This window comes from Homalodisca vitripennis, chromosome X, assembly GCF_021130785.1.
Source record: "Homalodisca vitripennis isolate AUS2020 chromosome X, UT_GWSS_2.1, whole genome shotgun sequence".
NCBI lineage: Eukaryota > Metazoa > Arthropoda > Insecta > Hemiptera > Cicadellidae > Homalodisca > Homalodisca vitripennis.
The window spans coordinates 108477977-108550065 of record NC_060215.1 but is presented as its reverse complement, the minus strand read 5'-3'; the positions used below and the strand labels follow the sequence as shown (position 1 = coordinate 108550065).

General features: G+C 34.0%; 1 protein-coding gene and 1 pseudogene across 1 annotated transcript; one reads left to right on the top strand and one right to left on the bottom strand.

Annotated features, from left to right (window-relative positions):
- Window positions 1–16356: 16356 nt before the first annotated feature.
- LOC124369556 (AN1-type zinc finger protein 6-like) lies at window positions 16357–21681 on the bottom strand. Its single transcript, XM_046827584.1, is given in 4 exon segments — window positions 16357–16480; window positions 16482–16500; window positions 17016–17157; window positions 21649–21681. Coding segments are annotated over 4 exon segments (318 nt in total).
- Window positions 21682–29829: 8148 nt separating this feature from the next.
- On the top strand, window positions 29830–50576 carry LOC124369555 (annotated as a pseudogene).
- The last annotated feature ends 21513 nt before the right edge of the window (window positions 50577–72089 follow it).

The window sequence follows — 72089 nt, the reverse complement described above, 5'->3', positions numbered from 1 at the left end:
ACGAAGGAAACTTTACAAAATAACAATATGTAGCCCGGTTTCGATTTTTATTCCAGTAAATGTCTTAATTACGGTAAAACTTTCGGTGTAACACATACATCTTCTGTACTTGGTTGGCTGGTTCGATTCCTTCATCTGGCGATTGTCTCTAAGAGTTCCCAACCAAACAACAAAGGCATGTTAATTATAATGTTATAATAGAGACCATTACCTCAGAACCAAAACCGGATTGTAAACATGAGACAAGTTGATATTTTGTTTACAGATATGTCGAAGATCAGGAAAGCAGTCCTTGGGAGATAAGATTGCATAGCTACATTTGTTATTTTATTGTTGCTCTGCAGTTCAAATACAAGATTGTAAGATATAGTTTTTATTAACAGACATAAATAAATAAGAAGGTATCGAAAGGGAAAATATTCACGAAAATATTTCTTAGCTTCAAAAATTGTAAGTAAACTAACCGTCACACAAATAATAATTATACCCGCGTAAGATTATGAGACAAAGAGAATAAAAGTCACCACTTTCAATGACAAATTCTCTTTCTACAGAGTTCGCTAAATGTCATTTAACTTCAATTTTTACTCTACCGATTTTACGATAAACTAAGTTGTGTGCTTATACGATGCAAATGGGCTCCTGGAATATCGAATATTGGGATCGAGAGAATTCAAGTTACGTGAGACCTTTCCAGAGCGCTGTGTAGTCTAATGCTCCAGCTCTATTTTCCTTTTTAAGGAGGAACTGATTCCATTTTTAGCTTCATTTCTGTACGAGGATATCAAACAGAATAAAGAGGAAAATCGGTCAGTACAAGGTCGATAGTATTGACGAAAAATGGCAACGGCCATAGAGAGATTTCTTGTGCAAGTTTTTAGACCGTATCAGTAACCCCTACGTCTTAAATAACCGCTCCCTATTTTTACTGATCTAATGTATACAAAATGTAGAATCTTTTTCATCTGATCTTGAAGATATAACAATATTATTTCCTAACTTAACGGATAAATTTATACTAAAGTAACTTTTTACTATAATTTATTTCATAATATAACAAAATAAAAAATAATTAAATGTAGAAGAAAATTAATTATGTTAGTAATTATTTTGTATTTTTATCCAAATGCATCATTTAGCAAATTACTCTTCATGTATGTATATATAAAATGCCTTTCATTTGACAGAATACCTATCTGAAATATACTACAACTGTTATGTTGTTGTTACGTTTCATTGATTTAATTAAATGCACTCTTGAGCTAAACATTAAAGTTGTGATGTTTTAAAAGCCTAAAATACTTAGCATTCATGTACTTACAATTTTATTTAGAAAACATTATGAATTTTTCACAATTATATGAGATTTGATTTTTTAATACGGGTTTCTATAAAAAGAATTTTTAAACGGTCAACTAATGTAAAATAATTAAGATTAAAAAGTATAAAGAGGTTAATTTATTTATTAGTTTATTAGTTTTAAAATTTAAAATTTTGTCTTAATTAATGATAAATGTGGATTAACAATCATTGTATAACTGAATAAACTTGATGTTAATTTATCTTTGGGGAATTAAGGATAAAAAGATTAAAGAAATACAAGACACAATTCAGATTTAAAATATCTATTAAAGTTATTGATAGTGAAATAGTAAATTAAATAATATTGATTGTAACTTAATAAAGTTTTATATAGTAAATATTGTTTACTATATACAATTGTAAAGATTGTTTCTAGCTTCCAGAATTAGGATTTTATTTATTTGGTGTAACATTTTATCTAACAATACTTAAACGTTTCACAATTTTATTGTTAAGTTTATATTAACTGATGGCTCTACATATTTATGAAGTTCATAACAATTTTATCAACTTATGTCGTGAATGTATAAATAAAAGATTATATATTCACAACAAAACGATATGTTTATGATCCCATTTGACTAAACAGAAATTTTGCTTAAAAGAACGTAAGCAAAATGTACAATTTCCCTCATAAGTTCCCTGGATTTGGCAATACAGGGATAATCTTATTAAAAAAGTACTCCTTAATATTAAACCAGAGTTTGTGGCTCTTTTATAAGTTAAACTAAATGTATTACTAAGTGCATATTTTATATATATCCTCTCTCGTTGTTTAGTTTTTGTATGGATTTATATGAAAAATGCATGTACTGTACTTATGTATACAAAACTTGAATTTATAATTTCATATTGCCGGATCGTCTAGGGGAGCCAACGCACACGTTATGGTAGGTTATATCCCACTGCTGAAGTGCTCTATCAGTTTATGACGATGCAGTGCTCATGTAAGAGGATGAGTATATTACCTGGAACCTTCATGGCAAGCCGCCTTGGGAGTATCTAGTCAGTATGCACCGGTGGTCAGAGTCCCTTCCCAAATTACATTCAAATTGTGGTACTGACCGCTTTTCAGAGACAGTAAATGTGCACCAGTGGTCAGAGTCCCTTCCCAAATTACATACAAATTGTGGTACTGACCGCTTTTTAGAGACAGTCAATGTGCACCGGTGGTCAGAGTCCCTTCCCAAATTACATACAAATTGTGGTACTGACCGCTTTTCAGGGACAGTCAATGTACGTCGTTTTTGTTTTACGCATAGGCCCAAGTACATTCTGTTATAACAACCATAAGTATTAAATCAACCACAACGATTAATTTTGATATTTTTAACTCAGGAATTACTAGCGTTATTTTATATATAATTAAAACAATATATATATATATATATATATATATATATATATATAATATATATTTTTATTTATATATATTATTTTGATTTGTTTTATGTTTTATATATATATATATATATATATATATATATATATATATATATAGGCTATTAAAACGTCATAGTAAATTAGCACTCTTTAAACTCCTAATAATGCGCCTAAATTGTGATGTCTTATAACATTTCAAAAATAACAACACAAGATATATTATTATTTATACTTAAAAATTTATGACGTATTTTAACTTATTAAAACGCCAGGAGGTTAAAGGATCTATATTACTAAACATACATTGTTGACCTTCAGTATGAAGTTTACTCTGCACTTTAGTATGGTTATAGTTATAAACTATTTAATTTTAACGGCGGGTTTTCGCCGCCCTATTGTTATATCAATAGAAACTGACATCTCAGTGCGCCGTCTGCTGTATCGGTCGGGTTGACCATAAAACTGCCTAATTAAAATTGTGACCGACGGCGCCAATAGTACACGCAATTTAGAGATTTAAATTTAAATAGTCCAATAAAATATTATTTTAACTAATTAGTATATATTGTACTAACATTTTGAAAGTATGCATAATAATTGTAATAATTCAAATAATAATGTTTCGTGTGTTTTCAGCGAGATAGCCATGTTTTATATGTTGTGCATACTTTAGGAATCACTATAATTAATAATTAATTAATTCACAATTGACAATGGGTTTAGCTAAGATATGTCCTGTTCTGGGCTAGCCTTGGGTCCTCTTCTCGGATCAAAAAGCATAGGTACCAAAATTTGAAAGGTGACTACAAAATAAATAGTAAAGCTACAATAACGCGAGTTACATGAAAACTTGTCTAAGCTTTTTATTTTTACGTTTAGACATATACAGCAAATAATTTACAAACGACTTGCCAGTATGGCGGTTGTTGGCACGTTAAAACCAAACGAGCTGGCACGTTAACAAAAGCTGCTTGATAAATTCTGTGTTAAAATATGTCAGACGTTTGTAGTAGTGGTTTGGAACATTACTCGCCCAAGATTGATTAAAGAGCTCCATAACGAGGGAAAAGTCGAATATCTTAATCAACTGTTGAGAAAGCTAATATATAAATACACTGATTAATCTAAAATTACACAATCAAAAAAACAGTACACTTGTAAACAAACTACATAAGTTATGAGTTTCAACTTTGCAGTTTGGTTGAAAAGCGCCAAAAACCAATATTTTTTTCGTTCTTACCCCCATAAAAACCTGAAGTTATTGTTTGTAACTTGTTTATATTACAAACGCACAAATAAACAACAACATAAATTTTAATAATTTTCTAGCCAATAAAATGACGGCCAACTTGAAGCAAAAAGTATTTGTCCCGGCAAGGAACCGAACCTACGCCTTTGGCACGCTATGAGCTACAAAGTAACGATGGCTGGTGGGGAATCAAAGTGGCTCAGTGGTACCGTTCTCGCCTCACAAGGCGTTGTTACGTCTCCTTCTTCGTTCTTCTCCTCACCGACCATAAATTGTTCCTGGTGTGGAATCCGCGTCGGTCATGAGATTCCCTTTTTGACTTTTTGATCAGGATGGCTTGTCCTTATTTAATTTGTTTAACTTTTTTATTACACCGCATTGCAAATTACAATTAGAGCCTCAAATTAATTATTTACGTCACGAATATAAGAAAGGTAGATGATTGTTTAGAAACAATTTTACGCACAGTTGGTAGTCTGTATACTCCTTAATTATTACTTCTTGTTTTATAGAAAAGACCACTGGTGCCACTTTTGCTAGATATAAAAAAACTTTAATATATTGTAGGCGAATAAATTTGGGACAGGCTATATTTTTAAATGACAAAATATAGGAAATGAGCTTATTCACCACTGTGATGGATTAGCAATTAGTGTAATAAAATGCTTTTGTAAATTATTAACTTGACTATGTATAATTTAAAAATTCCACCTCAACATCGTATACAATATTGAAGTCTAGAATGAATTAGGGCGTAATATAATGTTTTTAACAAAGTAGAGTAGCAAATGATTTTTGAACATTAAAAGGATCTGATTGCCAATTTTATTTTATTATTAAGTGCAATCAATGAAATGATTTTCCTGAACCAAATGCCTCACCTAGTATAAGCCCCGGGTACTTCTTAAATTTACCTTTCCAATAGATTTGCATTTAAACTTTATAATTAAGCAGTTTGTATAGTGATATACTAATCTGTTGAAAGCTGAAATTGTTTACTTGGTTAAAATGAATAAATTTTGTTGACAGTAAATTCCAGTTTATTTAGAAAACACCTATTATTCTTGAATCTTATCCGTCTCCAAAACTGAATTTTTTAACAGTTCGGAAACTATTTGTAACTAGACTCTGTTATGTTATCGGCATTATCTCAAAGGTTATTTTGTTTGCCATCAACGTGGAGGTATCAGTATCAGTCCCATGTGAATGATGATTCCATAGAATAACAGTTCGGAATCTATTCGTAACTAGACTCTATTATGTTATTGGCATTATCTCAAAGGTTATTTCGTTTGCCAGACATTTGAGTCCTTGGCAAATCGTTCCTGGCGTCTGAGGCTGCTGGACAGTCAGTAGCTGGTGGCTTCGCAGTTCCGATGACAGCTTCGGCAAAGGTGTTGTAGGGCAATGCTTAATACGATTAGTTTTACCACATCTGCCCGCACTGATGTTGACAATCTAGACAAATCCCTCTACATATTATCCATCACATGAATCGAAACCCATCACTGGTCTGATCAAAAACGCTTTCGGCACAGATTGATGAAATGATAGGTATAATTCATGCATTAGAAATATCTATCAAATAGTTTAATTTAAAGCGGAGAAGGAAGACACAGTGATGCCATTTGATGTCAATGGTACTTAATACTGTTTCCAGATAGCGTTGCACAGTTTAGTTTTTCACTACCAATAGCGCTCTACGTTGGGATCGTAGTCAAAGGCCACGAACCCCTTCAATGAAGATTAGAACTACAAACAGGGGGTACAATCATACACATTAGTACACTTTGACTTTGTAAAAACATTTCTATTTACATAAAAAATAAGCTTTCATACAAAATTCGTAGGCAGTCATATTTCCTAGTTAGATTATTTTTTTGATTTCAAATACTAAATTTTGTAATGTAGTTAAAATGTTTTACTTTTTATATTTTTAATACAATAAAGTAACAAAACGCTATGGACATTCCAAACAGTTAATTTGTATTTTAATTGATAATTCCGTCATGACCATCCATATTTTTAACGCAAGATTCGTAGTTTTCCATTTATTGTCAAACATTTAGATTCATGAACACATTGAAACAAAAATTATAAAAGGTTGAAGTACTATTTCCTCTGCACAGTTATTTTGAAATTGTAGTGACAGTTAGTTAAGTTCGATATTTTATTAATTCAAACTTGCCCTGCAAGTCAATCAGGATGTGATACTCTAACATTATCAATATAATATGATAAGCTAATTTTCTATTAATTATGAACTATAATATAAATTATAATATTATAATATAATAATAATATATATTTATAATTATAAAAACAGTCAATCGTGTTGCTGAGCCATGTGAAACCTTAAGTCAGGATGATCTTAAAAATATAGACTTGGCAGAACCAGTACTAGATTGTAAAAATTCAGACTTGACAGAAGGCAAGTTGGAAGCGAACGATATCTATAATGAAGAATTGATTTCCATTGCAGAATCACTGATTGAAACGTTGAGCACTATTGTGCTCTAATAAATACGCCACCAAAATGGTTAAGCATTGTTTTAGAATTTGAAAAAGATTTTCAACGATTTCACGGTGATAGCTTAAATAAAAGTCCTCAAGTGATTAAGAAGCTGATTGATATAATCAGAGGAAAGTTCAGTGAAATGGACGATTTTGCTATTGCAACATATGTTAGAACGTGATCAGTTATAAGAATGAAAGAACTGAACAAGAAGAAAGAACTCAAAAGATCAATAAAGAAAGACGAAACTTCTGACACTGCGAGAAATAAATCAAAGAAGATGAACATAATAAAGAAGTGATGTAACCATTAACGTCAAACACAAGGCACTATTGTTCAATAATTTTAGTTTTGTAATATTTCTAAATGATTAACTTAAATATATATTAATTGCGTATGCTTGTACAGAATCCTTTTAAAAATCTATTTATAAATTGGTATTTACAACTTGTTTTGACATTTTATTTTATTCTATGTTTTATATTGTATGTAGAAAATTTTTCAATAATAAAATACTGCATATGAAAAAATCTCATTTAACGAAATTATTATTTAACCCCTGAACCTTTTCCGAAGATTTGAAATGAAAAAGAAATTAAAGTTTGATTGTACTTATAAAATATTTAAAGATTTAAAATCAATTACCTTAAGTAGTTCTTCAGTAGTAACTAACTTAGCCAACAAAGCTTAACATAATAATTAATTTCAAAACAAATTTCTTGACATGTGAGTCAGTGTTAGTAAAATAATAATAGTTTAAGTAAGGTAACACGAAAAGCCAACCGTAAGATTGATAAAATCGCTTCCTGTTAGGATTAGAGCAAAGGAGCTAGGCATACATAGTGGACGGCACGGCCGACTTGGTGCAGGTGACGTCACGGCCTCAGCCAGATGCGCGTGAGCCCTACCGTCTAGTTCTAGTTACCGTGGCTCCGAGGAACTGTGGTTATTGAAGGTCCTCAAACCACGTATCAGTGCTGTATGTTATGTTAATTGATAAATCTTCTGAGCTTGCCCTACGAGTGACACTCTAACTCTGTAACGAGATTCTAAAAAAGGAGCGAAATTTACTCAAGATTCAATTTTAGTCATTACAATATAAAATGTCGATTTAATAAAACTAGGCTTATTTATGTTGGAAATATAATGTAAGAGATAACTAACTTCTCAACAGAATTATAAGGATAGCGCTAAGCATTTTATAAATAATGAGTTTAATTGCATATCTATATTTATTACCTTAACGGAGAAAGTATATAGAAAGTCACATAATATAGCTATGTAGCCTCAAATTCGTAACTAGAATATTGGACTAGTGTTTTAAATAAAACAAATAAATGTTGAAAACACATTTTAACAGGGCATTCACTTTAATTCACTAAACAATATCAGTTTGTTAGATGCAAAACTTGTTAAATCATAAAAGTAGAAATATCAGACAGGAACTTCAAGAATATCTTAAATTTAGCAGATTATTAGCCCACAAGATTTGAATAACAATTGTAAATGAAAGAAGATTAAACGTAAACATTATTGCTGGCGTAAAGTTCGACCTTGCTAGGAACTTGATTGTTGCCAATCACATCCCTTTGAGACCAACTTAGAAAATTATTAACAATTAAAAATTATTATAATCGTTATGTCACCGTAAGGTGGGTCAATGAAAACTCAACGGATGTTATATACAATCTCAAAGAAATTTTGACTGAATTACATTATAGTCTACATTAAAATCTAAATCCTCTTCTTCTTCATATAGGCAAGTCTTACTACTGTTTAATCTACTGTAAAATTTTCATTACTAATTATGTATTGAATTTGATTTCCTTTCACAAAATCCAGTTCTTTTAGTCTCTGGATGGATTTACTCTTCCTAAAAAGAGTATTTTACAAATGAGTTTTTATTTATCCTCTTTAATATTAAAAAATGTGATTTGAATTATCCCTTGTCTTGACTCTCTTGATCAACTCCTCTATAACTCAGGTTGTCTTCACAGCAGAGTTGAAGCTTATCAAAGCTATTCCAATTCTTAAACACACAGAAATTTTAATCTTGATAGCTTCATACTAACACCGAGAACTCTAATTGTTTGAAAAATTTTTAAGAAACATTGTATACATGTCTAATAATCTAATGTGCATTATTATTTTACAGTACACTAATTTAGATCATTACTGTACTTTAATTCTTTTTTTCTGAACTAATAATCAATGTAAAGCTGCACGGGCAATTACTAACTCTGTAACCGGCCGTATAAACAAAAAAGGTATAAAGCCTTCTTTTTATATTACAGCTGCTGAGTTTAATTGACTTCTTTGTAAATATTAATGATATTGTAAATACTGATAGTGATAATGTAAACACTGCTTGTCCTATAGATATATTAAAATTATCGGGTATTAAATCCTCTGATTCACCTAATTTTACTTAGTCAGAGGTGAGCATTGCTGATGTGTGTAATATTGTAAAAAGGCTAAACAATTCTAAATCTGTGCATGTTTTTTTTATCTCAAATTTTATGCTAAAAAAATAATTGAAGAGATATCCTGTCCATTAACATGGTTAATTAATCACATTCTTAGTGTAGGCATTTCATAGTGTCTAAAAATTACTGTCACTGTTCCTATCCACAAGAATGGAGATAGGTCAGATGTAAACAATTATCTTCCAATTGTAGCTATTGTGTCTAAAATAATAGAAAGTTTTAATAAAAAGCAAATTGTTATTTTTTTCTTATATGGTCACTTATTTACACCAGCGCAGTATGGATTTAGGAATAACTTGACAACTGTCAAGGCAGTGGAAAATTGTGTATGCTATGTATTTGAGTTTTGAAAAAAGGAAAAAGCCTGTGCACTTCTGTTAGAATTAAGTAAAGCGTTTGATATAGTACCTCATAATTAACTACCTCATAGAAAAATAATTACGTTATTGTGATGTTGAGCAATTCATTTCATACCTGTCTGTCCGCTCACATATTGTACAAATAGGTGAAGAGCAGTCCTCCCTAGCCTTCAACATGTTACTTCTTGAGTGCCTCAGGTCTCTGACCTGGGCTCCTTTTGATTTACTGTTTTTATAGACGACCTGCCTAACTTTGTGCGTAACAGAACCATACTCTATGCAGATGACACAACTCTGTTAACACCAGGTCATGATTATGACCTGAATAATATAATATTAGATTACATGAGGAAAAGATCACACATATGGTTTCATGCAAATACAAATAAACTAAAGGTGAGCGAAGAAAAACAGAAAAAATGTTTGCAGGTTAAGTAGTAGGCCAACAGACTATGAAAATAATTCAGTTAAGCTTTTAGGACTTAATTTAGATTTTACTCTTACCTGGTGTGCTTATACCAACTCTCTGCTCCCGCTTTTACAAAGTCATTTTTTGTCTAAAAAAACTAAAATTATGTACAAGTTCTAATTTACTTATCAACGCCTATTTTTCACTTTTTCATTGTCACATTTTGAATGGCAATATTCTTTGGGGGCAACTCTGCTGGTGCAAAGGAAGTTTTTAAATGTAAAAAAAGCTATCCTCTGCCTCATAAACATTAATGAGAGAGATTCTTGCAGACCTTTCTTTATAGAATTAGGCATATTAACATTCCTTAGTTTCTACATTTTAGAAAGCCTAGTTTATATCAAAGAAAATCTGACCTTGTTTAGTTTAAGAAATGATGTACACTCTCATACCCGATTTGCAAATCTAACTGATGTGAGATACATTAGACTAAGCAAATTCCAACATAGCTTTGTCTACATTAGTACAAATCTTTTCAGTAAGTTACATCATTATGCCAAAACAGTGTGCACTAAGAACCTTAAGAATTTTTTGTTTAAGTAACTGAAAATGAAAGTATGTTATTCAGTTGAAGAGGTGTACCTAAATGATTTAATGATATTGAATTTTTTAAACTAATTATAATAAATTTTAAAACAGCTACAAGGAAATTTTAAACTAGCTATAAGGAAATTTTAATCTAGTTATTAGGAAATTGTAATCTAGTTGAAGGAAACAATTCTAAGAACTAGTTTAAACTAGTTATAAGGAAACTTTAATCTAATTATAACAAACTAGTTATAATGAAAGCTATAAAAGTAGTACACATTATATAGCCTAATTCATGCCAAACCTGTGACATTGTTAATGCTTAATGTTGGGTAACAATAAACATTCTTTATTCTCATTTTAGACATTGTGATCGTTTTCAAATTTTCTTTGTGATTTTTGTTCAAGTTAAACAGAACTGTCACAGAACTGACCAATGCTACTCTGAACATGGTAGGAAACTGGTGTGATGGGATGGGTCTCTGTGTCAACACCACCAAGGCTGCCGTGGTTGTCTTTACAAGAGGGCGTCAGTTGGAAGGTATTGGTCCATTCTTATTGAGAGGCTCCTCTATTGAGTTAAAGTCTGAGGTCAAGGATATAATCAAGGACATCACTTGTATGACACCAGTGATTAGTTTTTTATGTCAGTTCACTTTTCCTTTCAACTAAGAACATATATATTTTTAAATATTTCAAATTTGATCATTAATTTTTTTTAATATTTCTAATTTGATCATTAATCAGATGAAAAAATAAAGTGTATTAAAAACACTTGTTCATTATCTCCCTAAAAGTCTTCAGAATACATTTGAGCCAAGTCGACTATTTTGAATATTTTGGAATTATTACATGACATTTTGCCAACAAAACATATGTAAATGTTTAAGTTACTTCTTAACTTATTAAATTTAATACATACATTTAAAAATATGTTAACAGGTAATTATGTTATGAAGCTTTAACTTTAAACTTATGTGGCTCAAAAGAAGCTAAAGAGGGCTTAGTTCACTTGTATTCTGAACCCACCACATATTGATTGACTGACTATTGAAATTAATGATCATGACTTGTCAAGACAGCTAGTAAATCTTGGCTAGTATTTTAGTTGGTAGTATGCTAAATAATGATTAAATAAATTTATTCTTATTCCTGTATTGATTGTCAGTAATAAACAGAATTATATAAGCAGATTGTAGCTATGATGGTCACAGTGGCGAGGCATTGTGTATATGCTTTTTATGTACTGAAATTATTTGTTTGAAGAAATGTGTTTGAGATTGTGTGCTATGCTGTCTCAAAGCTTTATGTTATTATAAATTTACCGTTTCTTTGCTTACAATTTTGGTATTTTATATATTAATTTGTGGAGATCTGACCAAAATTAAGTAAAATACTGAGTCTGTATTAAGCCTTTGTTTTTGCACCAGGTTAACAAATAGTCTCCCAATAACACAATAAAACTATAGTGCCAAAATTAATGTAAAATGTTAAGTGCCAACTTCGGAAATTTCCTTTTTAAAGGTAGAATGCCAAAATATATTTGAATATATTCACTTAAATGTCTTCAGAGGACTTAACTATGATTTGATGGTTTATTTGTTGTTACTTACTATGTTAATAAAGCGCCACACTTAGGCCTACCAAAATCTACAAGTGAACATATTAAAACATTTAATGAACATACATGGCATTGTCGTATCATAAGCAAAATACATGACACTTTGTTGTAAGAAATTTTATTTTCTTGATAGGCAGCACAATATTTTGTGTGAATTTGGCTACTGTAGCTATATGGTCATCCTTAAAGCTTTGTTGGAAACTTATCAAGTTCAAAAAGGGATTGGTGTGTTCACAGATGGTCTTGAAACGAGAACCACATATTCCATGAATAACAACAACTAGTTATTACCAAACGTCATCTCCTTTAATTTGGGTATTTTTTGTATATAATTCAGTAAAGAGAGTTTTAATAATCGGATAGTATTACTTTTTATGTTAATAAATACCAGTACTTTTTATAAAGACTCATGGAGCATTGGAAAACTTTTAACTTAATACTAGTGGTAAATTATTACACATTTTCCAATATTAATTTTATTTTTGCAAGGCCTTTAAAAATCAAAGATTCTATCGTCAGGCAACTTCACAAAATTTGCCTGTCATTTAATGATCCATTTCTAAAGTTAGTAAAATAAAATAATATTGGAAAATATAAAATTAATATTAAACAATAAATTAAAAATTAATATTGTAAAATTGATTAATAAAATAATATTTATATTATTATAAAATAAAATAAATATTGGGAAGTTTGTGGTAATACAAATGGTATTAAATATAAAAGTACTTTATATGTTAATATCTAAACGGTAACTAGTCAGGGTAAAGTGACTGACATATTGGGTCAATAATATACAAGGTGTCAATTAAGTCTGGAACCTCTTTTTTAATTTTTAAACCACAATATAAAAAAATACCAAAGTTCACACGTGCTTACTGGTGATAGTAACGCACATATCTGCCCAATTACCGACCAGATAATCCCTTTGGGGGACGGTCCACAAGGAGTCAGACAAAATTCTTAAATAGCAGCATAGGTCAAGTTTGGTATCAAATTAAAGGTCTTACTTAGCAGAGTACAATGCCACAAACCGGACTTAAAAAGGTGTATTCATTCAGTAGTTATAGCTATTTGAATATTAAAACGATTGAACAATGTAAATTACTAAGTATTACAAGTAAACACCAATTTTTAAGTACCTGTGATAAAAGTAAGTGTTCAAAATGTTCCCCTACCATCGTCTGGCAATGTCCTAGGCGGTTGTAAAAGCCATCCACTGCATTTTGAAGGTAGTCACGAGGAATATCTTGAGCTTCTTGGACTATGAGATTTCTTAGGTACGCCAAATCTCGAGGCTTAGTACGATAAATTTTATCTTTGAGGTATCCCCAAAGAAAAAAATCCAGCGGAGAAAAAAAAATCAGGGAAACGAGCAGGCCACTCTACTGCACCACGTCTTCCAACCCATCTGAAGGAATATTGCATCCAAGTATTCTTTTACAAGGAGAGCAAAGTGTGGTGGCGCACCATCTCGTTGGAAATAAATTATTTGAAATTGTCGACCAAGAGCAGCAGGAATGTAGTGCAGGAATTATCTCATTTTGGAGCATTGCTAGATACGAGTCACCATTTAAATTACCATTGATAAATAATCGGCCCATAATTTGATTTCCTATAATACCTGCCCAAACGTTAAGTTTCTGTGGATGCTGTGTATGACTCAATCTGCCACTTTCACATTCTAACAGTAGTTGTGTTATTGGTAATAATTATTGATTCCTGGCTTCGATTAATACATTGTCAGATGATGGGAGGGGAACATTTTGAACACTTACTTTGATCACAGGTACTTAAAAATTTGTGTTTACTTGTAATACTTAATAATTTACATTGTTCAATTGTTTTAATATTCAAATAGCTATAACTACTGGATGAATCCACCTTTTAAAGTCCGGTTTGCGGCATTGTACTCTGCTAAGTAATATCTTTAATTTGATACCAAACTTGACCTATGCTGCTATTTAAGAATTTTGTCTGACTCCTTGTGGACCGTCCCCTAAAGGGATGATCCGGTCCGTAATTGGGCAGATGTGTGCGTTACTATCACCAGTAAGCACGTGTGAACTTTGGTATTTCTTTCTATTATGGTTCAAAAATTAAAAAAGAGGTTCCAGACTTAATTGACACCCTGTATAATTATTATAATTAATAATATAATATATATTATTTTATAATTATATAATATATATAATATAATTATATAATAAATAATATAACTACAATTAATAATATAGAATTAAAATAATCTTTAATTCTAAGTTGTCTACTGAAAATAAACTTCACAAAAGACATTGCTGTGATATGTGTTTCGTCAAGTTCCATCCATATGCAGCACAGAAGAGAAGTTAATAAAAATAACCAGCTTTTTAGTGATATTGTTGGGCTACTTTACCCAACAAGCTATATCTTAACAACTACGATTGGCCTAACATGGCATCTGAAGAGTTAAACTAAAAGTTTTTTTTATAAATAGTTATGTCATAAAAACCATTGTTTTATAACACCATGTATACATCAAAATTATTGTAATAACAACAATTAAGTACTTCCACAATAAAATTGAACAACGTAAAATTTAATTAATCACACAAGTGATTATATAAAGATTACTACATTTTTATGGCTAATTTTAATATTTTTATATACTTAATAAATCATTGAAAATTTAATATTCAACTGTGATCCTTAGAGATTGCTTTACATTCCGGTTAAATATTTTTTAACTTCTTAACGAAACAAGAATGGATATTGTTTGATCCGAAGCCTAGTACTGAATAGGACTATTCGTATTGTTTATTATACCTCGACATTCCATTAATTTAGAACAATATAGTTTTGGGAGAAACTCCAAAAGACTATTTGCGTTTTGATACTATCTTCAAATGAACACGCAATAAACACACTATTAACGACCATAAAACTATATAAGCTTTTGCATAATTAAATTTTCAAATCATTCCACATAAAATAAATTACACCGCAAATGTTTTTCACTGTAAATGCATGTCCATGTATAGAAAAAAATTTAACTAACTTTCACTCTAGCAAGTCCAGTTAACAAATGAGGATACTTACCAAACATATAATATTTACAAAATATATTTCTGAAGACAGTTGAAAACGTAATGTACAGTAATCAAAAGTAGTAATGAACAGTGGGGAAACTGTGGCCTTTTCTTTGTCTAACTGTGGATAGGTGAAGAATTAAACATAAAAAAACACAGGAGAATTTATTTGACATAATAACAACTTTTATAACACCAGCTTTCTTTGTTACTTGTAAAAAATAAAATGCTCAACCAAAAACGTATTTAATATTAGTATTTAAAAATATTACCTTTCTCTGCCAGTTATGGGAATCATAAATATAGTCAAATATACATATAGCCTACAGCAGTTGCTACTCCAGTATATTATAACAACCAGATCGGAGAGCCTCATGTGGATTTAATATTGATTAGACGTTAGCTCATCAAAATGGATTTTGGAGGAAATCAAGTAATTTTCAAGTTATTTTCTTCTTTATTACAAAACTTTATTTAAAGCGAATTACTGCATTGAATACATCATTGTATCAATCTAAAATCTTGACTGGAATATGTGACCTGTATTTTCTGAATAAATAGTACCTCAAATACGCGTATGTCAAAACAGAATAAAAGATACTAATTTGTCTGGCACTGGCTCTGGTACATACATTTGAAATTGAGCAGTCAACTTGGGCAACATTTATTCCAGTAGAACACTTTTTTGGTAATAAAATGGCAAAAAATTCAGAGTATACAATAATGTTATTTATTTCTTAAAACTGTTTTCAAGAATTCACATTATAAAACTGACAGTGAAATAGTAATTTACTGTTTATACGAAATTTAAACATGTACCATAATGTTTTAATGGCTCAATTAATGGATAAAAAAACACAAAATTAATTTATAGCCATTAAAAGTTTATTGAATATTAACAGTTTCCTAATAACTTAATGTACATTATGTATTACACATGTTCTGTTTTTATTATTTTTAATCAAACATTCTTAAGTTAAACATCATAACAGCAGTTATGGTTCTTCATTATAGTTCTTTTATAAAGTATGACAGTTTAACCAGGCTAACTAAGAAGGTCAAAACATGAATACTGTTGCATATAATACATGATCCTAAAACTGAACAACTGATTTTGCTGTTACATGTTTCATGAAAACTGAATTTGCAGACTTAAAAACATTATACATTCTTGGTTTTTTCTCTAGGAAAACAGTTGGGCTTGGCTAAAAATCCACAACACAAATTACAATTTAAATTAACTATTAAAAAGACTACTCACACAATTTGTGTTCGGTGGATGCCACAGTACAGGCCTCCGCAGTGATACTCGATGCCTACACAAGTACAGATGTATTAGTAACAACTGGGTTGTTGCGCCGGATCTCTTGTGCTCCAAGATCTCGGTAGTCAAACGAGCAGTCGTGCCTGTCCGAATATCGGTGGATGCCACAGTACAGGCCCACAGCTACACTTGATACCTACACAAGTACAGATGTATTAGTAACAATCACCATACTGTGCTACTGTGATAAGCTCACAGTACTAATCTCATCTCATTACAACTTATTTTATATATGGTCTCTTTTCCTAACAATTTGTACACCAGAACTAGAATGTTTAATGGTAAATTTAGCACATATTAGTGTATTTACAATTTGATTTGTACTGCTCTTATTTTTCAAACAATTTTAACACACAACTAAGAAAATATTACAAAAATCAAAAATTTTACAACAAAATTAAAGTGGTTTTGATACTTACAGAAAACAGCTAGTTCATATGAGGAAGACATTATTTATTGAACGTCATAAGTCACAATTCAAGGGAGGTTTATTTTTTGGTATTGTTATAATAAATAATGGTTATGGATCAAAATTAAATGGGCACATTAAAACTTATAACATACAATCATGTAAACAATAACTCATAGTACTCAATTATTAATGACAATATGTGAATAGTAATGGTTTCATATTTTACAACAATGGCTTACCTGTCAGCCCAACCCTCTTGCGACGCATGGTGCAGCGGTTTGTCTTCTTCTTAGAGTCCTTATAACCCTTGTTATCCATTCGTTTGTTGAGGTGCTGGCTATTTTCCACCTCACCATTGATGCCTGCTGCTTCCCCTTCCACCTACAAACAAAACATAGAGTCATTCCACATGGTGAATTGTAAATCTTGCCTTTTCATATGTAAGGTACTAGTTCTCAGACTGTATTTGTTATTTATTCAATTGCTCCCTTTCAGTCTAAAGTAGTCTTCATCATAAATCATAAAGTGACAATGTCTGCTTGTGGATTATCAGAGTAAAAGAAGACAGGCACAGAAGAGTTCGCAAACAATTGTGTTTGGTTATTGTGAAGAACTTGTGCCACCATAATATTTTCATTGCAAGTCAATACTATGTATAACATGAGGTATATTAAAATAAATTCTTATTGCAAAACTGAAACTAAGTTCTTTACCCTGTGGCTGATCAATGCATATTTTTAATATCCAAAATCGATATGACTTTTTAATGGGTGATTCCTGAATTAAAAGCTCAAATAAGTGTTTTTGTAATAATGTACTAAAAATGTATATCTTTACTAATTAATAACATGGAAAACCTAAAATGTGTACTTGAGATCTTAAAATTTCCTTTTTTTAAAACTATGAAGTGTCTATCAATATAATATTAGTTTTTGTATATTTAAAAAAAAATTACATTTTCCTTGTTTTGTCATACTTAAAACCAAAGAGTTTAATGGATTGTTCTACAATAGTAACTCTAGAAAAACTTTTCAAGGGCCTCTCTATTACCCATTCCATACCTAATTTTTAATCTTTAGTATCTAATATACATTTCATACAAAATGTTATGTTGACTTCAAGTTTTTAGTTTATGAAAAATATATACATATTTTGATAAGTATATAATTCAACAAAATTTCATCTGTAAAGTCCACTTAACTAGCTTGTGGCGTACAAAAGAAAATATAACATACATATATATTTCAGTCATACAGTTTATTATATGTATTATTAGATGTGTAAATTTATGAGAATACCTGAATTCAGATTTTTTACTTAAGCTCTAGAACTCCCCCAAATCACAACTGTTCATAGTTCATGTTTTACATTAAAACCCTGATATTTGATAAGGTTTTTAGCCACATGAATTTAATTTCAATCGGACAATATGTACTCCTTAAAAATTAATTTAACATGAAGAAAGATATGAAAAAACTCCGTATATACAGAAGTACCACTAGAAGGACAGCCTTTACTGTATAGCAGCTAAAAATGTAACTATCTTAATAATAGTATTATCCAATGTTTCACTGTACATTTAAAGTTTGCATTATTAATATTCATTGTTGTTTTGGCAAAAGCCACCTATTAAAGGGTTGACCTGGCACGTCAAATACTAAGCTACAGTAAGTATAAAGTTTTAGTTCTAAGTTTAATGGGCCGACACAATTGCTTTATGTAAGTTTCTTGAATACACGTTTAACTAGTCGTCATTTATTAGTCGTTAAGTCAGCATCTTGTCTTAATCTTTGCCATTGTACTCTTCACGTTGTTGTCTCCATTATTTAGAAAAGATTTTGTTTTGTTTTTGCAATTGTACAATTTAATATTTCTTGTATATCTCTTGTACACCGTCTCAACATTGTGCTACTTTGCTTACTATATATGTATAATGTCCTGATTTAACTATACTGATTGTAAATTGGCTAAGCTGTTGGAAGACAAAATAAAATAAAATAAAAATAAAATAAATATCATAATATCAGGAGTGGTGTTAAGTGACTGCATAATTAAAAATTAAAGTAAAAGGATGTGTGCACATTTGAAGATTTTTTCAAGTAATTAAATAGCCAATACTGATAGGAATGAACATACTATACAGTAGTCAATGAGAGAACAATAAGTTTCAACTCTTGACACATGTGTAACCTCTAGTCAGTTAAGGTAACTTATCATCCCTTGGACTGACCTTGGAAATTATAAATTATAGATAGTATTAATAGTATTCTTCTCCTCAAATTGTAAACTGTCTGAAAACTTCAGTATTATTTTGTGAATTTGAGAATTACTCTCTCATTATATTATATGATTACATTATATGGCTATTACATAAATTGTTTTCTATTAAAAGCATATACCAAAGAGACTGAAGAAATTATTATTACTAGGAAATCAATAAAATAAGAAAAATGGCAAAAAATTAAACTAACACTGTTAAAAGAAATAGAAAACACTATTAAAATAAGTGATAGGCCTACTCCTAAAAAGGCCTCAAAAACTAAAGTAAATTATAAACGATTAAACTATATTACCAATTTTTGCATTTGGGCCATTTATATATCAGTGTTCTTGACACTTGAAACAAAACCTCAACTCCAAAAATGGATTAACACGACTACATATTGTCAGAAAACTCTTTTCCTAGGTAATGCTCAGTAGACCTGTACAATGTATCTATGGCAGATGTGTCAAATAACATGCCATCGGTAACTTTAAATGAGAAATCAAAAGAAACTGGAGCTCATATTCTATAGGTAGATTTGAAAGAAAATATACCAATATACCTTTTGGAAATGGAGTGGGTTACAGATGATACAGTTGATGTTTATTCTAATATTTTTAAGTACTCCATAGAGATGTTTATTTTCTGAACCCGATTGTCACACTGGCAATAAAAGATAATTGATGAAAATAACAGTATTATCAAACCCTTACAGCTACATACTAAAAAAGAGATATATTTCCCAGTCAAAAACTTATCTGAATTTCAAAAAATCTGAGGCTCTGAATCCTGGAATTTGTTGTTGAGGGATAAACTTTATAAAAATAATTATCATTTTGATTCTCAAAGAGTCTGCAATCTACAACATGCAGAGAGCATTGCCTTTAAAATAAATACGTATTTTATATTACCTAAAAAAATCAGTAATGAATATTAAAACCCCAAAGCAAAACAATAGTAAGGACTTTGGCATTCATATGCTCTGATTAACTGATGTTATCTGTCATTTCAGAAATATCTGATGGATTCATTCTTTGTCCGCAAGCTTTTTCGAAGACATTCTCTTTCTTCTGTCAGAAATTGATTATAACAAAAAGGGCACATCTATCCTGTATTCTTTGGTCCACAAAAAAACACTATTTAAATTTCAATGCAAACACAATTAAACAACAATTAAAACAGATAAGTCAGGCTCTGTAGACTAATCGTTCAATAGCTTTTAATGTGATGTTTTTGAATAATCAGGGGCTCAGAAATAACGTTACTGTTTTGGAAAGATTCCTGGCAAATTTAAATCTATCAGTGGTCTGCCTAACTGAAAAGTGTTTGTTGGGAGATAAGGTCAGTTGTTAATATCTCATTGGGTTTTAATGTGCTGCTGATTTGTCTAGAGTGAACCGAATAAGAGGTGGAACCTGTGTATTCGTTAACAATAAATATAAGTTTGGAGATTGCGATATTTCAAAATTTAGCAAAAAAATTAACTTTGAAGCAGCAGCTATAATTTTGGATTAATGTACAACTGTTGTAGTTTCAGTTTATCTGTCTGCTAATGGTAATCCACAGCAATTGTATGTGTGCTGGAAAACCATTTTGGCATTTATTATGAATTGGAAATGTCAAAAATGTTTATCATAGGAAAGATTTTAAAAGTAAACTTTATACTTACAAAAAATTGTAAAACATTAAAGGATTTTCTTTAAAAGAGTTTAAATTTTCCCCCTAAACAAAAATACAACTAGATTTTTTTTAAATAATATGTATATTTTCAATCATTGTTTGAATTTTTCTTTGGTTGCAACTTTCTCATTCCCCTACTCGGATCATGATGGGATATTTGTTAAAACAGTCTTATAAAGTACTTGTGTTGACTCAAGAGATGTATCTTGGTGTAATAATAAAAGCAAACTGATATTGCCTAAAAAGAATTTTGAACTTCTTTCCTTATTGTTGGCATTGTTTTCTGTATTGATTGGTCATCCTTGTTAAGCAAGTGTAGCAATAAAAGTTCTGTAACACTATTTGCTAAGGTCATATTAAATAGTTTAAATAATTTCAAGGGTGTTGCTAATCTAAACAAAAAAAGAGCCGGACATAAAAAGAGATACAGCCAGAGTTAGCATACTGCTGAACTAGTCATGAAGAAAGAAATACTGCTGTTCTTGGATGGAGCAATTAAACATGCATGTAATAAAAATAATACAAATTTAAAAATTACGTTTAGTACATTAAAATGTAAATATAAAATGCCGTAATTCAGGCTAAATATGCTAAAGATTATGATTATATCAAAAATAATAAAAATTAATGTAAAGCTGCCAGGGACGTGATAAAACATAGTACAGCAAATAACAAACAAGATACTTTTAGTTTTAAATCTGATGTAATAAAACACTTTTATTACATCAGAGTAACTAAAAATCTCAAGAGTATGTCCAATTTGCAAAAGAGGATCAGCTTGTTAGACATATACATTCATCATTTTAGGAATTACATCACTTAATTAAAATGTTATTGATTTTCAGGATCGAATCTAAGTTTCCTTGAGTCATATCTCATTAATCATAGACAATTGGTAATTTCATTGGTAGGTGGTCGGAGGAAACTACTGTGGAGTGGTGCGTTCCACAAGGCTCCTCCATTTTGGATGCCCCACTTTTCTTAATCTATATAAATGATCTACCTATGTCTATTAATTTGAAAACCTTTTTATATGCAGATGATACAACCTTCAGTAACGTCAGTAAAAATGTTAATAATCTTGAATTTTTAGCAAATGTTACATTAAAAATGCCACAAATTGGTTTCATGCAAATAAGTTGTTGCTTAATTAAGGAAAAACTAAACGAATGCCATTTAATGTTGGCAAAGTTTGGATTCATTGGATGATGGTTTCTCATACATTGTTAAGTGTTTGGTTATTAATATAGACAAAACTTTGACACAGGGAGCACACATTGACTACTAAATAATAAAAAACTGTCACGAGTTATTTATCTCTTAAGTAGACCGAACAATATGATACCAGTAAATTATATTATGTTTACCTTTAGTGGACTTGATAAAAAGATTGATAGGCTAAACCACCTTCTAAGCAATAAAAATCCCAATATCTTGGTCCTTAACGAACATGGCCTCAAAAACAAAGAATTAGAGAGTACTAAACTCGAAGGATACTCTTTAATAGCAAACTTTAGCAGAGAAAACCATAAGCTGGGAGGTGTAGCTATTTAGGCAGAGGACACTCTAGCAGACAGCACCAAAGAAACCGCTATATCCCACCTTTGTCAAGAATTCTGCTGTGAAGCGGCTATGGTGTCGGTAGAGTCCATTGACAAAAACATACACATCCTGGGAGTATACCGATCACCCAGAGAAAATACAAGGGCTAGTAGAAATGTTCTGTCAAACATCCTAGACTACACACAAGCACACAATAAACACCTAGTGCTGATCGGAGATATTAACATAGACAGGATGAAAAAAAAAACCATAGACAACACAATCTTAGAAACTGAACACCCACAACATCAAAAGATTGCCCTTACTTGCCACCCGCATTACTCATGACACAGCCACCTCAATTGACTGTATATGCACCAACATACCTGAGTATAACATTGACACAGACATTGTACAAACAGGACTTTCTGATCATACTGCTCAGATATGTCAGATAAACGGCTATTAAATAAAAACTCTGCCGCAAACTTCCTTCAAAAGGCAATTCAGTCCAACCAACCTAGATAACTTGAAATCTCTTCTGATGAACAAAAAATGGGATACTATCAATCTTTCCCCTGAGGCTGACACAGCTTACGGTATCTTTCTGGAAGTCTTGAAATTATCCCTTGACATTGCTTGCCCCAAGAAGAAAAGTAAAAGGAAAACAAACAAACAAACTTTGTGCTATGACAATGATACAAAATACCTCAAGGATGTTTTCTTAAAGGCACTTTAAAAATATGAGATGACAGGAAATATCCAAGATAAAGCAGTTATGGTGGGAAGGAAAAAAAAATATGACAACAAACTTAGAACACTACGCCAAAATGCAAACTCACACTTCATTGAGTCAGCTGCAAAAAAAAAAACCAAGGCCATATGGACAGTCATTAACCATGAAAGAAAAGGACAACACAAATTCCCATCTCAATCCAGTATTATAATAAATGACAAAGTCGTGAATAACCCATCTGAAGTTGCAGAACATTCTAACACTTTCTTCTCTCAAGTTGCTGAAACGACACTGAAACTTAGCAATCAGAAAACAGTTGGAAATCAAGATAACAATAAAAATGATCAGTCTATAGTAGACAACTGCCAAACTGTTTTTAACTTTGGCCCCCACAAATTTCAGAGGAGTAAGAGCTGCCATCTATTCCCTTAAATCAAAACCATCCAGTGGAATGGATGAATATTCAGCTAAAATTGTAAAGTATTGTGCTGATGAGCTTATACCACCTCTAGTCAGCATAATAAACAAATCTTTCAGACTTGGCCAATTTCCTACTGCATTAAAACAATCTAAAGTGTATCCAAAACAGAAAAAAAGGACCAACCACTAAAGTTCAAAATTACCGTCCTATTTCACTTGTTTCGACATTTTCAAAAATAATAGAAAAAGTAGTACTCCATAGACTTATGACCTACCTAGAGCAGCATAACATAGTTACTAACTGCCAACATGGATTTCTTAAAGGTAAATCAACAACATCAGCTATCATCAGCTTAGTAGAATACATAATTGACCAAATAGACAAAGGAAAATACATCTCTGCTCTCCTCCTCGACTATAGCAAAGCATGTGACTGTTTAGGACATGACCTCATATCAGAAAAACTTAAATCTCTAGGCATTACTGGCATAGCAAACAACTGGTTTATGAGCTATCTGTCAGGGCGAACACAGGTAGTTGAAATACAGAGCATTACACTTGGCCATAAAAACACCTACCAGTCAAACCCACAACCAGTCACATGTGGAGTGCCACAAGGATAAGTCCTGGGCCCAGTGATCTTTGTCTTATTTGTCAATAACTTCCCAGCATACATCCAAGATCACAATACCAACTGTGTAATGTATGCTGATGACACAACACTCTTAATAAGGGATGACACTGCAGAGGGAGTACATGCAACCGCCTGCAACTCCCTCTCTAAAGCACTGACATACTGCAGGAAAAAATGACCTGTCTGTAAATCCATAAAAAAATACAGATTAACTTTTGTAAAAGAAAAGACTACATTCCAAAAATACCTGACGTAGAAATTGAAAACCATGTTAAATTCCTTGGAATCATCCTGGATGGAAATCTCAGCTGGACAGAGCATGTGGATGGCCTTTGTAAAAAAATCAGTATAGTTATTTATGCTGTTCGGCGAATAAATGGATTGGAAACTTAGAAAATGCCAAAACAGCCTACTATTCATTAGTAGAAACCCATATGAGGTATGGGATTGCTGTATGGGGCGGATCCTCTGTCGGAAACTTCAACAAGGTGCTCGTCATCCATATTTATGTAATAATATTATGTGACTCTATAACTGTTCTTAATGAATATGTAAATAAAGAAGTTTGTCTATTTTCTATTCTATATTACAGCTGCATATTTTGCCTTCTTACAATCCATTTTAGATATAGATTAGTACTGTACGGAAACTGTTCTTATTTTAGAAATATAAAATCTGTTTGCAGCAATCTTACTAGCTACAAAGGGCAACACTAATAACGATAGTTTTAAAATTTTTCCCCCTCAGGAGAAAGGGGAGTGGGGTGTAACTGATAATTTTCCAAATAGCACTTAGTCTTGTAACATATAATTTTAAAGGTCTAGGTTAGTCAATAAAAAATGCACTTAAAGAATTGAAATTGGACCACTCTAAGGAATAGGGAAGCCCCAAGCGTAACTGAGCATTATTGTGATTTATAACTTAGAGACTAATACCTAATTTAACAAATAATGAAAAATCAATTAACACCAAAATTATATGGGACATTGCAGATAAATATTGTTGTATTAGGGAGGGATTAGTTGGGAAAACTAATACCCTCTTTTTTATGTGATTCTTAACTTATCCAATCAGTTTCCCAAATTTATAACAGTTTGCGTGAAAGGTTTGACTAGTTCTGTTACTAAGTACTGAGATCCTTCCTACTGAGTTTAGTTGTAGTTTTTAATTCAGACTATGAGGTAGATATGCTATTATTAGGTCAGCTTGGCGTATGATGGCAGAATCGAGGTAGATATATAAACAAATAAGCATTGTTGGACAGCTGAGCATATGTATTACTGCATACAGGTCCACAGAGATAAATTTGAACACTTAATTTGAGGTATAAAAGTGATCATCACTTAATTAATTTAGTATGTACTAACAGTATTCTATATTCATTAATCTTAACAGTTTTATTTTCATTTTAATAAGTTTTAATAGTAAACAGAGTAACAAAATAAATGAGTTGAAAAAATATCTTCTTCAATCACTCTCTCTGGTTAAACAATTGTTCTTGACTTGTTGCCTTTCTTTTTATATTCTGAAAGATTGCATCAAGATATACAACTGATGCAAATTACTGTTCAACATTATACGTTTGGGGCTGCCATTTCATGTAGAGTGGACCAATTTCAATTCTTTAAGTGCATTTTTTATTAACTAACCGAGAAATTTAAAATGATATTTTATAAGACTATAAGTGCTATTTGAAAATTTTCAGTTACACCCTACCCCAGTTTCCCCTGTGGATAAAACATTTGAAAACTATCATTAATAGTGTAACCCTTTGTAGCTAGTAAGAGTGCTGCAAACAGATTTGACATAACTAAAATATTCAATTTCAATTCAATTCAATTCAATTCAAAAAGATTTATTTCCAAAAATTTACAAAATAAACTTTACAAACATTAAAGGAAATTGACACCCACATAGGCTGAAGCCTGTGCGTGGGTGCGAGCCGTTAATGTAACATAATATAATATACAATATTGAGGAGGTTCAAATTAAAATTACATTTTTTGGTCTGGGACATTATGACGAGTATGGAGTATTTTCATTGGAAATAATTGGGTGAGAGGAGTCCAAAATTTAATAAAAAAAGGGAAAGTCTGTAATATAAAATAAACAAAAAATGCATGTTGTGGTTATGGACATAATTCTGCTCTAACGAGAGAGCCAGCCCGACGAGAAACGCGTTCCAGTACGACCGACGCACCACATCCGCGAACCGGGCCACCGCCAGCGACCACCGCCCCGGCCCAACGACGACTGCTGTTCATCAACACCAGCGGTCTGTGATTTGGCAAACCGTCCAGCAGCCCGCCGGGCCCAACAATAGCCACCCGCGAAGGCCCAACCAACAGACAAGGCGCGTCAACCGCCGGAGGATGTGATTAACTGTAAGAAACGGATAGTGGATTGTTTGTCAAGGTCAGTGAAGAGGTCAAGGTAGGCTTATCTGTATCCCGAGACTATGACGCTTTCGGCCGCGTCTTTTCCAATACTAAGTATCCAGCCATGCACTCTCTTTTTATAAGAGCTTACAGAACATCCTCCAGAGTTTCTCAAATAGCTGGGAATATTCCTATATAATATATGCGCAATATAAAATGGACTTGTTGTTGAAAAAGACCTGTTTAGCTGCAGTGGCTGTATTCCTATCGATTCTGCGGTTCGTGTAGAGTATGTATGGGATACATTGTTAAAAATTAATCTCGGTTGTTTGAATATGTAGAGTAAGATGGTTTTTACATAAAGCTGTCTTGTGCTGAGAACTTCAAAAATATTAAATAGATCATGTGTCGGAAACCTAGTACCAACTCCAATCGCGGCCTTTAAAATTGATTTTTGGACTATATATAATGGTTCCAAAGTTGTTGTGAGCGCTCCACCCCAAGCAACAATACCCCCCAAAAACAAAGACTGACAGTACGCAAAATAGACAAGTTTTATTTCAGAAAATGTTAATATTCCGTGTAATTGTTTGAATCCAAATATGTATTTCCGAATTTTGTTTTTTAAATATTCAACATGGGCAGTCCACTTCATTCTCGTATCAAATATTACACCTAAATACTTGTATTTCTCCACTTTTTCAATCTGTTCGCATTTGCAAGTTGTATTAATGCAGCTGCCGCAAGTGTGCAGAGTAAGAGAATTAAAATGTGGGTCTGATCTCTGTGTTAGAGAGATTGGCATGAATTTCGTTTTTGAAACATTCAGAGATAAAATATTTTGATCAAACCACTTTTTAAGAACAGACAAATCATGTAACGCATTGTTATAGACAAGTTACAAGTTAAGTTGTTTATTATTGTTATAGACAATAATAAACAAGTTAAGGGGGAGTGAAACTTACTTTTCAAAATGATACGTTTGGGGCTGTTATTTCTTGTAGAGTAGTCCAATTACAATTTTTACGTTAGTTTTTTATTGAATAACCGAGAACTTTAAAATGATATGTTACAAGACTATAAGTGCTATTTGAAAGTTTTTAGTTGCTCCCCTCCCCCACTGGCAACTAGGGATCAAAAAATTTGAAAGCTTTATCCTTATATGTTTAGCCCTAGGTATGTAGCTAGTTAGATTGTTACAAACAGATTTAATGTATCGAAAATAAAACAAAATTTAAGAGGGAGTGCAACTTACTTTTCAATAAAACTGTATATACAGAGTGTCTCACAAAGAGGGTTAAACGTTTGATTTTATATTACTTGCCCATTTATGCACCGAACATTTTAAAACTCTACACAATTAATAAAGAAGGTTTTTAAAATATTCTGTGAAAATTGAAGCTGCATATCATTTGCCGCAACAAAATGTTGATAATATAGAAAATGTTACCATTTTGCCTCCTATAAATATTCATTTCTTAAATTACCAGATTTGATTACTGTGTTGAAATTTTAAAGAACAGCCTGTTTAATAACACTCCCTGTTGAAAACAGCTGTTTGATTGAAGAATATTGCTTGTGCTATAAAAATATAACCTAGCCTCCTCCATTACAGTTTTAAAGTACTGATATTAAAGTTCGAGAAATGGCTTTTAATATTAAACAAAAAGTGAAATGCCGTGCGTGGGCTATTGGTTTTGTCAACATTACAGAAGCAATTAGACAACTTCAGGTTACCTACTCCTGAGTTGAACAACCTAGCAATCCAACAATAACATAGTGGACAAATATTTTTAGAAACTGGAAGTGTCGTAAAAAAGCACTCAGGATCAAATGAAGAAATAGAAGTACTAGTATGCGCATCAATGCTCCGCTCTCCAGGTAAAACGAAATCATTAAGGAAGGTTGAACTTGAAAATGGTTTTCCAAAGTCTTCAGTACAGAGAATAATTAAGAAAAAAAATTATAATTTACAAAAGGCACCTAGTCTATAAACTTTTTGAAGGTGATTCGGGCAAAAGAGTGGAATTGTGTTCTCGTATCATTGAGTTTCATGAGCTAGATCCTAATTGGCTTACTCAAATTGTTTTTTCAGACAAGTCCACTGTCTACCACAATGGTCCTGTAAATAGGCATAATTTTAGTTATTAAAACACCGGTAATCTACCCATTCTTGAACAGACTCTACTCAAATGAAAAGGAATTACTGATTGGGCAGCTGTCATTATTTGGGGTTTTATCTTATGACATTTCAGCCAATACAATGACTGGGAATAGATATGAACAGGTTTTGCCTCATTTGACGGTTCCAGAAATGTATCAAGCAATCTTCCAAAAAGATGGTGCTCCTTCTCATTTCGCAAATCCTGTCAAGCAATTACTAAATGACAACCTTCATGGCCGTTGGATTAGTCGTGGAAGTGATTTTGTAGATTGTCCATTCCTATCCCCAGATTTAACTGAGTTTACTTTCCGTGATTTCTTTCTATGAGTTTACTTTAAGGAACAAGTTTTTACTAGTAGCTTCAATAATGATGAGGAATTAAAACAATCAATTGAAGAGGAACATCTCCGAATACCACAGAATTTCTGTGTAAGAGCTTACGATTTATTTGTTAAGCGCTGTTATCAGTGTGTCGCTGTGGATGGATTACAGTTTGAATAATTGCTGACTGTAATTTTAGATTTTTTAATAGGCTATGTAATTTTCTAGTTGAAATGGTTTATTTCTATAGAATATGACAATACATAATTTAATAAAACAAAAAAACATAATTCTGAATTAATTATAATTACATAAAAATCCAAATTTACTAAAATTTTTAATGAAATTCATAGCTTTAATACGCGTGATAAAGAAATTCTGAAATTGGACAATGTCTGTTATAAAAACCAATATCAGCAATGTTTTGGTATCTTTATTTTTGTTGAAATCCGAATTATCTCATATTCCTTTGACAGATTTGAAAATAAGTTATATTCCTGATTGTAAGAGCAAACATTTTATAGCATAAATGAATTTTTCAAAGTTAAAGATATGGAATTTTAATGATATTGCGATTTTGCATTCTTTTGCGATCACTGTTGTGCTGTATAGGCTTCATTATTGTTAGTTTTAATATTTTAACTTAGCTGTAGTAATAAGTTGTATTTATGACTTTGTCATTGATGTTGTGCATTTTTGTCGGAAATAAATTATGAACTGAAATGTCAGAACATTTAACATTATAAACATTTCTAAATATTTTGGTCTCGATGTAGTGAACTATCTTCAATCAACTGATATGGAAATCGAAACTTAGTCAGGTCAGGCAAATAGTTTAAATTATGAGCTAAATATAAGAAGGTACTTAAATCCTTGTTATTACCAAGTGAGTCAGCATGAGTCGACGTTGGACCGATGACAGGGTTTGTGGACACGATTGTGTGCATCTCCATCAGGGTTGCTTGGGGAGTGGAGAATGTACTGGTGGCGGAGCTAGTGCTGGGAAGTTCTTGCTTCCTGTGGAGCACTTCTTTGTAACAAAGCGAACATAGTTCGTTAGTGGCAGGATTATCGTAGAAACCGCATCCAGACCGGCACATTGAGTTGATTTCACGCACCAAATTGACTATTCAATATCTAAAATTTCAATGAAATCGAGCATTCTTATAGTGCGTTCGTATCTTGAAAATCACAAGCTTAATTGTGTTCCCTTCCTTCCTTAAGACTCAAGATATCTGCGTCACCTGAAACCAAAACACGTGCATAAAACTAAATACAAGAAAACTCAAGGCCAGAGCAGTTTTATCGTTATAGAATGATATTAAAAACTCTACTGCCTATTTTCATTCGTCACCAAACATGAATGATATTCTGAACTAATATAAACAAATATTGAGAACAATCTCTAGTTATATAAGTTTGTACCAATAATACATAATACATTTTAATAATATTACATGTAAAAGATAATGGGTTAGGGAATTCAACCCCCTCCCCATTAAAATGAAAATAAATATTAGGTATACCGCCGGACTCGAACCTGGATTACTTGCCAGACGATCATACTACTACTTCACCACACAGCTCTTACTTTTTACGATTCAATTATTTTGTATTTGAGTGTTTTTATCACATACACATACGTATTTAAATAGCCAAACTAACATATCAGAGTTCCAAATACCTGTCAAACGTATTGGGTAATAAAGCACAAAACATATTATTGCTAATGCAATCATGTTACTCACTTTACCGTGGCTAGAAATTATACTTATAACAAATAATGATATATCATGATAACTAAATTACATTTATAACAATAGAAAATAACAAAGGTCATATACGTCATTAACAAATAGACTGTAAAACCAGCTGCAAATGTAACAAAAATACTATAGCATAGGGTAAAAAAGCAATGGGTTACAGTAGCCTACAAGAAGTAATTAACTGAATGTCACCCAAATTACTATAACTTTTAAATTTTGGCAGAAAGGACTCATACAATAACAAATATACTGCCATTATGAGCTAATAAAAAGACTAAATAATAGTGCCCTTTTGAAGGATCCTCAGGTAACGTTTTTTTGTGCGTTTTTAAGAATAAGCTATAACAATATGGAGTAAAATGAAAGGTTGTTTCACTACAGCTGGTTGTTAAACCTACTGCAAGCCGAGGAAATTTATCATGAAATGTGGATTATTACCACCTTTTATCTCAATGTTTGCAAATTGTTCTTTTTTAAAGAAGTTTTCTTACCTTTTTACTGTAACATATATTTTTTATTATTATTATCAAAATGATAGACTTTGAAAAATAAGTTTGTGTACATTTCTCAAGGGTTTTGAGAATTGTTATAACATTTCTAAAATACCTATTTATGAACATTGGATATTTACCCTTATTAATTAATAGCCTACCAGGGTATATATTTCATATCTCTTCATTTAGGATTACTATATTATTATTAGGAATACCAGATATCCTTATTTATAACAGACAGTACTAATTTTTAAATCTTGGCCAAAGAAATGTCAACATTTTTTTAAAGTTTATATTCAAGAACATACATTTTATGTGTTAATTTTCTGGCACAACAATAAATGCTATAATTTAAATTCAGTGATGAAAATAACTGTAAGAACTAATATATTATTACTTATTAATTACTTTTATCATAGGCTATTGCTGGCATTGTGTCATAGAAGTACACCCTATGATGTGTAAAGGTAACGTACAATTATCTTGGAATTCCATCATCTGAGGATCCGCTTTCAATTAATCTCAAATCCATATATTATTTCCTTAAGAAAAAAACATTTATTTATCTCCATGCTAGTAAACTATTAAAAATATGATTTTTAGATGCTTAATAGGATTGCTAACAAAATTAGTCTAATTCTAAGATTAACCCTTAATAAGGCTAATACATTTAATTGTCACAATAATTAATTACTGCATTCTTGGCCTTGCTACCTTGAGTTTAAGTTATTGTTATCAAAATGACCAAAATTTACACGTCCTATCGTAAATGACATGTTTCAGCACAATAAAGTATATATATCAAGTACATACCATCTATCACCTTTTAACTATTTAACTTACGTATGTCCTAACATAATGTGTCCTCGGTTACCCGGAAAAAATATGGTAAGCCTAATTATTATATTCCATCACCCAATAACAAAATTATAATTATTATAAAATCTAAAATAAAGATTAATCCTAACCACCAAAATAAGTGGTCCAACGTACAGAGCCTACATTAATCTATGTTAATATGAAAGTAATTTATTTAGCTTTGATGATAAAGAAATACACCAATGCACACATTTAACATAAAAAATCTAACAAAATAATCTATTTGGAGTTAAAGGCCACCTACGATTAGGCGAGGTAAAATAAAAAGTTGTAAATATATTAACAACCCAGTCCAAAACCTGGATTCCTCGTCCACAGTTGGTAAAAAGTGTAAACAGGGCTAAATCTGTTGATATAATAAGAAATGACAATCATAGATTAGGTTAAGCATTTCATATCACCGACTGATATGAAGGATATTCCTAATAAATACTAAAAATATAATGCATGTATACTATACTAAAAATCTATAATCGAAAGAACGACTAGACCTATGCTAATACAACAAAGAATACTGTACCTCTTCAGAATACTCCCCTGATTGTTGTATGTATAATTTATATAACAGAGCAATTAAGTAAATAACACTAAGGCAATACAGAACATACTTATAAAATCACAAAACTCTGATTAAAAGAACAAACTAACGGCAGCGTTGTGACATAGCTTTTCAACATCATATAAGAAAGAAGCACAATGACACTAAGAAAACGTCTCTTCAACGTTTCTAGCAAATGTGATGGGCAAATAACCCCAAAAAATAATAATGTGTAGAGGTAATGCCAATGTCTTGCGTATCTCAACACAATGATATCTTGATGAATTGATATCTTGATATCTGATATCTTGATATCTTTCAGTAAGACATTGAGGTGCCCAGCTTATCTTTACGTAGTATCTAATTTTTGTGGTGTGCGTACTTTTAGGTAAGGTATTATGTGTATTTTTCTAGGTTGCATTACAATGTAAGGGGTTATTTGCTCATAATATTTTCTGGGAACGTCGTAGAGATGTTTTCTTAGTAGCATTGTGTTTCTATTGAATATACCTATAAAATGATGTGTTCCAAGATTGTTGTTGCAATTTGAAAATTTTAAGTTACAACCCATTATACCCCTCTCTGAAAGTGTGGAATTTTATTATTCTCTAAATACTTTACAAAAGTATTTTAATAAGTATGGTGAAGATAGTGCATCAATATCTCAATCCATTTGGAATATATATATATTTTTTTTTTATTTACTAAAACTATTCACTTTTATTCTTATACTTTTCCATCTTTATTTCTAATGGTTGCCCAATCACCTGGTTTTTACCTGGCATCATTCTGCCAGAATTATTAAAATCTTTTACCGATTCTGAAACATTCTCTTTCAAAGTTCTTTCAGGTCTAGGGTTGGGAGTAAAAGTATGGCCCTTTTCTTTAACTAATATTTTTACAGAACAATCCATGTAATTACTTACCCCAGACTCAATTTCTAATTTTTAATACTCCAGTTCATTGGTAAAACAGAAAATGTTTTAAATTTTTCACTTCTTTTGGTTGTGTTTGCAAATTTTCCTTATAGCTCTTGAATGATTTCTGATTCTTCTAACTGCTCACAAACAGCTTGTTCTTCTTGGTTTTCTACTTGTAATAAATTCTTTTCTAAACCTATTTTTATGTTCAAAATTTTTTCTGTAGCTATGAACATTTATCTTTTTCTTCTTTACCAGTGACTCACATAAAAGTTCAAGTGATTTATTTAAATATGTTAAAGATGACTGAGAATCAGTAAAAGAATCATCTTGAATTTTACCACTACGTTGTAAAACCTCATATATCTTGTTTCTTTCTGAAATATTTTTTCTACATCTATCACTTATTTTCATACCACTGGATATTTCAAAATCTAAAGAGCACATCCATTCTGTTACGGTTCTTAGAGATATACATTTTTGCGATTTTCTTCATTAAAGAATTACAACATCTGGAAGAAATAAAAGCCTAGATTTTTCTAATTCAATATTTGCCTACTAAATTGATAAAATAATAATAATATTTTATAAAAAAACCTCACTGACTGTCAATAACTACAGATATTTAAAAAAGAAGACAAATATTAAAACTACAATTTATATACTTAGATGATTAATCCACAAATTAATTTTTTAGGTTTATTTCGTAAATATAAGTACCTATAAACCAAACACAAACACACTCACTAGTATGACACAGTAGAGCACTCCCAAAACTTATAAGAACTATGACATTAGATAGATCTGTACTATTTAAAGACTAGCAGACAACTAAATACTGAATGCATTGAGATTGGTTGGCTGTCTTAATTTGGTTGTTGCAAGTTCCTACATGAAACAGAACAGACTTGTTACTTTTCAGGGTCATGCCTGTCTGTGTAATTAAATACACTTTTTCCAAGAAATATAAAGGTAACATTGAACCGATAGCCATGCAATGCCAATCTTATACATACACTAGCATTGTTAAAATAATATTTAACAATACACTTTCCCCGAAAATTTAACCTAAAAATTGTTAAGAATGTAATTAAATATGTAAATTTAAAGATATAAACCATATTATATAAAAATATTACCTGGTTAAGGGATATAGTTATTCCATACCTAGCTGGTTGTAAACATAGTATCTTACCTAATGTACATAGCAATGGCAACTCAGACCAAAGCTCTTTAGCTTAAATAGTCTTTAATCTACATTACTTAGAAAATATTACATGTCCAAAAACTGCCTTTTGTGGATTTTAAAAGCTTATCACTCGAAAAAGAAAATGGTAGAAAATGTAAAACTTCATTTTAACTAGTCTTGTTAGGTACAACATCTATACAAAATATATAATAAATATGAGAGAACAAGGTCAAGACCATTGGTTGATTTAACATGGAATGACCCAAGCACACAGCTAATGAGTTGTAAACTGTTATAAAAGAAATACATATAAAATAAAAAGATAATAAATACTTCATAATGATATTAATAAATTTAACTCACTTCTATACAAATAGGACTACTCCCTTGCTGTGATTTACAAACTGTTTTCGATTTTGAACTGGAACATATACATACAATGTATACACATTAATGATGTATTCATATATTGCTAATTATTACACTAAGAGATTTAAGCTATTTGATGGATTTGCTGGAAACCAATGCAAGTAATTTAAAGATCTTAGGACATGCAATGAAGATATTAATCTTAAAGTTTGAAAGCAACAGTAGTCAAGCTAGGCAAATAATACATATTATATATTGCAAACTTTATCGGTTTTTTATGTATGGTGCTAAAGTCAAAATGGTCAATACATGCCTCTTCTCAACCGTCACTAAAACTGTAAATGAACGAATTCTGATAAGGGAAGAGATAGGGAGTGATATACAAAATAAAATATCAAATTGATAAATGACTAAGGAGAGACGACTTTTTTAAGTGGTGTGAAGTATTAGCATTTCACCATAGCCACTAAATATTGGTAAATCCGCTACTGCATGGATTCAAGTTTACGGGTTTTATTTATATGGCATGTTTCTGAAATAGTGTGTTTTAATTCGTTGCTTAGTGCTTTACATGTGAGCTTCATCATGTTATGATATTTTATTTCAACACCTTGTACATTTCATTCTTAATGTCAGAGAAACAGTATTTAGCAATAGAATAACACTGTATTATTTATTTCAGAAAATTATTTTATAGAATAAACATATGAGTAGTGTAATTTTTACAGTATTGAACAGACCAATGAAAAATATATAAAATTATGATGTATACGGAGGGTAAAACCATAACACAGTTGTGCCTCTTTTAGTGTTGTGTTATATAAGACTTTTTAATATTTTAATAGAAGCGGGGGAGACCGCAAAACATTGGAAATATGTGAAATATGAAGAATCTGCTATAACAACAACGAAATTGTAATGACTTCTGTCCATAAAAACATTTGCTGAATGTGGAACCAGAAAAACGTATTATTTTAAGTGATCTTATTTGTTTGTCTTTGGATTACAGTCGTTGTGTGGTATATTTTCTGCTTTGCTAAAGAATTTCAATTTGAATTGAAGCAGAATACACAATTATTAGAAGTGGTGGTTTGTTAAGTTATTTGAGTGATTTTATTGAATGTATAATGAGTTATTGTGAGTTGTGAAATATAAGGAAAATGTTTGGGTGTGAAAGAAGTGTATAAAAGATTACATAGTTCTTGTTGTTCATAGCTTTTATTAGTGTTAGTGTTTTTGCTGCTATGGTATATACTATACAATTAGAAGTGGTGGTTTGTTAAGTGTCAGTGATTGAATATATATATATATATATATATATATATATATATATATATATATATATATATATATATATATATTGTTTCAGAAGTGTTATAGTTCTTGTTCAGCCCAACTGGAATTTATTCACACATTAGTAAACAATGGCAGGTTTCGTTTTGGAAATAAAATTCAAAGATACATAATCTACTCTTACTGTTGAGAATTCAACGAATATTAGGTGTTTGAAAGAAAAACATTCAAAAACAACGAATATTGTAGTAGAACGTTTGGAAGTGCTTTCAGGATTTCCTCCTAGGCCATTGGACCTGAGTCTAGATGAAAAAGCTTTACTAGAAGTTAACATCAACTCTGGTGACACACTGATCATCGAAGAACAGGGTATTCAGTCTCAGCTCAGCTGCCTTACAGTTCAGTGGTCTTTCTTGTTTTAACCTCAAAGTTTAAGTCATGTCTCTTTGCTCATCTTGTGGAGATGAATTACCACCCGATAATGACTATGTTAAATGTGCTGTTAGTAGTTGTAAGTTACATTACAATTGTGCGGGAGTTGCTGAAAAATCGTGGCGACAGATGGGTAATGTTCGCCGTGATGTCTACTGTTGTGTTTTATGTAGGAATTTGAAGAAGGATTCTGGGATCATTTCAAGTGGTACTTTTCAACTGATTTCCAGGAACATTCAAATGTAAGTAAACAAAATATGCCAGAGAACATTTTTCAGGATCTAGAGAAAAAAATTGAAAAAATTTCCAGCAGTACTATTCAAAAGCATTTGAAATCCATTGGTGATAAATTTAATGAATTTGAAATATCTGTTGACTTTTGTTCTAAAAAAAATGATGACTTTGTGGAAAAATTAGAGTTTGTTGAAAATCGGATGAATGAAATTGAAAAACAAAACAACGACTTAGTAGCTAAAAACTTGAAGTTGGAAAAAGAAGTCGAACAAATAAAAATTCAGTTTGAGGAGTTACAGCAGTGTGGGCGGAACAGCAACATCCAGATAGATGGTGTGCCTGAGTTACCAGGTGAAAATGTTTTGAACCTAGTAAATAATATGGCAATTGCTATTGATGAAACTATAGTTTTGAATCACGAAATCCAGGCCGCACACAGACTGCCATCAAAAAATACACAAAAGCCTCGCCCTATTGTTATTCAATTTAGTAACCGCCAGAAACGGGACTGTATTCTAAAGAAAGCAAAACAGTGCAAGTTAAAAAGTACAGTATTTTTGAGGGATGCACCAGAAACTATGGTGTATTTTAATGAACATCTAACTCCATACTTCAAAAAACTATTCTATGAATCAAGATTGGTAAAAGCTGAAAAAAACTATCAGTACCTATGGATATCAAACTCAAAAATATTCATGAGAAAGGACAGAGACTCGAATGCAGTAAAAATAGCCAGCATACAGGATTTGGAAAAATTGAGAAAGGGTAATTGAGTGAATTGTCAACATATGGATAGACAATAAAGTTTGGACGAGCATTTCTGGAAACTGGATTCTTGTGTTTGGTGCTCGTGTGGATTGACCAAAGGACAGATTCAAACATGTTCTTGTGTTGGTTAATGATAACTTCAGTCACTGTAATCTGTGCCAGAAGGTCCTTCAGAAAGCCATTTCATCACCTCAAGCAAAATTCTCTTATTGCCATGTTGTAGAAAATCAATGTTCTTTTCTCACATATTGTTTTGTCTCCTTTGATAAGGATTCAGATTGTTGTTTTATTTTTATATTTAAATATTTCTTGCTTTGAGAAGCATCATTTTATTTTAATTTTATGCATTGTCTTTCTGATTCAAATAATTCATTTCCGTTTTAAGCTTAGAAGAAAAACTTGATGTTTATTTTGGTGTAACAGAATAATAATTTAATTAGAAAAATTTGTTTTTATTCTTGATTTGTATTGTGCCAGACAATGTTTCTTAAATGTAAATCTAGCTGTTACTATATGCACATATACAATTGCAAGAAAGTAATTTTTTCTGTATATTTATTTGTATGTGTGTATGAAATCATGATGTGGTTTTGGTCTCATGTCGTTTAAATAATATTTCTTTTTATTTTCTTGGTTTATATCGTTGGCATATATCATTGGCAAGGGATGTCATTCATGATTTGACGGGCTCGTTATCAAAAATTAATTGTGATAATATTATATGTTTAGGTGACTTTAATATTAACATTAAGTCGGAAAATAGCCTTAGTGATGAATTTTTGGATTCAATGGCTAGTCTTGGGTTTCAACAACTTGTTGACTTAGATACGAGAGTGCAGGGTATTTCCTCCTCATGTATAGATCACATATGGTTTAGTTCCAAGGTTTATGAAGCTCACAAAGTATCGGTGATTGAAACAATGTTAAATTTAAAATGTTAAAACCATGAATGAGTTTTGGATTATCTAAGGCTTTTTCTATTAGAGATAAGTTATTTAAATCATTTAAAAAATATCCCTGTAAAAAAATAAGGAAAATTTTGATAAATTTCAATATAAATTATCAACACGGGTGAGACAAGCTAAAGACAGATATTACATTAATAAGTTCCAAGAATACAGAAACAATTCAAAACAACTGTGGCATCTAGTCAATGGTATTATAAAAGAAAATTCATCAAGTAGTAGTAAAATAACATTAAGAACAATAATAATCTAATGACTGATAGTTGTGAAATTGGTAACTGTTTTAACAATTATTTTGTTAATGTTCCTAATAACCTACTTGATTCATTTCAATATATTACCGATGATATTAAGCAGCTTTGTTTAACAAATTTTAAACCTTTTATTAACGAAAGTTCCTTATTTTTATTTCCCATTACACTGACAGAACTAAAAATACAAATTAAGTCTCTCTCGCTGAGTAAAAGTACTGGTGATGAATTGTTATCATCAAGGTTAATATTTAAAATGTCAGAAGAATTGTCTCCTGTACTTCTTAATCTATAAAAGTATTAGTTCAGGATGCTTTCCGGATGTGCTTAAGATTGCTACAGTAATACCTATATTTAAAAAAGGAGACAGGCTTTTCGTAGAAAATTATCGTCCAATTTATTTACTTCCAGTTTTGTCAAAATTATTAGAAAAATTAGTTAAAGTTAGACTCATAAAGTTTTTAGAAATAAATAAATTTTTTTCTAAAGTTCAATTTGGTTTTAGAGAGGGACTCAGTACAGAGCTGGCTTTGCAGCATTTTTTGAAAGATATATATAACGGTTTGAATAATATTTCTTGTAACAAAGTGGCTGGTTTATTTTTAGATGTAAGTAAAGCCTTTGATACCGTTAATCATGGTTTGCTGCTAAATAAATTGGAATCTGCTGGTATTCGAGGTGTCCCTTTGAATTGGTTTAAGACATGCCTTACTAGTCGACAGCAATTCGTCAAAATAAACAGTAGCACCAGCTGCTTGGAAAGTCTACATTTTGGAGTCCCCCAGGGATCAGTTCTTGGGCCTATTTTGTTTTTAATCTTTGTTAATGACTTTTACTCTGGAAATTTTTAATGGTAAGATGACAGCATTTGCTGATGACACAGCATTTTCCTATAGTGCGTCAACAGTTGCTGAATTATATTCAAGGACTCGCCTTCGGCTCGCTGGGGCTACGCCCCCAGGCCCCCAAAGTAAACGCTTGCAAATTCGGGGATAAGCGGAATTCGGTGACTGGTTAAGTCCGGACATTAAGTAAATGACAAGGGATTTAAAAATTGACCTTTTTCATAGATTTTTTTTCCGGATTCGTAAAAACTTTTGACTTTGAGGGGCATTTTGCGGTTAAACCGTTAGAGATACGACAAAAAGTGACTGGACCTTTCTTGTTGGAAATTTAATTTTGTCTTTCGATTGTGCCCTCAGATCTGATCTACGACCTATGGTTTAGGCCAGAAATGAGCTCGGGAGAAAAGTCTGCACGGGTCAGCTATCTTGAATTGTTTAGTATAAACATAATAAAAACCGACCTCAAGGCAGTATTTTAAGTCGAACAGGGGGTTTAAAATCACCAGGAGACTATCTAGTCAAGGCGAGAAATTCCCTGGGTGGGTGATTAATGTTAAGGAGGTTTAAGACAAGAGGGGGTTTAATTTCGTCAGGATATTGTCTGGTCATATGAACAAATTCCCAGGGGGGGTTAACGTTACCGGGGGATAAGTCTCCAGGGGGTTATCTGGTCATACCAGGATCTTCCCCAGGGGGGGGGGGGTTAAGAGATTTGGTGACTGGTAAAATTCGGACATGAGGTCATGGCAGGAAATTCCCTGGGGGGTTTTAATGTTACCAGGGGGGTTAACACATCAGGGGGTTGAAATGTACAGGAGGTTATCAGGTCATACCAGGAAATCCCCGGGGGGGGGGGGTTAATATTACCGGGGTTAATGACACACTTGGGCCTTTTTTAGAGGGTATTGATGTCTGTGAACATAATAAATATTCCTCTGTCCCTATCTACTATTGACGCTTAGCTAACGCTCAGCCAACTCCCGAAGTCACTGAACCTTTTCTGTAGATCACGTGATTTCCTAAATCCCGTTTAAAATTTGTTTTGAGTTACGACCAACCGTTTAGCCCTATCAAGCCCGGAATGTAAATTTTTAGGCGAAAATGTCCAATATTTTCACACTTAATCCGCGTTTTTTTGCGGTCAAACTAAGGGAAATATAGTAAAAAGTCACTGGACCTTTTTTGTAGGTCATCTTATTTCCCTAAATAAAACGTCAGTCTTAATTTTGACCTCCGACCAATGGTTTCGCCGCTATCGACCCCAAAAACAAAAGTTTCGCGTAAAAGTTACAACAAAATTGTACATAATCACGTTTTTTCGGCCAAACCAATCGAGATAGGGCAAACGATTACTGGACCTTTTCTGTAGATCGCGCAATTTGCTAATTTGAATGGGTCAATCAGATTTGAGCTCTGCGACCACGGTTCGGGCCGCTAATCGGGCTTGAAACATTATTTTTATCGAAAAAATCTCTGGAATTTCAAATGTTCGAGCGTTTTGTCGCTTAACCATGGAAGATAGAGCAAAAAGTCATTAGACCTTTTTTTGTAGTTCACTTCATTCCTGACCATGAATTTTTCCGTCAGATCCGAGCTAGCTCCAACGGTTCGCCCGCTATCGGGCTTACAAAAAATGCCTGCAGGGGTGAAGAATGCGCGATTTTTTGGGAATTTTTTTGAGGGGTTTGAAAATGAAAAATTCTCACTTTTCGGGATTTTCCTGGTGGTTACACGTGGAAAGCTATCTGTGTACCAAATTTCAAGTCTCTAACTCATCTGGAAGTAGGTTAGAATTTAGTATACGTGAGTGAGTGAGTCAGTCAGTCAGTCAGTTACACATGCGGTTGTATATAATTTAGACTCGCCTTCGGCTCGCTGGGGGGCTACGCCCCCAGGCCCCCATTGGGTGTTGGCTAAATTCGGGGATAAGCGTAGTTCGGTGATTGGTTAAATCCAGACGTGAAGTTTCCAAATTTTATGTATCCGTTCTCGAGAATCTTACGGGTCGTAATGCTTCGCTAACGCTCAGCCAAAAGATGTTGTGGTGTATAATATTAATCAATTGATGCGGTAGAAGAGTTAAGTTATGTGTTCGTGAAATTTGGAGACAAGAAGAATTTGGTTTTAACCAAAGTCAGAGGACGTATGTATACCATAGTTTAATTTTCCGGATTTACCCAAACTTTTGACTTTGAAGGCGTTTTGGCGGCTTAACCGTTAGAGATACGTGAAAAAAGTGACTGGACATTTCTTGTCGGAAATTTAATTTTATCTTGCGATTCCGTCGTCAGATTTTAGCTGCGAGCTTTGGTTTAGCCAGGACTGAGCTCGGAAGAAAAGTCTGCACTGGTCAGCTATCTTGAATTTTTTAGTATAAACATAATAAAAAACCTACCTTAAGGCAGTATTTTAAGTTGAACAGTTGGTTTAATATCATCAGGAGATTATTTAGTCAAGCCAGGAAATTCCCTGGGGGGGGGTTAATGTTAACCGGGGGGTTAAACACATCAGGGGATTTTAATTTACTCAGGAGGTTATCTGGTCATACCAGGAAATTCCAGGGGGGTTTAATGTTACCTTCTCTAACGCTCAGCCAATTCACGATGTGGGGTTTGTAGTCACTCGTTAAATTAGTAACACAAGTTAAATCCAGAACAAGAACGGATTGCACAAATTACAGTCGCATCATATTTACAACTCCTGAAATTGCAAAATACGACCAAGATTTGCCATTATAAGAGTGATTTTAGGGCTTACGTAAGGATAAACGACAAAAAGCTACCTAACCTTTTTTTTTAGATCTCTAGATTGTCTAGTTATTGAACACTTAGGATTTAAGTTATGATCAATGGTTCGGCTGCTGCTACTGCCTCCAGAAACAAAATTTGTAATAATTTTCAAGACATTTCTTGTCGGAAATTTAATTTTATCTTGCGATTCCGTCGTCAGATTTTAGCTTGCGACCTTTGGTTTAGCCAGGAATGAGCTCGGGAGAAAAAGTCTGCACTGGGTCAGCTATCGTGAATTGTTTAGTACAAACATAATAAAAACCGACCTTAAGGCAGTATTTTAAGTTGAACAGTTGGTTTAATATCATCAGGAGATTATCTAGTCAATCCAGGAAAATTCCCTGGGGGGGGGGGGTGTTACCGGGGGTTAATTACACAGTTCGGCCTATTTTTTGAGGGTGTTGTGTCTGTGAACATAATAATAAAAAACACTCTGTCCCTATCTACTATTGAAGCTTCACTAACGCTCAGCCAACTCCCGACGAGGAGGGGGGTTTTAGTCACTCGTTAACGTAGTAATACAAGGTCAAGCTGGAACCTAGCATGAAGCGCACTAATAAAAGTTGAAAAATTTAAAACACCTAAAAGTAACGACGAAGAATTTGTAATTTAGAGCATTTATCAGGCTTACGGAAAGATAAACGATAGAAAGCTGCTGAAATCTTTTTTTTAGATCCTATGAATAGCTAGTTACAAAAAGTTTTACATTTAAGCTAGGCTAATGGTTCGGCCAATATCGATCTCAGAAGTTTAAGTTTTTTGGGTGAAAATTTTCAACATAATCACGTTTTTACGACTAAACCATTGAAGATAGAGTAAAATGTCACTGGACCTCTTTTGTAGACCTTATTATTCGTATTAAAATCCGATTTTTATTCTACCCTAACTTCAAAGGTTCCGCTAACACAGAGCCCAGAAAATAATATATCACGTAGAACGTAAATAATCGATACTTTAAAACGCGTTATGCGGCCAAACCGTTGATGATAGGGCAAAATGTTACTGAACCTTTTTTGTAGATCACGCCATTTACTAAATCCCATTGAAAATTTATTTTGAGCTACGACCAACCGTTTAGCCGCTATCGAGCCCGAAAGGTAAATTTTTAGGCGAAAAATTTCAAAATATTTTAATGTAATATCGCGTTTTGCGGCCCGAACCGATGGAGTTAGAGAGCAAAAAGTCACTGGACCTTTTTTGTAGTTCACTTCATTCCTGATTATGAATTTTTCGTCAGATCCGAGGTAGCTACAACGGTTCGCCCGTTATTGGGCTTCAAAGGAAAGCCTGAGGGGGCAAAACAGGGGTCCGTTCGGGAATTTTTTTGAGGGTTCAAAAGTAAAAAAATCCGGTTTTCAGACTTTTCCCGGAGGTTTTGAAGATACGAGCGACGTGCGCGCAAAATTTCACGTTTTCCATCACTTCTAGAACTATGTTAGAATTTGTATCACCTATATGTCAGTCAGTCAGTCAGTCAGTTACACATGCGGCTGTATATAATATAGGACTCGCCTTCGGCTCGCTGGGGGCTACGCCCCCAGGCCCTCATTTGGGTGTTGGCTAAATTCGGGGATAAAGCGTAGTTCGGTGATTGGTTAAATTTCAGACGTGAAGTTTCCAAATTTTTAATGTATCCGTTCTCGAGAATCTTACGGGTCGTAATGCTTCGCAAACGCTCAGCCCAAAAGATGTGTGGTGTATAATATTAATCAATTGATGTGGTGGAAGAGTTAAGTTATATGTGTTCGTGAAATTTGGAGACAAGAAGAATTTGGTTTTAACCAAAGTCAGAGGACGTATGTATACCATAGTTTAATTTTCCGGATTTTACCCAAACTTTTGACTTTGAGGCGTTTGCCCTCAGATTTGATCTACGACCTATGGTTTAGTCGGTACAACGTTTGGAATAAATGTCTGCACTGGTGGGGAAAAGAGCGATTTGGTGATTGGTAAAATTCGGACATGAGGTCATGCCAGGAAATTCCCTGGGGGGGGTTTAATGTTACCGGGGGGGGTTAACATTTCAGGAGGTTTAATGTACTCAGGAGCTTATCTGGTCATACCAGGAAATCCCGGGGGGGGGTAATGTTACCGGGGGGGTTAACATTTCAGGAGGTTTAATGTACTCAGGAGCATATCTGGTCATACCAGGAAATCCCGGGGGGGGGGGGTAATGTTACCGGGGGTTAAGACACCAGGGGGTTTAATTTACTCAGGAGGTTATCTGGTCATACTGGGAAATTCCAGAGGGGGGGTTTATTGTTACTGGGTGTTAACACACACGTGGTTCTCTTTTAGAGGTTGTTGTGTGTGTTAAAATAAATACATTCTCTATGTCACTATCTACTATTGGCGTTTAGCTAACGCTCAGAGCCAATTCCCTGGGGGGGGGGGGGGTTTGTAATCACTCGGTAACGTAGTAATAATTGTTAAAATCCGGAACCAGAATGAATTGAACAAATCATAGTAGCAAAAAATCTAAAACAACCAAAATGTGCATTTTGTAAAAAAAAACACGATAAAATATTTTACCATTGAAAGCGATTTACAGGCTTACTAAAGGATATAAGACAAAAGGCTACTGGACCTTTTTTATAGATCTCATAGTTTTCTAGTTACTGAATGATAAAGATTTAAACTCCAATCAACGGATCGGCTGATACCGACTCCAGAAACAAGATTTATACGTATCAATCACAAAATAATTGCATTTAAAACGCGTTTTTGCGGTCGAACCATTGTAGATAGGTCAAAAAGTCACTGGACCTCTTTTGTAGATCACTTCATTTGCTAAATCAAACCTTTGTTTTATTTTGACTTCCGACCAACGGTTTTGCCGCTAATCGACACCAAAAACAAAAATGTTCACGTGAAAATTACATAAATTTTGCACATAATCACGTAATTGCGGTCATACCGATAGAGATAGGGCAAAAAGTCACTGGACCTTTTCTGTAAGATCACGTAATTTGCTAATTTAATGTGTCAATCAGATTTGAGCTACGACCCTACCGTTCGGCCGCTATCGGCTCGAAACATTATTTTTATTGAAAAAATCTCTGGAAATTCAAAATGTTCGAGCGTTTTGTCGCTTAACCATGGAAGATAGAGCAAAAAGTCACTGGACCTTTTTTGTAGTTCACTTCATTCCTGACCATGAATTTTTCGTCAGATCCGAGCTAGCTCAAACGGTTTCGCCCGCTATCGGGCTTACAAAGAAAGGCTTGCCAAGGGTAAAGAATGCGCGATTTTTCGGGAATTTTTTTTTTGAGGGGTTTTAAATGTTAAAATTCCGGTTTTCAGACTTTTCCTGTTGGTTATACGGCAAAAGGTACCTGCGTGCCAAATTTCAAGTTTCCAGCACTTCTAGAACTATGTTAGAATTTGTATCTATATATCAGTCAGTGAGTCAGTTACACATGCGGCTGTATATTATATGGGATGCAAGATGGCCTAAATAAAATATCTATATGGTTTGCTTGTAATAAATTATCCTTGAATGTATTAAAAACATTATATATGATTTTTTCTTTGTCCCAATCCGGCAACTTTGGCACAGCCTTAAGAATACATTCAATAAATTGCAGCAAGGATCTGTGTGATTGTGGCGTAATTAATAAATGTAGTCAGATTAAGTATCTAGGTTTGACTCTAGATGAAAACTTATCGTGGAAACCTCATATAGGTTCTCTCAACAAATCTCTACGGTCATCACTTAGGGCATTTTTTTCATTTGAAATCAGTTTGTCCTCCCTCAGTTATGAGACTGGCTTATTTTTATTTGATTAATTCTAGGCTGGAGTATGGATTGTCATTGTGGGGTAGTTCATATGTTTCAAATTTATATAGTCTAATAGTCCTTCAGAAAAAATTTATAAGATTGATATGTAATGCTAATATTAGAGAACATTCGTTTCCGCTTTTTGTTAGAAATTTTATTTTACCATTAAGATATTTATATGTTTTTAAAGTTTTAGTAATTTTTTTCATACTAAGTGGTAACAGTGGACCTGTTATTGACAACTCTAGTTATACTACTAGACACAATAATCAACAGTATTTGCGATTGCCTAAACCAAAAAGGTTTTGTGTTTTTAAGTTATAAGTTTTTAAATTTAATTCCTAGTGAAATTAAAATTAATAGATCTATATTTATTTTTTTAAAGAGGCTGAAGGTTTTGTTACTGCGTAGAAGTGTTAAAGATATTGAAAATTTATATTTAGTTGTTCAGTAAAAATATTTTGTTCTTATTTTATAAATTGTAAATGTATGTTTTTATATTGAAGGTGAGTTGGATTTCTCTAATTAATGTGTGTTAATTTGATAGTTAAGAGTAATTTTAGTTTGTTTATTATTATTTTTTTGTATTTTCATATTGTTATTATAGAACTTGAGTTTGCTGCTTATTATTGAAAAAATTAAATTAAGAAGCTGATGATGGCTCCCACCCAAGTGCAAGATTACTTTCTTTTTGGGTTGGTATATTTTTTCTCTGTAATCTGTATATTTTTGTACACTGTATTTATATGTATTTAAAAAAAGAGAAAAAAATAAACGCATTTATATTTATGTTACACCAGCTATTGAAGATATATCTGCATCTGTTTTGGCAGATAAGCCTTGTGAAGAAGATGTATAACCATATGTTCCAGGGCCAGTACTTCTCAAGCAAACCATACCAGGCGACAATTCGTGTCTATTTACAAGTATTGGATTTACATTGCGAGGTAAACTCAATGTTTATTACTATACGCTAGAGCTATGTCTTTTCAATCTTATATTACGCCTATTTGTGGTACTTTCTGATTAAACGGAGGTCACCTATATGGAACACGGGTGTGCAATACGGTAACAGCCCATCACTGCAATGAAATCAGATACCGATTAGAACAATTGAAATGCTGTCAGATATATTTACCCTTTAAAGTAATTTTAAGTACTACGCTGCTCAAACAGTATAAATAAAGTCGCCTTATTTTCTATAATAAAAAATGTGCATATTTCTTTTACATATAAATATATCGATTCACTATAAACAATCTTAAAATCTGAAAACAACATAATTCAGTTCAACATTATTGTTCCCCATTAATTCAAACAAAACTATATCATAAGTATAGTAATTGAGTAAATGGCCACTAGAGATGGAAAATACTGTTATTTGCCAATAACCTATTACAATAAGGTAAATATTTCCTTTAGCTACTTCACATTATTTGTTTAAACTTAAACTGCAAATAAAAAAATAAATTTATAGGAGATTATTGCAATAGATATAAAAAGGAGCAAAGTCTAAATAATAACCGAAATTAGGTCGGAAGTTTCCTGGCCAGCGGACTTTGGTAGCTGTGGCACACCCCTCATTTGTAGCAAAATAAAAGAAACACTCCCTCGACATAGTACTTAAATATATATAGGTCACATGAGAAAGCCTAAACCGAAATGTCCCTGGCCATTTGGGCTTCTGGCACTCCCCACTTTGGAAAAAAACATCCTCGATATAGTACCAAAAATTTTAGCTCAGATTACAAAAGGTTCTTTCCGCCCTACCCAAAGTTCGTTAATTGTGATCTGACTTTTGAAAAGTAGCCTTCTCTGGGGCAAACCAGCCAAAACAATAATTAAACTAATACAATTTCAAACAATACAAAGAAATAAAATTATAAAGGAAAAATAACATAACCTCACAGAATATATAATGAAGAGGATGACACAACTTTGTAGCTGTTATGGGAAAGTTACGAAACCGGACCAGCTAAGAAAATGTTCCATACCCTTGCTAAAAAAATAAAAACTAAGATAACTAAAAAACAAGAATAAAGCAGAAATAAATAAAATAATAAATAGACACAAATACGTATAATAATAATAATTTAAAAAAATATATATTTCATTTCGTAATGAAATACTCCACTATCCCTGAGCTTTATTGTGCATTATTCCTTCAAATCCATGTGTTTTACTAAATGTGTAGCAAATTGATGCATTATGACTTTTTCCCGTATCATAAAAAAAATTGTTTAGATGTTCACGTTTTGTAAATATGTTGTATATTTTACAAAATAAACCTATAAAACATCTGGGGTATTCTATTTGACACACTTAAGAACATTTTTATCAAAATCTTTACATTACTTTCATATCTTTAAATAAGTTGTTTTAATCAATATTTAGTAACATAGACAACAATCCCTCGTTTTTCTATCCTGTAATTATTGTGAAAGAATAAAGCTCCTGATTCCTGTTTAATAATTATTTTATGATTGAACAGGTTATGTAGACGTATCAGTTGGGATTTATATGGGCAAACTGATAGTTGCAGAGTTAGCCAAAGGTCCTGACACTTATAATGAGGCTTTCCTTGGACGTCCAAATCCAGATTACTGTGCATGGATTTTAACACCAGAATCGTGGGGAGGTGAGACAAAAATTTAGCTATCACACTTTGTTTATTTTAATTAAACACACACACACACAGTATATATGTAAAAGATTTTATTGTAATCGCATAGTAAATATATTTACTTTAAGTATCCTCTTCTACATATTCTGAGCTAAAAAATAAATTTAGTGAGTATCTGTGTTTTGTTTGTGACAGGAATTAGGGAACATTAATTTCGTTATACATATCAATACTATGTAGGCTGAAAATATTCCAAGACATGCCAGGTTCGTGGTGTGCCTTATCTATAGATCTGTATTGCAGAGGGGCTTACAAACAAAAAATACAATTTTAAATATGATCAGTATATGTTATCAGATAGCATGGTATGTCCTCCATGCTAAGCTCATGGGATGAATACAACAAACTGAGCCAAACCAGAATAAGAGTGAATATATTTAAGGTATTCTACTTAGCTGAGCGTAAACGAAGCTATCAGGTCATGGAAAAATCATGTTTGGTCATCCGTATGTCTTTCCGTTTGATATCTTAAACACCTCAAAAGATTACAATAAATTTAATATATTACAGTAGTAGATTATGACAGGGTGAATGGCTCCTAAAATATGTTCAACACAAGTGTATAAATTTGATACAGTTCCACCAGCCATGTAACTATTTTATATGGAGGGTTAAAGTGCTCGGGCAGGTATATCTAATATCTAAAAAGATTTAGGATGTCCTTTATTAGATAGAGATGAAAATATACTAATTTCAGTTTTAATAAATTCACTTCTTTCCTATGTATTAAAAGATATATCTTTAATTTTAACCGTGTCAATAACGGCGTTACTTTTATCAGTTATAATCCTCTGATGTACACATTGACAGAGTACCTTAATTGCCTCAAATAATTATGTTTTAAAACCTTATTCTTGTGACCATACGAGTTTTGGTAAGGTTCAATATGGGAGAGTATCAAAACATTAAAAATTACACAAAAAATAACTTTTTCTCAGATATAATTTTTAGCTTCACACACCTCTAACCAACCATCAGGCATATAAATGTAGTTATACAATCATCAGCCAACAGGATAAGAGAGCCACCTCAAAATGTACATGACAAAATAGTAACTTAAAAGTAAGAAATGTAAATCTTGTCAATTTAGAAATTAACCTCAACAGCAGTTTTACGTTTTGATATTGATTTACTTTATGATATAAATCCCTTAAAACACTATATTACCACAAGATGAATTTAAAAAAGGTGGTTTACTTGTTACCACAACTCAAGTTTATAGCATGTACATATAGTTTTAGTCTAAAAGTTCTGTTGGAATGGAATAAATATTGGTTAATTTTTTTATTTTATCAGGTGCAATAGAGCTGGCAATTCTGAATGATTTCTATGGATTAGAAATCGTAGTTGTAGATACCACCAACGGCATCCTCAACCGTTTTGGATAGGATAAATTTTATAGTCATAGAATGTTCCTGATGTTTGATGGAGTTCATCATAATGAACTCTGTACATGGCACCTTTAGAAGTTAGTACATCAAACTCTACATACATATGAGACCTAAGTATTGAAACAACTAAAGCTTCTTGTTTACTTAATATTTAGGATCTTTGATTTATTATTATTATTGTACATGTGTAACAATGACATAGATCTTTTGGGTTTTATCTCTCAAATGTTTTATAACATTTAGTTGGTATTCAAATTTAAGTTCTTTTATAGCGATGGCTCTTGCATGCTACTAAAGAAATCAAAACTAGATACTCATTTTCAAACTAGAACTAGAACTTGACCTATTTCAATTCGTAACAACAAAAAGAGCAAGGCGGGATGTAGCTCTTGCAGCTGGGGATGTAAGTTATGCAATATTTGCCTAAGCTTTACTTCTTAGTCACTAAAAATCAGAAACTAAATTTATTGAATTTTTAATTTAAAATATTAAACGTTACGTGGACTTAGGCGTATAACTGTGATGATTAATTAGACATTTGAGGAGATATTGTGTGAGGGTATGATTTAACGACGAGCAATAAAAAAATTAATTGATTGTCAGAACGTGACAATTTTAAAATTATTTGGAAAATTAAGTTAGTGTATGGAATTTTAATTTCCCCTCTGGAATTGAGAATTGGCATACACTATGAACGCATATCTCTTGAAAAAGGAAGAGAATCAATACGAATTGAAAATCCGCGGACAGCCTACTTCCGGTACGGCTGAAGACTTAAGAAAACGGCTGACAAAGTGAGTTAAGGCAGGTACGCCTATTGATCAGGCTGTCTTAGCTTCTTTAAATGTAGATGAGGAATAAAGGCCGGTGAAGATAAATATAAGTCATTGACTGCCTCCGCGAATGAATATGATGGGGGACTATACAGACACTGAAGGTCAGCGTTTTCAAGCCAGGATGTGGCATAACTATTTAAGGGCGGGACGTATACCAATAGGCGCATTAGGTGACAAAATTATCGCAAAACGTCATGAGGTGTTAATGGATAAGACCAAAGGACTGTGCGACGCGGCCGAAGCCAAGAAAGACGCGGTAAACGCCGAAGCTGAAAATTCAACAGCTTTAACTAAATTTTAATTTAACGTCATCCGCACATAGTGGAGGAGTGCCTGTGTATAAATGGGGCTTACAATTTGATGGCCACTCACAGAGCGTAGGGGCGTTTCTGCAGAGAGCAGAAGAACTGCGCAGGGCTCGAGATGTCACTACAACTGAACTGTTTGCTTTGGCAGTGGATTTTTTCACAGGATCTGCTTTAACTTGGTATATATCCACGATAGGCCGTATCAGGAACTGGGAACAGATGTGTAGGGATATGGAACTGGTCTTCCAACATCCTGACCATGACATATACCTACAGCAAGAGATATTAAATCGAGTTCAAGCCGAAACGGAACCCATTGACTTATTTATCGCTGCGATGGAGGGATTGTATAGTCGCTTGTCAACACCCGTAGTAGAAGAAGTAAAGCTTAGGCAAATATTGCATAACTTACATCCCCAGCTGCAAGACCGGCTTGCTCTTTTTGTTGTTACCTCTCTTGAACAACTGAGAGTGATGGGTAGAAAGGCAAAAGCGGGACGCATGAGGTCCGTCACCACGCGTGCGGTAACATCTAACGTGGGTGTACTCGAACCAGACTTAGAATATCCTCCTCCTCTTCGCGGGCCGACTCGGGGCAATGCCCGTCCCACGCCTGAAACGCAAGGTGTTCCAGGCAGCCAATACCTCAGATATTACGTGTTTTAATAGCCATATGAAAGGCCACATCTCTCGGGACTGCAGGAATAAAAGAGAGGAGCGCTCTAGTCGAATAACGTGCTGGCGTTGCAAAAAAGCAGGCCACATACAGAAAGATTGTGGAGTTCGACTAGACTCTAAAAAGCCTCATTCGGGAAACGGGAGCAGGGTAAGTGGATTCACCGACACGAAACCCCGGAATTAAAGGAAGCTGTTTCGGTGAACCTAAAGATGTATACGACTCGTAAGAACTGCACTACTGAGAAGCAGGTCAGGGCTGTCCCCGAGATTCGAGATGTGGTAGATGAACTTGTAGCCATCGGTCAGATAGAGGATGCAGAAGGAAAGGTCCTAATTGACCTTGGAGGTTTCCCTTGTAAAAGGAGGAGCCTCATCCGCTGAGCTCACCAAACCAGACGTAATTTTGAAATGTATTTCTGGTAGGACATTGAAAACTTACGGGCAACAAGAGATGACTTTAAAAATGAAACCGGGCGTTGAATTGGTAGGAAATTTTGGAGTTGGGAACCTCCCTAAGGGATACCTAGCCGTACTTGGTTGCGATATTTTGGGCAAAGGAAACGGAGAAATAAATGTTGAACATGGTCTACTTCGGTTGTATGGTGGATACATTTGGTTAAATCGGATAAAGAAAGGGGAGGCCGTGCCAGATCCTAACCGTCCCTCAGTTAGCGGTGCACCTCCAGCACAGCAACGCTATGTGTACTGCTGTAGCGATGTGAAAATTCCGCCCCGGTGTGAAAAGATTATCCAAGTGAAGACTAAACGATGTGCCACCGGTTCCGACGACAGAGGGAAAGGACGTGGTGATTGAACCCCTGACTTTATCATGCACGGTGTTTATCTTGTTCGAACCCTGACAAAGGTAAAAGGAAACCGCTGTTGGGCCAAGACCGTAAACGCAAGCGCTGAGGAGTTAACTCTACCCAAGAACTTGAAGTTAGGAACGCTCGACAGAGATTTCGACCCAGTGGAGTTAGGAAATCCTGTGCGACATAAACTACTAGTTTTAGCAGTCAGTAATGGTCGTGGCCTCCAGGAAATGCTATCCGAAAGACTAACAAGAAATTTTGATGTAGAAGTCTTTTTCATGCCCAACGGAAAACTAAAACAAGTAACCTCGAAATTTGGTAGTACTATTGATGCATTGACCAAGAACGACACGGTGATCTTGATAGGGGGAACAAACGATGTTGACAAGTGTGCGCCTTACCCGTTAACCTTGAAACAAGCATTTGAAAATCTTCCGGTGAAGTGGAAAGCAAGAGTAACTGTTCTGTCGATATTTGACCGCTATGATCAAGACTTCAAATCCGAACTTGGAGATGCCAACGGAATTCTTAAATCCATCATTCAATTTTTAGCTAAAAATAGAGATAAAATTCAACAGGGTAGGATTGAATTTCTAGACATTAAAGGAAAATTAAGCCATAACATGTACACAAAGCACAGGTTGCATCTGAACCAACAGGGATAAGTGAAATTGTCCACTGTTGTGCGCGACATAGCACTTCATAGCTACAAAAGGCCACAGGCAAGAGTAGGCATGGTGAGTCGTTCTGATGAATCCGACTTAGAGGCGTGCTTGGACGAGAAGCTTAGGCATCTGCCAAGTCACGAGCAAGACCTTGTGAAGTCCACTCTCATGGAATTCATAAATGTTCTTGCTCACAGTGAAGACCTACCATTTGGGTTGTACTTCGGCAGTGACACATGTCATACCACCCGGGAATGCAGCCCCTATTTACAAAAAAGCGTATCGCGTACCATACAATCAGAAGGCCACACTTGACGAATTACTTAAAGACCAACTAAACAAAGGTATCATTGTTCCTAGTCAGAGCGAGTGGGCATCGCCTGTAGTACTTGTGCCTAAGAAATCTCTCGACGGTACCCCTAAATTAAGGTTTTGTGTCGACTACAGAGGACTTAATGCGGTGACCACCCCTGACGTGTATTCCCTCCCGAACATCACAGAAACACTTGACTCACTTGTCGGGTGCCAAATGTTCACGACGTTAGATCTCCGGTCTGGGTATCAACAGATTCGAGTTGACGAGGATAGCCGACCAAAAACTGTATTCAATGTCCCCGGTGGACATTATGAGTATAAGCGTATGCCATTTGGACTAAATACGGCTCGGGCCACTTTCCAAAGACTAATGGACTCAGTGTTGAAAGGGCTTGAAAGGTGAGAAATGCCTTGTCTACTTGGATGACCTAATTTTGTTTTCCAGGGACTTGCCTTCACACCTGGAAGCCCTTCGTGAAGTGCTTTCGAAATTACAAAATGTGAACCTTACAGTACGAGTAGTACAACTTAGTAAATGTAATTTTGTGGTCAATGAATTCAGCTATCTTGGTCATGTAATCACTAAGATAGGTGTTGAACCAGATCCTGGAAAGGTATCGGCAGTAAGGGACTTCCCTGTGCCCACTACGGTGAAGGACGTGCGCTCTTTCCTAGGCTTGGCTGGCTATTATCGGCGTTTAATTGACGGCTTTGCCACCATTGGACGTCCACTATTCGAGTTGAACAAACAGCATAGCGAATTTATGTGGACACCAAAATTTCAGGAGGCTTTTGAGCTCTTAAAGATATACTAATATCTGCCCCTGTGTCGATATACCCTGACTTTACCAAGCCGTTCATATTAGCGACAGACGCGAGTATTGTTGCCTTAGGAGCAGTCCTCTCACAGGAGATAGATGGCCGGGAACACCCCGTAGCATACTGTTCTAGAACATTATTCCCAGCCGAGAAGAACTACTCGACAAACGAGCGCGAATTACTTGGTCTAGTCTGGATTACAAAATATTTCAGATGCTACTTGCTGGGGCGTCCTTTCAAAGTAATCACCGATCACTCCGCTCTAAAGTGGATCATGTCGCTTAAGGACCCTAGCAGTAGGTGATGAGATGGTCGTTGCGACTAGCTGCGTTTGATTTCTCGGTAGAACATAAAGCCGGAAAAAACACACTAACGCGGATGGGCTAAGTCGCGCAGTGCGAGCGGTTAAACAGGAAGTGCTCCCTGTCGTTGACCTTGAGTTACTTAGAACACGCCAACGCGAAGATCCCGTAGTTTAAGGTTTGAGACAAGCCAAGAACTTCCGGATGAGCCCGGAGAAGGTCCTGTACCATTTGAGCCCGGGTGAAAAGAACTTCCTTAATCAAGGAGATAATTAGGATCAATCATGATTTGCCCACAGCAGTGGCAAAAACACTAGACCGGGAGAAACAGAAGTTCTGGTGGAGAGGTATGGAAAGAGACGTTATGAATTACATCAGGACATGCCGTAGCTGTAGCCAACGAACGAATTACGGTAAAGGGAAAGCGCCCCTGGGTGACGTCTTCAACGAACCCCAGGAGCCCTTCGAAGTGATAGCGGCAGATATAGTTGGTCCTCTACCCATTAGCGAATCCAGCAACGTTTATATTCTCAGTGTTATGGATCACTTCTCTAGATACTGTGAGTTTGTTCCACTGCCAGATCAGACCACCGAAAGTGTTGCTCGAGCATTAGTGCAGAGGGTTATAACCAAGTTTAGCGTGCCAAAGGCCTTAGTTACCGATCAAGGAGCTAATTTTACATCCCGCTTAATTATAGAGTTATGCAAATTTATGCACGTTCGAAAAATCCAAACTACTGGTTTTTATCCTCAGAGTAATGGCAGACTGGAGCGGGTCCATTCCACTGTGATGTGAATGTTGAGGCATTTTGTTAACCGGAACCAGACCAATTGGAATGAATACTTGCCTTATATTACCATGGCCTATAACTCCCAACCTCATGAGAGTACTGGGTATTCTCCGTATGAGTTAATCTTTGGTCGGAAAATGGAGGTTCCTAAGGAAGCGGATCTGAAGATTACGGATGAGACAGATATATATGACAATCATATCGAAGCCCTCCAGGAGAAACGACAGGAAGCTTACAAGGAGACTGCAGTGCTTAAATCCAGAGCCCGAGGCCGTAATGAAAGTCAGTACAATGAGAAAGCTAAATCAACCGAATTCCGTGAAGGGCAGTTTGTATTATTGCATGTACCCAGTATAGGATATCATCGTGTAAAGAAATCATCTAACTATGGAAAGGACCATATCAGATAGTTAGAGTGGTATCATCTCTAAATGTTGTTCTTCGAATACGAAAGCGAGAGGTCGCCGTGCACGTGAACCGTATCAAACCTTATAGGGAACGTCCACGTCCTTCGCCCGCGCAGAAAGAAAACCAGAACGAGAATATTTCCAGTGACGAAGAGGTAGATGATAGTGGTCTGCAGAACTTAAACGAAGGTGACGATAAAACCCAAGCCCCGGTAGCAGTGGCCGGGCCTGCAAGTATTGGACGCCCAAAACGAAGGAAGAAAAAAACCTGCGAGATGGGGTGACTTTGTTAGACTTATTAAAAGCTCTGGAATAGTTGGGGAATAGTGCTCGCTACATAGCCCGGGAAAAGGTGGATATAAAATTTGATCGTGTCACATGAAATTAGACGTGTTTTTGATCCTGGAAGGCGTTCTCTGCTTCCACCAGGGTGTCATATTCGAGAAAGAAGGGGACGTTTTACTTACAGAAAGCTACTGGACTGTGGTGCTCCAGTACAACCTGACAGGAACGGAAGAGGAAAACAGAATACTAAGCATAGGTATAGGTAAATAATTTTGGTAAAGGTAAGAGGTCAGTATGATGAGTTTTTCCAAAATCTTCTCTCGCGAAACAACAGCTTCATACCACAGTGCATGACCTTGAAACCAGTTTCAGATACGAATATTATGGACTACAACAGATGGTGACCGACTACGTTGGCAAAACGAGTGATTTGGTCACTCTGTTGCCGCGTACCCAAAAGAAGCGGTCTGTTTTATGCCGGTGGTCATGTACTAAAATTCTTGTTTGGAACTGTAATCGATAGCGATTTAAAAGCTATGAATAGTAAGATAGATGATGCCAATATAAGGAATTATGAAATGTATCACGACGCAAAAGATCAATTAACTGTCTTAGATAACATGCACTCAGGAATTTTAAACCATTCAAAGGTAATAAATAAAATGATTTACATCTTGAAATCATATCACCAAGTGATGCATGACAACATGGCTCAAAACTACAGAACAGAATCCGTTTTCTCAAGTTTGTTTAATACTCTTTTCCAATATCTAAAATTAAGTTGTGCCTTGTCAGAAATTAAAGATGCCATTAACCTTGCTGTACAAAGAATGACTCAACTCCACCAAGCTGTGGAGGACTTGGCTGCTAATAGGACGACTAGTAACCTATTACCTCCTCATCAGTTCCTAGAAGTCCTGAAATCTGTAAAACAGGTTATACCACCACTTGCAAAATTATTCCTAGACGTTAAGTTAGAAACCTCCATAGCTTCTATAGATTTGCAATAATCGAATCCTATGCTACGGAAACACAGCTTAGAGTGCTCATTAAGCTCTCCTTGAAAACTGATAACCAAGTGTATGAAGTTTTCAATAACGTATCCTGTTTTAACCCTTCTCTAAAAAGATGGGTGAAGTGGGAAGTAGACGACCAAAAATTAATAGTTAGCAAAGACAGACAAACCTATACCGTTTATTCATCTGGCCATTACCGAAGTGAGTGTAGTTTCGGCCCTTTAACAGTGTGTCCTCTATCGGAAATATTATTTAATGTACACCAGCGACAAAATTGTCCAATTGAACTTTTGCTGAAAGAGAAAATTACGCTGTGCACTAGAAAGTTAATATCCGGCCTGAAATCCCCAGTCCTAATTAGAAGTCCAACCCTCTGGATCTATACTACCTCGGGTGAAGCCAAAGTGGTATTGAATTGCTTAGTAGAAGATGCTGGTCTAAACTTTAGTACAACCACTCTGAAAGGGGTGGGTGAATTTCCGAATCGGGATCGATGTGACCTGATTTCAGACGGGTACAGGATGCCTGTCCGATTCATCGGCAGCTCCTGGCACTCGAGCGATTTTGGAAAGATAACTTTTCCTGAAGTAGATGGAATATATAGTAAAGAAGAAACCGACCTGTTGAATCAGGACGTGAATGATACTTTGAAGGTCCTCCAAGAATTGGATGACCAACTTGGTACTCTAAGCGTAAAGGAGTATTCTTTAGAGAGTACTTTCCAGCACCTCAGAGTCAATAGTTTTAAGCATCGTATAGTTAAGCAGGTCATATTGAGTGGATCTACGATTACTGTGTTATTAATTGTTATTTTTATCTGTTTGAGATATCGAGTACGAGTTGCCAATCTGCTCCGTGCCAGCCTGAGAGGTAGCCACCGGCACCCCGAAGCTACCCGGACCGATGCGGAACTCGGAGACCTTGGGAAGTCGATTGTCCTAGATGAGCAGACCGTTAGAGAGAGTAACCAACCAGAACGAGAGTGCGTGCCAGAAAGATCTGGTATTATCGCATAACCGAAATCCAAGCTTGGTGTGTATTAGCCGTTACGTATGTGAAAGACGTATGAGGATTCTACGAACGTAAGTGAACTCAAATATTGTGTTGAGCTCAACCTGAACGAGGAACTTTCGACGGTGTTTCGAGATTGATGTGTCTCCGTGTGAATTTACAAGGGTCAACCCATGGTGCACGTATCATAGGCCTTGAACAGGAAAATCGAATTTTTCTAATATTGGGACCATTTACAGGGGTTGTTAGTAAGTAAAAAAATTTTCGTCATATTATAACTTTTGTAACATTGTAACAATTTAACGTTGTGTTATTAATTTGTAACGAGTAGTCGTAGGGTTTCATTGGAGGCTGGTAAGGGAGAATTTTCCATAAATTAATATTACGATCAATATCCAATGAGTGATATCTGGTGTCCACAGAAAGGTAAAGCCAGCATCCCCTCCCCTTTATACCCATTCCTATCGCTTCCCAATACTGGACTGTGGATGCCTAAAGAAAATAAATAATTAAATAATTAATACATGATAAGCACACAGCAATTAGGACTGTGGTGAATGCCTTGCTGTGGGATTTCCCGGGCCCCATCAGCAAGACAACTGCTGTACCGTTGCCAGCCCTGCCAAAATGTTACGCAAGCACTTTTAATATTATTTTAAACTAGCTCACGAATAATACTCAAACTCCAATAGTATATATATATATATATATATATATATATATATATATATATATATATATATATATATATATGATTGTTTAACGAAATTATGGGTTGTAATTCGTGAATCTTTTTGCTGTTCAAGTGAGCTGAATAGTACTTGATGTTTTAATGTGTTGTTATGTTAATCGTATGCATGCCTTTAAATTTAGTTTTCAAAATGCTAGATTAAGAAAATATCAAGGGAACAATGTTTGGCACTACTAGGTGTATGGCAATGCCAACGACTTAAGGGTTAAGTGACTTAAGGTTCTGATATAATGATTTTAGTTGCCTCGTTTTTGGCTATGACTGGCAGTGTATATGTCAATTTTTATATTGGTATTTTTTCACTTAAAATATGTATTCTCGTGTTAGTAGTAAGACCTTGTGACTTAACAACTGTTCCAATTTTAAAGGGGTGACTGACCTACGGTGGCCCCGAGTGAAAGCCCATGCGGCCTCACCTATACTGGGCAAGTAGCGGTTAAAATTTCCTAATCGACACACTTAAATACCTTTCTTTGTAATAATTGGACCTTAACAATCCACTGTGGTGTGCTCGACCAAAAAAAAGGAGAAGGAAACTAAAATTAACGATCTCCTCCTTCTCCATAATCCCGCGTATAGTTGGTGGGTCACTAAGGGTTATTTTTTAAAACATGTTTGGTTGCCTAGTGTTAGAGGGTCTTTCTTGTTCTGAGCGTATTAATTATAGATGTCGTTATTCAGCAACCATGTTACTTTAATTATTAATGTAAAATTTTATTACATTTTCTGAAACGAAATTTGTTATTGTTGAGTATGTTAGTCGACCTTGAATTTTGAAATTTATTTTTGAATTAATGAAGCTTTTGTTTCATTGACTTTCTGTGAAGGGAGAGGCACACCCGAGCCAGATAAGGACATCCAACATTGTTTTTTCTATTTCAATATCTAAATACCAGTTGAGATTTGCTGAAACAAATTCCTGAATCAATTTAAAAAAAAAAACAAGGGAAACCTGTTGAACATTGGACTTACCGTTTTATGTTACCTCATGCTGAGGACAGCATGGTCAAGGGTGAGGGGTGTGTGACGGCCCATTAGGAAAGGCCCTAACCAATTGACACTGCGAGGTCAATATTATTATTATCCAGTGAAGTTCTACAGTATTTATGTTTTGCTAAAAATGTTTGATGTTATTATGTTTTAATGCACAAGTAATCGACAGGACCGTCCGGACAGTGGCCCACATTTTATAAAGGTAAGTATAAAGTCACAATAATTTAACAGTTGTGCTGAGTGATATCCAAAGGTAGTAAAAATGTTCCATGTGATTCCTCCTGATGATGTGTTCTCCTTGATTTTCAGATGATTCTGTCTCTAAGCACGGTAATTGCACATTGTGGCGGGTTTGTTACACACACAAAATCACAGTAATATGAAAAATATGTAACATTCATGTCTACTGTATTTGTTTCACTCACACTAACCGGACAGTAGTCTTGTATTTGCAGGTAATACTGAGGTAACAGATAACAGGTACAACAAATATGTTGTCGAATTACACTTTTAAAAGGATAAGAATTAAGATGTTAAATTATAATGACTTTTTTACAGGTAAGGTGTAATATAAACATTTAAGACTAAAATAACAAGAGATTCAATGATGAACAAGCATTCTTTAAATTTGTGTAAGAATTAAATTTTGAATTCAATATTAATTTAATAGTTCGGAATCTAAATTCAAAAAGTTAAAGAAACCTCAAATGGACCTTGAAATCAATAGGTATAATATATTTTAAAATATTTAATAGCTTATAAGTTCAACATATTTCATCTAAACTTTTATGGTTCTTTTAGAAACATTTTATTAAGTAAACCTGGGATTAAAGAGATTTTATAATCTTAAAAACCTGAAGTTTTGTAAAGATATTATAATACAAACATCCATAAAGTTTCGTCAAGAGCAGAAGATCACGTGGTCTTCTTGTTTTAATTTCAATAAACAAGATTGAATATATTGTAATTTTTTTTAAAGAACTTGCAGAGAGAGAAAGTTTTGTGGTAATCATTTGATTGATTAAACATTAATTTGCAATTTAATTGAGATGGGGTAGTTTTTAATGAAAGCTTTAACGTTTTTATATGAAAAAAGAGGTTATTTGGCTAATATATGTGTGATAAATGTCAATATCCCACCATTTGTTTGTTTATGGCCGTTACTTGTATTCTCATAAGTACGTAAAGCCATTTTTAAATACATCTTTTTGGGACACAGGAAATCAGTTGAAAACGTATATAAACATCATAACACTTGAATATTTTATAGGAATGATATGCGTATCCACATATCATATACTGAGTACCAACCTTCTGATTTTGAAATTATCACTTCCCAGCATTCCATGATCACTCCTATCGGAAGCCCTAGAAAAGTTAAAATAAATTCCCAAAACCCAAATCCATTATGACGAGACTTAGCAGCCACAGGTTCAGTACTCCTACTTCTCTTAAAGCCATGCAGAAAATCATTCAAGATATGTTTGTATTCATAGTGATCAGTTATATTACCCAATATCATATTATCAGCATACTGAATGTGAGAGTCAAAGAAACAGGCCTACAACTATTTACTTTATCCCTACCATTCTTTTCATATAAGAGTTTGATAATTGACATTTTTAGGGACTGAGGAAACACCATTCAAAATACAATTAACCAAATGTATCTGTGGTTCACATATCACTTAACCTGTTTCAACAACATTACATTTTATCCCAATCTGAGTTTTTTTTTAGAATTCAATCTATTAATTAAAATTAATATATCACTTTTATCTCACAATGGCAATTCAAGATGTTGTTATTATTTTTATAAATGCTCATATTTTTTTACGACTATAGAGTAACAAGTGTAAGATGAAGGAAACAGGATTTTTCGGGACATTTGCTATCGTTCAGTAACACTATATTTTGAGGATTGTTCAAAGGTGTTTCTATGTTAAAATAAACTAATCATACCAGTGCGTTGTGACACTCATAAGTCAGAAATCACAACCACCATGTTGTGTGTCAACTTAAATAACTCTATAACATGCACTTAATAAAAACAAATCAACACTAATTAATAACACTAAACTACAGAATACATGTCAATCAGGCCCTGGGGTCGCTGAAAAGTGTGATCACAACCATCAGACTCAGTAACGCTCACTGCTCGCGTTTAGAAACAAAGTCCGGCGAGCACACCACTGGTAAATTTTCCTTCTTTTGAACATTGACCCCCTTGTAGCTTTGGAGGTCCATCCATGTCGATTCCAGTAGCCATCACAGCACACTGGTCTTGCCTCGACGATTCTCTTCACTTCGACTCTCCTCTTCGCAGGCGACGCCATACTTAGTACAGCAATCATTGCTTAAGAGAGCTTATCAATCTATCAGCTTCCAGGGAATTCCTTTTTCCTTAATTTCTACCTGTTTTAACCACTTTCCTGACCCATCACCAAGCGCTTGTGCCTGGCTCTAGAATTACAATAAATTATTCTTGACAATCATATACAATACTAAGATATTAAAATTATACATTTTTGTCTGTTTTATGTTTTCGTATAACAGTATTAAGTATTTTTAAGATAATAAAATTAATTTATAATATTATTTTTAATACCCGAGCAATTGGTATAGTGAGATTATACACAATTAACAAATCAGTTTAGATGTTAAGAAATATTCAATAATTTAAATATTTCTCTAAAATACTAGAGGTCCTGACGTACAAATTAATTGTCCGAAATACTATTATCCTGTCAAACCTTCCATCGCCAACAACAAAGTTTGAGCAAATAATACAAATAAAAAATTCTAAAAACCAACAATATTACTTTACAATGAAACTAATATTCTAGGTGTCCTACTAGGTGTCCTAATATTCTGTTGAGACCTCCTTAATTTAGACACAAGAGACGGCCAACAACAAGTCCTACCACCTAAAGTTGAGGGACACACAAACACTGCTCATTGAACAACGTTTTAGAGATGTCAATAAATAATAAAATAGGAAAATAATTATTTCTTGTAAATTCATTAAGAAGTAGCTTGTACTCGTGTCCGTACTGTAGCAGGGACAGAATGCGGTTACGAAGGAGAATGCCTGGGATAGATAGATCTATGGTCCAAAAATTATTTATAAATAATTTATAAATTATTGCAATAAATCATATTTATGGTCAAGTAGAATACTTTACATCCATTTTGGCCCACTTGATTTTTAACGACTATTTGGAGCAATTTATAATATCCTTTACTATAACTACAATGATATGTTTATAATACAAGTTACTAGAGGAGCTCCTATACATGTATATATATATATTATATATATATTAGTAGTGCAGTTAACTTTACCGTGATCTGGTATTGCTTATTTAAACCTAAAAAACATATCCTGAGACAGGATAAATACTGCATACTACATAGAACTGGGGAAGGCGCAGGCATCTATAGTACACTACGTTTAGATACTTCGTTACTTAATTGTTACACATGAATATATTAGATAATCTAGTATAGCTTATTTAAATGTGAAACACATATCCTGAGACAGGATAAATACTGCATACTACATTGAACTGGGGAAGGCGCAGGCATCTATACTACACTACGTTTAGATACTTCGTTACTTAATTGTTACATATGAATATATTAGATAATCTAGTATAGCTTATTTAAATGTGAAAATCATATCCTGAGACAGGATAAATACTGCATACTACATTGAACTGGGGAAGGCGCAGGCATCTATAGTACACTACGTTTAGATACTTCGTTACTTAATTGTTACACATGAATATATTAGATAATCTAGTATAGCTTATTTAAATGTGAAACACATATCCTGAGACAGGATAAATACTGCATACTACATTGAACTGGGGAAGGCGCAGGCATCTATACTACACTACGTTCAGATAGTGGACCTACTTCGATGAAGACTTTTTGCTGTGTCTGATTAATTAAATTATTTTTCTTATTTTTATGCATGTATTTAATGTTGGTGTATATATATAACGAACGGCAAAGTTAGACGTTTAAACTTATTACATAGCCACTCCGCTACATAAACCGTGAGTCCTATATGTTAGTTGTCCATCGTCAGTTCACAAGAATTAGGTTAGCTATCTAAGAAGACACCACGAGGGCCCTGTCGTTGCTTTCAAGATTGGCGCATGCTCACTTCAGTCCCAGATTAACCAACTGCTCTCAGAAACTGAAAGCACTTCCCTCATCACGCGGAGTTTCCCTCACCGCCTGCCGCTATTACTCTTACAGCGATGAGTCTGAATGCGTATTGAGTCTCTACAACTGCATTTATAGTTCCACGGGGGTGACTTCCAGTAATTTATTCTCAAGCCATAATATGTCCATTAAATTATATGAAACAAAAAACAGCAAACCTTGCATTATTTTGGACAAATATAAATACAGATTGGATAGAACACTAGTAAGTGGAGAAACTACTTGGAGATGCTTGGGCAAAGACTGCTCGGCATCTATACGTACAAATGCAGACTATACGGAGCTTATAAGCCGCAAGAACTCCCACTCAGGGAAACACCCGGTTACTATAAGATCGCTCACTCCTGTCTCATCATCCCCTAATATAATCACTCCAAGCAAAAGCATCCCGACAACTCCATTAGTATCCCAACTTCTTTTTAAACCAAAAACGACAGACTGTTCTACTCAAACAGATGATTTAAGTATAAAGTCCAGGGATGAACTTATTGCCAGAATTGATGAGCTTATACGCCAGAGGATCAGTTTAATTAGTAAAGTTCAAGAACTTAACTTACAAGAGGAAAAGTTTTATACTAACAATCAAAGTCCTCAAATTAGATCCAAAGTCCTCGGTTTAGTTAAAAATAATAAACAAAACAAACAATTATTGAATCTTTAATGATAAAATAAATTGTCTAAATGTAAAACTAGAAGAAGTAAAACAAGAAAAAAAGAGCTTCAGGAGTCAACATCTTGTAAGACTAATACACTGATTGCACCGGCACATCCAATACCCATATCTAACAGGTTTCTGTCTCTTGCTAACAAAATTGACTACTCTGACCTAATAACAATAATTGTTCATATTCGTCTTCAAAAGCAGAGTCATTGAAATCATTCCAAAGTAAGGCCAAGAAGAATCGAAGGCAGTTCAACATTTCAGTTACTCTATACAGTGACAGTCATGGACGTGCAATGAATAATCTTTTAGAGAAAAAAATTTAATTCCAAAACCACATTGTTGAAACCAAGCACAGTAATTCCAGGGGCTCCTATAGAAGAGGTGGTCAGAACTATTAAAAACAACTCGTACAACTTCACGAAAAATGATTATATAGTATGTATAGCTGGGACTAACAGTATGAACAAATATAATTTGGACATCGTGAAAACTATACAATCTTACAGAAGCTTGGCAGAATCTTCTCCAGATTCAAGATTTGTTATCGCAACAGTGCCCACAAGATTTGATCTCAGTCCCTACTCGCGTGAAAACATAAATATAAAAAACATTAACGCTAATTTGAAGGATTTGGAAAAAAAACGTAGACAACATAAGAATACTACAAGTTCTAAACAGCGCTTTCTATTCAGTGGTGTTCACTTCCATCAGGCAGGCAAAAGGAATGGTACCAATGATCTGTTTCATATCATTGAAAACTGGACAATGTAGTCACTACCTCTGCCTTCCAACTCCAAAACACCCGGCAACATTCGATTGTCCGTCGCCGGTCCGTCTGGTCTTCAGGCCGTGGAGTTGTCTCAGACTATGGACGGTATGGTGGACTCACCGCTGGCACTGCCTCGCCCAGCTACACCCGCCTTACTCGCATCAAGCCCCTGCCCGTCCAGTCCTGAGTGTTCGCTTTTTCGCTCTCATGTTTCATCAACCCGAACTACACCAACATAAACACCAAGTGAATCTTTTTTAGCCACACCAGCAATAGCTTGTATGACCAGATAAACTCAGTTTATGATGTCAACAGTGGCAGGAATTCTGTGAACTGTCAAAATGTACCGACATTGGATTGTTTTAAAGGTACGGAATTGTTCAGATCTAATCATAAATTTTCTGTTTTTCATTTAAATATACAGGGATGTTTGCATAAAATTGATGAACTAAGTGACACTTTTCAAGTTTTAAGATTCCATCCAACTATTGTGTGTTTTACTGAGCATTGGTTGAGTAAATCTTGTAAAAAGTATCTGGATACTTTTGCAGGATATGAGGTTGCAACGTTTTATGACCGAGAACATGCATGAAGGGGTGGTTCTTGCATGCTGGTGAAGCAAGGTGTGCAGTGTAGCTTGGAATCTCGACTTTGTGACCTTAGTGTACCTTTCAGTTTTGAATGTTGTGCTGTCACGATTAAGCTTGATTTTTCTGATAGGATTGTGGTGGCTGCAGTGTACCTATCTCCTAGTTCCAGCATTGATTCTTTCATTGATGCGTTTGAATCGCTTGTTGATGGTCATGCTCGGGGTTTTAATAGTCTCATAGTGTGTGGCGACTTTAATGTTGATTTTCTAGGGGACTCGAGGGAGAGGAAACTGTGTCCACAATAGATGGTCGTGGTTCCAGGTCATGTATTGATAACATTATAACCTTCTTCAAAGAGTTTCAGTCACAATCGCATGTTTTTTGAAACGGGACTTTCTGACCATCTGGCCCAGCTGACTGTGTTATCTCCCCTTTCACCTCGTCAGTCTTCGACTGTTGAAATGAAGTTTCGAATGATAAATAATGAAAACATTCACACTCTTAATTCCTGTCTCCAGCATGAAAATTGGGTGGATGTCATCGAAGCTCCTGATTGTAATACGGCATTTAAGTCATTTTTAAATACCTTCCTTCGTTTGTTTAACCATGCTTGTTCTGAACGCTCAAAAATACTTAAAGGTCCTGGGAAAAAGCCTTGGATAACGACAGGAATAAGAACCTCTTGTGCGCGAAAACGGGAGCTTTATGTTGTAAGTAAGAGCAATTTTTTCACAGATTTCATGTCTTATATAAGAAGGTACAAATCTATTATTAGTAGGGTAATACTTCAGGCGAAAAAAAAATTTCAACATTGATTCCATTAAAAAAGCAGTAATCTGAGTAGGGCAACTTGGAAAGTTGTGAATGATAAGCTTGGTAATTAAAAATCTTCAAACAACCCTATTATCGTCACCGATGGTGATGTAGCTATCAGAACCCTAACTGATGTAGAAAGAAAGTTTAACGAATATTTTGTTTCAGTTGGTAATCAAGTATCACAGCTGGCTTCTTTTGATTCGGCTCTCGAGTATGTTGCATATGTCCCAGCTCTTCAACAATTAGATAAACCTTCTCTTTTTTTGTTTAAACCAACCACTATGGCTGAGGTTCTAAGCTCGATTTCAAAGCTGGGAAACTCGAAGTCGAGTGGGTGGGATGGGGTTACATCTGAAGTTCTTAAGAAGTGCGCATATCTTATAGCTTTTCCTCTGGTACACATAATTAACCGATCTTTTTCTGAGGGAATTTTTCCAGAAAATCTAAAGCTGTCAGTCATACGCCCAATCCATAAAAAAGGCCAAAAAACTGAGATTTCCAATTACAGGCCAATCAGTCTGCTCTCTTCTATTGCTAAGGTGTTTGAGATGATCATTCTGGCAAGACTTCAATGTTACTTTGACTCTAATACGCTCTTGACTGCATCTCAGTTTGGTTTCAGAAAAGAGTTATCAACTTCTAGCGCTGTCAATGATGTCATTGGTGCCGTGTTGGGAGCCTTGGATGGGTCGCAGTGTGTCGGTGCGATATACTGCGATCTGTCCAAGGCTTTCGACTGTGTCAACCATTCTGTTCTTTTGGGTAAACTTAAAAGATATGGCTTGAACGGTGCAGCTCTCTCACTCCTTTCCTCATATCTCTCTGAGAGAAAGCAGACAGTTTCTGTAACAAATAAAGGACAACTTCAAAGAGGTTGGTTGAGGACCAGCTCAGGAGTACCTCAAGGCTCCGTACTTGGTCCTTTTTTTTCTATATATATAAACGACCTTCCTTCCAATATGAAATCAGACATTGTTTGCTTTGCGGATGACACAACTGCTCTTTCTTCTTGTCGTGATATTCACAGCCTCGAAATTATTATGAATCAGTCGTATGTCAGCTTGAATAAGTGGTTTGAGTCTAATGGTCTCCTCTTGAATGAAGAAAAAACTAAAATCATGGTTTTCTCACCAACTTTTTGTGATATAGCGGGTTTCAGCGTAAGTGGTATCAACCCATCAGAGTCTGCCTCTCTTCTTGGTGTTGTCATTGATTACAAGCTCAACTGGTCAAAACATATAGATACGCTATGCTCAAAGCTGTCTTCAATTACCTTTGCTTTTCGAGTTTTAATGCCTGCGGTTGATAAAGAAATTATCGCTCAAATTTACTATGCTTATGTATACAGTAGACTGAAATACGCTATTGGATTCTGGAGATTTTCTAGTGAAATTTTAAGGGTATTTAGATTCCAAAAAAGAATTGTTCGCATTATGTCTGCAGCGGGTAATCGTGCTCACTCTAAGCCTTTTTTCAGCAACTGAATCTTCTCACTCTTCCAAGTATCTATATACTTGAAGTTTTGACTTTCTTCAAAAATAAACCACATCTTTTTGCAGAAAACACTTTCAATCATCAGTAAAATACCCGCCACAGGGGTAATATGGTCTACCCGATTCATAGATTGACAATTTTTGAAAGGGGCATGCACTATTCAGCTCTACGGCTCTATAACGCGTTGCCTCGGCACCTGAAAAACATAACCAGCTCACAAAGTTTTCTAAAAAACGTTAAAACTATTTTGCTTGAAAAATTTCCTTATTCTGTTCAAGAATTCCTGTCAGATTGCACAAACATTTGAAATAACCTATGATTGTTGATTTTATTTAATTATTATTATTATATTTATCTACTATTTTATCTATGACTTATTTCATGTAACTTTATGTTATTAATGAAATAAATTATTTCTGATTCTGATTCTGATACTTCGTTACTTAATTGTTACACAAGGATATTTTATTACCGTAATCTAGTATAGCTTATTTAAACGTCAAAAAAATATCCTGTGACAGGATAAATACTGCATAATATATTGAACTGGGGAAGGCGCAGGCATCCATACTACACTACGTTTAGATACTTCGTTACTTAATTGTTACACATGAATATATTAGATAATCTAGTATAGCTTATTTAAATGTGAAAATTATATCCTGAGACAGGATAAATACTGCATAATATATTGAACTGGGGAAGGCGCAGGCATCCATACTACACTACGTTTAGATACTTCGTTACTTAATTGTTACACAAGGATATATTACCATAATGTAGTATAGCTTATTTAAACGTCAAAAACATATCCTGAGACAGGATAAATAATGCATATCGCATTGAACTGGGGAAGGAGCAAGCATCTGTACTACACTACGCTAACATAAGTGGTTTAGATACTTAGTTACTTAATTTTCTTCGCTTCGTTAATTAGGTATATAATTCATTTGTTCCAAGTTGAATTGCGCCTACGATTTCAACAAATTTAAGATTATTAGACAGATACTTAATTATTGAAAGTAAATTATATTATTATTACAAAGAATGATGTGAAATAATCTAGAATTTAATGCGTTAGAAAGCGTCTATGATGTAGAATAACCCCATAAGGAATAGGCCATTGAACTACCCTTTATAGAAGATCGGTAAGGACCAAGTATTTCAATTTTGTGTATGGAGTGTTTCTTGACTATAAAGAAAAATTTTAACTTATGTATAATGCAATATAGTTAAATAGTTTACATTATATCACAATCCTTAAAAGAATGTGTATTAGAAGTAATATAAAAAGATGAATACATGCTATAGATAAACGAATTGCTGTATGTAGATAGATTGCAGCTTGACAGTAATATTACTTCTGGCACGAGAGACAGCGGCTTCCTCAATCATTTATTTAATAAGCCCTGAGGCGGAGACTTTAAAGAGGTGGGTAGACCTTGATATTGGCTTTCACAGCAATGTACAATTACGAGATAATGGCCTATCGCCTACAATGCCTGATCAGGGGCGGCTTTAGCGGGTGGGCCCGGGCCCACCCAGATTTTTAAGAGCATGACGTAATCAACAGGAAGTATTATCGAAAAACGGGGTTTGTTTTGTTTATATTCAGAACAACTCGAGAACAAAAGTTATAACCTATACTGGTTAAACATTTATTTTATGTTCTAAGCATCTTGTGAACTGCTAAGTTTTCAGTGTGGCCAAAGATAAACTAAGTTTAAAAGTTTTATTGTTACAAAGAACCTAAATTTTAAATAATATAAACTGAAAGATCACTGAAATCCTAAAACTAGTAAAATTAGTGAAAGTGGACACTTTTAGGAGGTCAGAATCGTAGAATTTATTTATTAATGTGCCACAACCAATTAGTATGGATAAATATTTGCGTAAAAGAAAAAATCCTCTGAAAAATCATAATTAATAAGTTTAAACAGACATAGAATCTGACGATGGCAGGCCTAACTAAGTAGTATTTCTGAAAAATTTGAGCAAGAAAAGAATAAAAAAATAAAATTGGATCCGCTTTGCACCTCTAAAACACAAATTTTAGATGTTGTCTTTTTTGATTTGGGTTTAAGTTGTAACAATGGGCCCAAACAGCCCAGTAGTAACGTTTCCACGTCGCAACATTAGTTGGAAACAAAGATTGTTTCTTAGCTCGTGGTCCAAAAGATGCCCTTGGATAGAATATTCAATTAAAAATGATACGGATTTTGCTTAGTCTGTAGACATTTTCTACACAGGGCTAATTACTTGAAGATGTGTTAGTTGAAACTGGTTACAATGATTGGAACCATTTAGGAAGTGTGGTGACAAGAAATGAAAGTTCCAATGTCCACAAAGCATGTTTATCTTCCAAAAAGACAGGTGTGGTGACTACAAAAATATACTATCAACTTGCCAAAGAAATACAAAAAAATAGAGACATCCTTAAGTTAGTTATTAGAAGCATTATATTTTGCGGAAGTCAAAACATTACTTTGCGCGGGCACCGCAAAACTAAGCTAAAGGATTGCGAAGATTGTGCAGAAAATAGTGACTCTAGACAGTGGACAGAGAAGCTGACTCCGAAAGTAATATTACAACCAAAAGGTCCAAAAAAGGAAGTAACAAACTAAACAAAGGCAATTTCAAAGAACTGCTCAGCCTTCTCATCATTGAAAATGAAACCTTAGACAAAAATATTAAACACTTGCCATAAATGTAATAAATACATCACAAATGAAGCAAAATGATATTATACTGGTTACTAGCAAAGCAATTACTGATCACATTATTTCTGAAATTAAAGCAGGTAGCAATGATTACAGTATAATAACTGGTGAGGCTCGTGATGAGGGTCACTGCGAATAGATGAGAGTCTATTGCAGATATATTCACGGTTATAAAGTACACGAACGATTTCTTAGGTTTGTTCAAGTGCACGAACTAAATACACAGTACTTAGCTAACAAAATTAGAGGGTTTTTAATACATTTGCAGATGAACATTGAAAACTGTGTTAGCCAATCATTTGATGGAGCCA